General features: G+C 51.0%; 1 protein-coding gene across 1 annotated transcript; it reads right to left on the reverse strand.

Annotated features, from left to right (window-relative positions):
- Positions 1 to 11,747: 11,747 nt before the first annotated feature.
- On the reverse strand, positions 11,748 to 15,645 carry LOC142289760 (uncharacterized). The gene is made up of 2 exons (XM_075333691.1): positions 15,072 to 15,645; positions 11,748 to 12,842 (listed from the first exon to the last, which is right to left on the reverse strand). Exons 1-2 carry the CDS (start codon positions 15,643 to 15,645, stop codon positions 12,280 to 12,282), a joined length of 1,137 nt encoding a protein of 378 aa, XP_075189806.1. The 3' UTR covers positions 11,748 to 12,279.
- Positions 15,646 to 72,089: the final 56,444 nt, after the last annotated feature.

Consider the following 72,089-nt stretch of genomic DNA (forward strand, 5'->3'; position numbering starts at 1 on the left):
ACATTCCGACATTACCGCAAACCTCCCGACATCACCGCACACCTCCCGACATCACCGCACACTTCCCGACATCACCGCACACCTCCCGACATCACCGCACACCTCCCGACATCACCGCACACCTCCCGACATCACCGCACACCTCCCGACATCACCGCACAGATCCCCACAATACCGCACACCTCCCGACATTACCGCACACCTCCCGACATCACCGCACACCTCCCAACATCACCGCACACCTCCCGACATCACTGCACACTTCCCGACATCACCGCACACATCCTGACATCACCGCACACCTCCCGACATCACCGCACACACCCCGACATTACCGCACACTTCCCGACATTACCGCACACTTCCCGACATCACTGCACACCTCCCGACATCACCGCACACCTCCCGACATCACCGCACACGTCCCATCACCGCACACATCCCGACATCACCGCACACCTCCCGACATCACCGCACACCTCCCGACATCACCGCACACCTCCCGACATCACCGCACACCTCCCGACATCACCGCACACCTCCCGACATCACCGCACACCTCCCGACATTACCGCACACTTCCCGACATCACCGCACACTTCCCGACATCACCGCACACATCCCGACATCACCGCACACCTCCTGAAATTACCACCCACCTCCCGGCATCACCGCACACATTCTGACATTACCGCACACTTCCCGACATCACCGCACACCTCCCGACATCACCGCACACCTCCCGACATCAACGCACACCTCCCGACATTACCGCACACCTCTCGACATCACCGCACACCTACCGACATCACGGCACACCTCCCGACATCACCGCACACATCCGGACATCACCGCACACCTCCCGACATCACCGCACACATCCCTACATTACTGCACACATCCCGACAACACCGCACACCTCCCGACATCACCGCACACCTCCCGACATCACCGCACACCTCCCGACATCACCTCACACATTTCGACATCACCACATACCTCCCGAAATCACCGCACACCTACCGACATCACCGCACACCTCCCGACATCACTGCACACCTCCCGACATAACCGCACACACCTCGACATGACCGCACACCTCCCTACATCACCGCACACCTCCCGACATCACCGCACACTTCCGACATCACCGCACACATCCCGACATCACTGCACACCTCCCGACATTACCACCCACCTCCCGACATCACCGCACACACCACGACATCACCGCACACCTCCCGACATCACCGCACACCTCCCGACATCACCGCACACCTCCCGCCATCACCTCACACCTCCCGACATCACCGCACACCTCCCGACATCACCGCACACGTCCCATCACCGCACACATCCCGACATCACCGCACACCTCCCGACATCACTGCACACACCCCGACATCACCGCACACCTCCCGACATCACCGCACACCTCCCGACATCACCGCACACATCCCTACATTACTGCACACATCCCGACAACACCGCACACCTCCCGACATCACCGCACACCTCCCGACATCACCGCACACCTCCCGACATCACCGCACACCTTCCGACATCACCTCACACATTCCGACATCACCTCACACATTCCGACATCACCACATACCTCCCGACATTACCGCACACTTTCCGACATCACCGCACACCTCCCGACATCACCGCACACCTCCCGACACCACCGCACCCCCCCCGACATTACCGCAAACCTCCCGACATCACCGCACACCTCCCGACATTACCGCACACCTCTCGACATCACCGCACACCTCCCGACATCATTGCACACACCCCGACATTACCGCACACATCCCGACAACACCGCACACCTCCCGACATCACCGCACACCTCCCGACATCACCGCACACCTCCCGACATCACCGCACACCTTCCGACATCACCTCACACATTCCGACATCACCTCACACATTCCGACATCACCACATACCTCCCGACTTTACCGCACACTTTCCGACATCACCGCACACCTCCCGACATCACCGCACACCTCCCGACACCACCGCACCCCCCCCGACATTACCGCAAACCTCCCGACATCACCGCACACCTCCCGCCATCACCTCACTCCTCCCGACATCATTACACACTTCCCGACATCACCGCACACATCCCGACATCACCGCACACCTCCTGAAATTACCACCCACCTCCCGGCATCACCGCACACATTCCGACATTACCGCATGACAACACAAGGCCTACCCATTAAATTAAAGACACCACACTTGAATAAAGTAAATGGCATAAAATGGCCGTGACATTTATTAAGGGTTACATAATAAATAAATTAATTAATCAATAAATAAAACCAATATTTTATTAAAATCCTTCCATAACCATATTCCATAAACAACCAGTCCGCCAGTAAAACTGGCGACTTTACCCAATACTTTCAAAAAAGAAGTCCATAACCAACCAGTCCACCAGTAAAACTGGCGACTTTCCCACTAACAAATGTCACGACGAGAGCAGTTCTTGAAGTAGTCTTTCTCCAGGGGGGGGAGGGTGGGTGTTCTTCTTGATCTTCAATTCTTCTGACAGCCAGCTGATGGAAAGCAGCTACTTTTATAGTTAAAATTACCCACACTTTCTGCCAGCTGATCCAATCAGCTGGCAGAAAAACGGGCGCGCAAAAACCAGACTAAACCTGTCAGAGCCAGAACACCTCAGAGCCACTGACTGAAAATTTGTTAACCCTTTCTACACCTGAATAAAATGGTAACCAAATTCACAACCAAATAGTGAGGCCTGTGTTATCATGCGGTCGCTACGGCATACAAGATACCGTGCTCTGAACATGACAACACAAGGCCTACCCATTAAATTAAAGACACCACACTTGAATAAAGTAAATGGCATAAAATGGCCGTGACATTTATTAAGGGTTACATAATAAATAAATTAATTAATCAATAAATAAAACCAATATTTTATTAAAATTCTTCCATAACCATATTCCATAAACAACCAGTCCGCCAGTAAAACTGGCGACTTTACCCAAACGCCAAGGACTAACAGTCCTTGGCCCACCCCCACTAACAAATATCACAGCCATTTTTCGACACAATTTTGGAGCCCCAAATTGAATATGTCCAATCCCACGTCTGACAGATGGACTAAATCATCCCTGTAAAGGCCACTCAGAAATCCTTCCAGATCACGATGTCTGTAGGTTGACCCATTTATAACTGGTAAAAATCTTTCCATAGCACGGTTTATCCTTTTCCGAATCCGCTCCCGGAACCTCAGCCTGTCACAATGCCACTGTAAACGGGGAACGACTTCGGAAAAGACCAAACCCGCATCAGGAAACCAGGACCTAATGATTGAAAGGTCTCTTCGCATGGCAGCAATCAAATCAAGAGTTTTCACTTTTCCAATATCATTCCCGCCCAAGTGCAAAATGATTAAATTTGGAGAAGGCCACAACGTTTTTAAACAGCTCATCTCCTTCATCAGTCCGTCCCATCTCATACCTCTAACGCTGTACCACAAAATGTTAAAATGTTCAATATTAATGGCTAAATTCTCTCCATATGACCTTCCTGATGCTCTTCTCTTGGCCCAAAATATGTAAGAGTGTCCCACTATCCAAATGACAATGGGACCTACAAAAAAGAAAAAGAAATTTTATACTAACAACCTTGGACGGACATAAATTTTGTAACGCTTTGACTCCCATCTCCCAATCCCCATAATTTTACTAGCCGGTAACCCCCTTATGGCTGCTTCTGTAGCTGCCCCTATACGAAAAGAATGGGATGACAGTTTAAGATGCTCTAGATTCAGTTTAATCAAGGATTTTTTAAAAACTGAATTAAACTGAAACACTGTCACCGGACTCCCATCCTGATGGATAAGAAACGCCCCATCAAATGGAGGTCTAATTTGAAGCCAATTGTTAACATTGGAGACAGGACAAATAACTGAATTCTTTATCCGAAATAACCTAACGTTTGATCCCAAACCATCCTGATCAGACTTTGACCTACCAATACAAATCCTCAACGACTTATCAGTAACAAAAACATCTGAAAACATCAATCCTGGCAACGGACTCCTACTAACAGAAACTAACTCACTAATCCTAAAAGCTCCAAAATATGCTAAAACGAATGCCACCCTAAACACCATTGACTCAAAGTCATTAACGCAAATATATGGCAACACATTCCACAATGAGAGCAATAACTTAAGCGAAATAGGTCTACGATTATCCGGCTTCCACGTCCTTTTCCTATAACCTTTCAATGCCTGTTGAATTGGGAAAAAACTCTTCAATGACAACAGACCATGCAATCTCAAGAAAAAAGACACACCTGAAAAAATATTAGAAACTGACCCCACAGCTAAATTCTTTCTCATCAAAAAATCCAGAAATTCAAGCGCTAAACCCACATTACTCTGAAAACAATCCACTTTATGAAAAACACAAAAATTCTGCCATTCTAACCATGCGGCCGAATACCTGGCCCATGTTGAATCAGCAATAGACCTCTTAATAGCCGAAACAACTAAGCCATCACTACATTCCATAAAGCTTCTGGGCACGGGCTCCCGAGAGAAATTGCCATCGGTTCCATACAAAAAAGTTCTTCCCGATCCTGCGGAGACAGAGCATTGTCCAACTTATTAACCCTGTCTGACTCAAGCCACGCTTTTATCCAAATATTGTACCTAAGACACGTTAAAACCAACTGTCTCAGAATTCTGACTCCCCAAATATTCTGAGAAGACATTGTGTTAATAGCAAATACCAGATTCCTGCTATCTGATACCAACAGCATCCTTTGATTTGACCACAACTTACCCCAGACCTCAACTAACAGCAAAACCGGAAATAAGGACATTACCGTACTATTGCCCGTCACACCACTAACCTTCCAATAATTGCGCCAAAACTCAAATAAGAATTCTCCTTGACAAAAAACACCAAAACCGTACTCACCCTGACCAAAAAACAACTGCAAAACGTCGGAAGTTCAAAACTCCTGCTGAAAAAGTACCGCCACATGACCATTGAGGAAGGATTCTCCAGTCGTGCTGTGTGTGTGTTACCCACCAATACCATCTGTAAATAATACACGAACTGCATGTGACTTGGTTTAAAATTGGCCACAGCAGCCTTTATTACCTATTATTTACATACTAACACAAGGGGGCGCCGTCCAACGGGCGACCCCAACAAATAACAATAGGTAACACAGTAACCAATACAGTAAATATACAACCCTGAGTAGGCCCAGTCCAGGAACCACTTCTCACCCCAGTATCCCTGGCCGCAACACACCGACCCAGAGATGAGGTATTAATCACCTACGGATTAACCCTCCAACTTTGCAGAACCCCGTGCCTGCAACATCCCGGAACCTGGAGCCACCATACCAAGATGGTGTCTCTCTGTCCAGTTACCATTGCCTTCAACCGCCTCTGGACCAGACCTACCCCCCGCCACAGGACAGGGCACGTGACTCCTTTTGTGGCCTGGACCCGCCACACACCAAAAGCTTGTACCACACCTCCACGCAATCCCAGCGTCCACAAAACAGCACCAAGGACGTTAAGATGCACCCCCATCGCATCCCCAAAACCACCAGTTCAGCGCCACCAACTTTTGGCGCCGCCCCCCCAATAAGGCTCGATTGATACTGCCTATCGCACGAGCCACACGCCATTCCAACCTGGTCACACTATCAAAACTACCCCACGATTAAGCCCAGGTATGTCTCCCACAATGCAACAACCCACAATTTTTATTTTTTTTTTTAAAAACATTCAGAAATAACTTCTCGAGATACCAAATCGCTGCCTCCCACTTACTGGACCAGTACCATCGACCCGTCCAGACCCAACTGGCAAAATTCGGGCGAGCCTCAGACCGTCGAGGCCCCGAGAACCAACGAATGCCCAAATATCCAAATGAGGCACACCCTCACCACAAAAACCCAGAGGTTATAAACCCACAGATAACACCAATCTGTTACGCCAACCCATTCCACTCCCAAAAGACTCAAATGCCCCCATTGCCTTAACCCGATAACAACTGAGGCCAAACGTAACACCGAAACAAGAGGACTCCCACCTCCCAATACTTCTCACAACCCCTTTTCTGAGCCCACCGAGGGGCCTCCGTGGCAGCCCAATCCAGAAGGAATACGACCCGTAGTATTCCGGGCGCCCACCCCCGCCACCTGCAATCAAGTCTGCAGCACTGCCACAAAATGGTACCTTAACAAACGCGACACAATAATGAGCCTGGGCGCCCTCACAACATAATTCCGCACCTGGGACCGCGTATAACAACACCAACCTTCACCACCCGCCTAATCTGATTCGGTGAGCGACAAAGCCGGCGCTCAACCCATTGCACCACCTCGGACACATCCTCCAACATCCAACCTCCGCTCTTCACCGTAGATGGGCTGACTAACCCCACAATCTCAAAGCCCCCCAAAAGGCTAACACAAACCGTTTTGGACAAGGGAAACAAAACCCGCTCGTGCTCAGATGAACATAGCCGCCACAAACCACTCACCAAACGCTGCCACCAAACAACGGAGCCGGACCCTTGTATCCCACTCCCTCACACCCTTACGACCAAACCCTTCAAGGCCTGCCGCGCCCTAAAATCCTGCGAAAACATCTCTCCACATCTAATCCTTAACAAGACAGCCACAGCCGCCACCCTCTGCTCCACTGCTGACGCCGGCCTTGCAGCCTGAAAACCGTTACTCACCACTGCCAACGCCACCACCAAATACTCCACCGGGCCTTCCTCACACATTGACCCAAACAACGTTATCCGCGCCACCCATACTTCTGAATATCAGCCCCAAATAACCTCAGTCACTGGGCACCGAGCCGCTCCCCAACACAGCCACACCAGACTCCACAAGCCCTCCGGACACACCGTGCCCACCTCATCTGCTACCCGGCCTCAACTCCCGAGACTTGCAGAACTGGAAGGAAACAAAGCAGCTGCTATTCCCTTGGCGAACCCCAGTACTGGTTGCGCCACGCATAACATTTTTTTTTTTTTAAAACGCATACAATTGAGAAACCAACTGTCGCAAGTACGCCACCCTTGGCACCAGGATTAGCAAACCAACTATTAATCGAATTCTCCACCAACTGTCAGAATGACAGCACACCTTCCTCTTGGAAAAAACTGCCAACCTCCACAACCCGACTACTACCACCGATTGGAAGCGCTACCCCACAATGCCCAACCAGAAAACAACTGGACCCGCTGCCTCCGAGTACCGCAGCTACGTTCCATCAGGTACCACCTTACCCAGCCACAATCCGCGGCCACTAAATCGCCGTAAGAAAACCTCCTACACCATCAGATCATCATTGATCTCCCTCGTGACCACACACAAATGATCCGATGGCTGCACCCTTGGCGCAGCCATCGCCAGCCGTCCAGCAGACACGCACCCCAGCGGCGTAACTCTGCACCCGTGGTTCGACCGCCCCTGCAAAGACTGCACCGCCTGAAACCGCACCGTCTTAGCTGACCCAACTGCCTCTATCGCAGCCCATAGGACCACACCATTACCCACGAATCCTACCCCTCTGACCATAACATCAAACTTTATCCCTCACAAACCGTATCACTGGCGTTGGACTCTCAGTCTTCGCCTGCGCCAACAGGCCCAAAAGAGTATCCATCACCATCTGCAATGAAACAATCAACCTCAACGAATCATCAACCCGCCAACCCGATGTAAAGAGAATCAACCTATAATGAATAAGAGGTGTAAGCTGGGACACACCACGCACAAACCACTCCACCAAGAAATAACCGCCTCCAAAGGAACATAAAATGGGACAAAAACCCATTAGCACCCACCGATCAACATAATAATAACTCCCCTCCCCACCGCAGCACCAGAACTGCTAGCTAGCAGGGTGGACCAGTAACAACCTAAATGCCGCCTCCAATCCGCCTTTGCCATCGCTGCTCCACGGCTCACCGCCTTTACCAAATCCCACCCTCTGTCAAACGACACATAATAAACCGCCGACAATTCTGGAGCCAAGCAGGCATACACCGATGACTCCTCCAGATAAGATACGTTTTGAACAAGCTGAAATATATACATCCATATACGGCTCATTTCCGGCACTACCCCCCAACAGAGAAACCCAATCGTGACAAGGAGGGCCCCGAATGGCCCACCCATCCTGCCCAACGCCACTTCCTGACCCCTCTTTCCAGTGCCAACCACCAGGTGTCCCCTAGCCCAGCGCAAACTTCCAATAAGGAGGCAAAGATCCACCAATATAAATAGAAAGACGCAGAGTTACTATGTTCCTTACCACAACCCAACACTTATGCTTAAGACAACCATCCGCGCCAAATCTGCACCACCCATCATTCTATCCCCCCAAAAACCCTCATCGTCCGTGTCGCCGGGGTTCCAAGCCCCGAACAGCCAACTACCCCCCCAAAAAGGGGGGGGGGGCTGACTAGGAGCCGCCATCCACTGCAGCCATAAGGATGTACCCGTATGATCCTACCGCATACTGGCACGCAACACCTTCCCTTGCTGAAATTACTCGGCGTACTGAAGCCAGACTAAACCGCCATATGACCTAACAAGCCACCCCAAATGGATCCATATAACCGAACCATGCCGAACCAATTACCCAATTCCTTCCCCCGATACCCTTGCCAAAAAACGCAAATGCCCGCAGCCACGTTGCAAATGTACGAGGGTGAGCCTCCACCGGCGCTCCCCTCCCTCTACTTATCCTTCCTGGAATCACTTGGCTTAACCTAATCCAGGTGAAACTGTTCCCGGGGGGGGGGCAGCGAAACTATTGCTACACGTTCCCTATTCAAATCGTATCCCTCACCTACTCCAGCAAGTGAGCCCCCCCCAGCGGGCCTTTGAAGCACCCATACCTCTCACACTTGGCCACTGTCAGCCAGACGCACCACCTCATCCCCCTCTTCGTTCATCACCACTCACTCTGTCACTGCACTTGCCGCCTCTGCCCGAAAATGCTCCCCTGCCGCCTCATGCGCCCTCACTCTGCCTGCTGCACCTGCGCCTACTAACCACCGATCCCGTCCATGCCGCCGGCGGTGCATGCGCACTCTCCACAACCGTATACACCACTGCAGTAAACCCCATACCTGGTCAAAACACAAACCCACTCGGCGCTGCCGTGTCCGCAGCCGCCCCCCCCAACCCTGCCAAATCCACGGCCGTCTCACCCGACCGCGACCCGGCGTATTCTGGAATAAAAAATCACGCCATCCGGATGTCTGATTCATCCGTCGCTGCTTCCTCCTCCTCCTCGCTGGAGCCGACCGCCTCTGGCTCATGTAACGCAGACGCCGCCGAAGCGCTGCCACCACCACGGCCGTCCTCCTGGTACGCCGCGTGGGCACCATCCTCCAAGCTCCATCTTCTGTCCCGCGGCGACAACCCCGGAAACCGTCCCGTCCCACGGGCTGCCACCGCGGGCCTTATCTTCTGGCCTGACCCCCACCTTGCTACCTGCAAGGACAGGGGGGTACCTGTGGCCCGACCCGCTGCCAGCAGACTCCCATCCAGAGCCGCCAGCCTCCTGCCCTCCTGGGCCCAGAAGGCATCCGTCCGCCGGGCCCTCCCCCCCTGGGGGAGACCGCCGCTGCCGGGAGCTGCACGCCTGCTCTGGGTGACCAGGCGGGGACCGCAGGGCCCCCGCCGTCACCCCCCCATACCGACGCCTCCCGGGCATCCGTCGCACCATGCTCGCCTGCCCTGGTGCCGGACCCCCTGCTGGCTGCAGCCCCCCAGCCCCCCCCCCTCCACCCGCGGGGAAGGGGGGGTAACGCTGGCCTCAGTCCTCGCCGGGCGCTCTCCTGGCCAGGAGCCGCCGCATCCAGCCCTCCTGGGCCCCATGAAAGCCTCTGTCCGCTGGGCCCTCCCCCTCCTGGGGGAGACCGCCGCGGCCGGGAGCTGCAACCTGATCTGGGTGACCAAGCAGGAACTGCAGGGCCCCTGCCGTCACCCCCACTCACCGACGCCTCCTGGGCACCCGTCGCCCCAGGCCCGCCTGCCCTGGTGCCGGACCCACCACTGGCTGCAGCTCCGCGGCCCCCCCCGCTTTCCGCGAGGGGTAAAGCTGGCCTCTGTCACCGCCGGGCGCTCTCCCCGTCCGGGAGCCGCCGCATCCAGCAATCCAGGCCGCGGCTCGGACCGGAAGTAGGCCGCAGACAAGCCACGCCCCCCTCCCGGCTGCCGCGACCCGGATGGAGATTCCTCCCGCGGCCGGAGCAGCAGCTGAGTACTGCCCTGCCCACATCCTACCGCAGAGGGTCCCCGAAGGGGCTCTCGCATCTCCTCCTCGCTCCCCCCGCACACGGCAAGTACCTGAGATATGAGGGAGGGGGGGGCGCCGCCCGCAGCTGACAGGGGAGCGAGGGGAAAGTGCCAACGGGTTAACCCCCAGCAGCCAAGACGTGGGACCGCGCTGCCAGGGGCCCGTGCACTGCCATGATGAATCCGCTGGTCTCGGGTAGCAGCCATCCTGTCGCACGTCCGTATCGTTCCATATCCGGAAGTCAAGAGAGAGGGGGTAAGTCAAAGTCCTTTACTTACACCCCTCAACTGTCCCACCTCTTCCTCCAGGGAACTCCTCCTACCCACCAATCCCCTTATTCTGCCTTATAAACAAACCATTCCTGTTTCCATTAACCCCATCACTCCTTCCCTTCCCTCTAGTCATGTCGCCCCTCCACCCTATGGGTTCCATGGCTTTCTTAAACAAATCTTCCTTAAGCTGATGTGTCAAACTAATATAAGAACCCGAAGATGATAATCCCTTAGTATCAGCCTTCTGTCTGTCTAGGTAGCGCCCTAACCATCCCAGCATGTTTTGTAACCTCACTGGAGTCGCCGCCTTTAAAAATGGGCTCTTTAGGCTATGTGCGCACGTTGCGTACAAGCCCTGCAGAAATTTCTGCAGCGATCTGAAGAGCACATGTGCGCTTTAGATCGCTGCAGAAATGTCCGTAGTGAGCGCCGATTCCATGCGCTCTGCCTGCAGCTCCTGCCATAGACAGAGCAGGAGCTGCCGGCAAAGCGCAGGAAAGAAGTGACATGTCACTTCTTTTTGCGCAGCGCTTCGGCAGTAGCCGAAGCGCTGCGCTCTTAGACGCCACGTGCGCACGGCCCCTGCACAATCTCCATAGACTGTGCAGGGGCCGCAGGACGCATGCAGTTACGCTGCGCTACAAAGCGCAGCGTAACTGCATGTTTTTACGCAACGTGCGCACATAGCCTTACTGTTGTGTTGCTGCTGGTTACTCTGATTCTGTTTCTTAAAGCATTTGATGACGGCATGATTGCCCCCGCAGAAGGAGCACTCATGCCGAAATCTGCAGTTAGATGCATGACAACACAAGGCCTACCCATTAAATTAAAGACACCACACTTGAATAAAGTAAATGGCATAAAATGGCCGTGACATTTATTAAGGGTTACATAATAAATAAATTAATTAATAAATAATTAAAACCAATATTTTATTAAAATTCTTCCATAACCATATACCATAAATAACCAGTCCGCCAGTAAAACTGGCGACTTTACCCAATACTTTCAAAAAGAAGTACATAACCAACCAGTCCACCAGTAAAACTGGCGACTTTCCCACTAACAAATGTCACGACGAGAGCAGTTCATGAAGTAGTCTTTCTCCAGGGGGGGAGGGTGGGTGTTCTTCTTGATCTTCAATTCTTCTGACAGCCAGCTGACGGAAGCAGCTACTTTTATAGTTAAAATTGCCCGCACTTTCTGCCAGCTGATCCAATCAGCTGGCAGCAAAACAGGCGCGCAAAAACCAGACTAAACCTGTCAGAGCCAGAATACCTCAGAGCCACTGACTGAAAATTTGTTAACCCTTTCGGCACCTGAATAATGTTAACCAAATTCACAACCAAATAGTGAGGCCTGTGTTATCATGCGGTCGCTACGGCATACAAGATACCGTGCTCTGAACATGACAACACAAGGCCTACCCATTAAATTAAAGACACCACACTTGAATAAAGTAAATGGCATAAAATGGCCGTGACATTTATTAAGGGTTACATAATAAATAAATTAATTAATAAATAATTAAAACCAATATTTTATTAAAATTCTTCCATAACCATACACCATAAATAACCAGTCCGCCAGTAAAACTGGCGACTTTACCCAAACGCCAAGGACTAACAGTCCTTGGCCCACCCCCACTAACAAATATCACAGCCATTTCTCGATACAATTTTGGAGCCCTAAATTGAATATGTCCAATCCCACGTCTGACAGATGGACTAAATCATCCCTGTAAAGGCCACTCAGAAAACCTTCCAGATCAAGATGTCTGTAGGTTGACCCATTTATAACTGGTAAAAACCTTTCCATGGCACGGTTTACCCTTTTCCGAATCCGCTCCCGAAACCTCAGCCTGTCACAATGCCACTGCAAACGGGGAACGATTTCGGAAAAGACCAAACCCGCATCAGGAAACCATGACCTAATGATTGAAAGGTCTCTTCGCATGGCAGCAATCAGATCAAGAGTTTTCACTTTTCCAATATCATTCCCACCCAAGTGCAAAATGATTAAATTTGGAGAAGGCCACAATGTTTTTAAACAGCTCATCTCCTTCATCAGTCCGTCCCATCTCATACCTCTAACGCTGTACCACAAAATGTTAAAATGTTCAATATTAATGGCTAAATTCTCTCCATATGACCTTCCTGATGCTCTTCTCTTGGCCCAAAATATGTAAGAGTGTCCCACTATCCAAATGACAATGGGACCTACAAAAAAGAAAAAGAAATTTTATACTAACAACCTTGGACGGACATAAATTTTGTAACGCTTTGACTCCCATCTCCCAATCCCCATAATTTTACTAGCCGGTAACCCCCTTATGGCTGCTTCTGTAGCTGCCCCTATACGAAAAGAATGGGATGACAGTTTAAGATGCTCTAGATTCAGTTTAATCAAGGATTTTTTAAAAAACTGAATTAAACTGAAACACTGTCACCGGACTCCCATCCTGATGGATAAGAAACGCCCCATCAAATGGAGGTCTAATCTGAAGCCAATTGTTAACATTGGAGACAGGACAAATAACTGAATTCTTTATCCGAAATAACCTAACGTTTGATCCCAAACCATCCTGATCAGACTTAGACCTACCAATACAAATCCTCAACGACTTATCAGTAACAAAAACATCTGAAAACATCAATCCTGACAACCGACTCCTACTAACAGAAACTAACTCACTAATCCTAAAAGCTCCAAAATATGCTAAAACGAATGCCACCCTAAACACCATTGACTCAAAGTCATTAACGCAAATATATGGCAACACATTCCACAATGAGAGCAATAACTTAAGAGAAATAGGTCTACGATTATCCGGCTTCCACGTCCTTTTCCTATAACCTTTCAATGCCTGTTGAACTGGGAAAAAACTCTTCAATGACAACAGACCATGCAATCTCAAGAAAAAAGACACACCTGAAAAAATATTAGAAACTGACCCCACCGCTAAATTCTTTCTCATCAAAAAATCCAGAAATTCAAGCGCTAAACCCACATTACTCTGAAAACAATCCACTTTATGAAAAACACAAAAATTCTGCCATTCTAACCATGCGGCCGAATACCTGGCCCATGTTGAATCAGCAATAGACCTCTTAATAGCCGAAACAACTAAGCCATCACTACAATCCATAAAGCTTCTGGGCACGGGCTCCCGAGAGAAATTGCCATCGGTTCCATACAAAAAAGTTCTTCCCGATCCTGCAGAGACAAAGCATTGTCCAACTTAGTAACCCTGTCTGATTCCTGCTATCTGATACCAACAGCATCCTTCGATTTGACCACAACTTACCCCAGACCTCAACCAACCGCAAAACTGGAAATAAGGACATTCCCGTACTACTGACCGTCACAACAATAACCTTCCAATAATTGCGCCAAAACTCAAATACGAATTCACCTTGACAAAAAACCGTACTCACCCTGACCAAAAACAACTACAAAACGTAGGAAAGTTCAAAACTCCCGCCGAAAAAGTACCGCCACATAAACAAATCTTCCTTAAGCTGATGTGCCAAACTAATATAAGAACCCGAAGATGATAATCCCTTAGTATCAGCCTTCTGTCTGTCTAGGGAGCGCCTTAACCATCCCAGCATGTTTTGTAACCTCACTAGAGTCGCCGCCTTTAAAAATGGGCTCTTTACTGTTGTGTTGTTGCTGGTTATTCTGATTCTGTTTCTTAAAGCATTTGATGACGGCATGATTGCCCCCGCAAAAGGAGCACTCATGCCGAAATCTGCAGTTAGATGCAAACTTACAATTGGATTCATTGTAAGCGAAACAAAATCCTTTACTAACAGTAGAATTATTAATACTTTGTCTACCAAACTGGCTTCTCTGAGGAAGCATCAGATTCAGCCAAAGACCGATGTCTTTTTGACCCCACAGCATACTGCGATGGATGGCTAACTTCTGACGAAAACTCTCATCATAAGTCAGCCATGCCTGACCGCCGAAGCTGCGATAAGCTTCCAGTATGCTGTCAAGGTGCTGAAATAACCCCGAACAAACAGAAGGGTTCCTTTCCCCTAAAACAGAGGAAAAGATGCAAAATGCCTGCAGCCAGTTATGAAAAGATCTAAGGGGACCTTTCTTCCTATCATCCAACTCCGTCTTATCCTCTTTATTAACATTATCTCTGTTAGACGGAAGCAGAGAAAATAAATCAATAAATTCCCCCTTATAAATCCTTTCTTTAACTGGCTGCGGCAGATGAAAACCCAGGGGAGACAAGTCACATGTCAATGCCTCTTTAAATAAATAACCAGGCAATGACATGGACTCCTGACTACCAATAGGGGCTGCACTACCCCCCCTAGGCGTCCCTCCCCCTGCTAACAATTCTCCTAACACCTTCCTAACTACAGATTCCATACTAACAGACAGAGGGTCGACACACGAGACAGACAGGGGAACATTGAACATCTCACCCCTCCTTCTGCTCTGCGATCCTCGGCCCTCCTCTGGAATTCCAGCTTCTGCAGCTGAGCCACGCTGATGATCCTGTTCTCTGACTCCAGCTGGCAGATCATCTTCTTCAGACGGGGAGTCAGACCAGGGGGCCCCCGTCGCTCTTCCGGCCTCCGGCACGCTCACACTTGCTGGTGCAGCCCTGCTCCTGCTAGGATTTTCAAATCCCTGGGTCAGCGCCGCGCTTTTACGACGGCGCTGACTAGATGATCCACTCTTCCTCTTCCTGGACACATGACCGGGTGCAGGAGGATGACGTGCTGAAGTCCCGGCAGACAAGATGGGCGGCGATAACTCCGCTCCGGCATTCCCCTCTTCTCTGGACGATGACGTCGGGGGGAGGAAGCTGCTGCGTCTCTGGGACCTCCTCCTTGCAGGGATTTCCTCAGTCAGCTCTGCCATCTCCTCAGGAGCGGTGAGTTGAATCACCGCAGCGTCGCAGTCCATTTCTTCCTCAGCTTCTTCTGGCCGCCTGGGCACCGCCAGGCATTGTTTAAGCCAGGCTTCTCCGCCGTCCTCGCTCGCCCTCTTCATGAACTCCTGTAGCAGGCTCTCCATCAGCTGTTCTTCTTGATCTTCAATTCTTCTGACAGCCAGCTGACGGAAGCAGCTACTTTTATAGTTAAAATTGCCCGCACTTTCTGCCAGCTGATCCAATCAGCTGGCAGCAAAACAGGCGCGCAAAAACCAGACTAAACCTGTCAGAGCCAGAATACCTCAGAGCCACTGACTGAAAATTTGTTAACCCTTTCTGCACCTGAATAATGTTAACCAAATTCACAACCAAATAGTGAGGCCTGTGTTATCATGCGGTCGCTACGGCATACAAGATACCGTGCTCTGAACAAACTTACAATTTGATTCATTGTAAGCGAAACAAAATCCTTTACTAACAGTAGAATTATTAGTACTCTGTCTACTAAACTGGCTTCTCTGAGGAAGCATCAGATTCAGCCAAAGACCGATGTCTTTTTGACCCCACAGCACACTGCGATGGATGGCTAACTTCTGACGAAAACTCTCATCATAAGTCAGCCATGCCTGACCGCCGAAGCTGCGATAAGCTTCCAGTATGCTGTCAAGGTGCTGAAATAACCCCGAACAAACAGAAGGGTTCCTTTCCCCTAAAACAGAGGAAAAGATGCAAAATGCCTGCAGCCAGTTAGGAAAAGATCTAAGGGGACCTTTCTTCTTATCATCCAAATCCGTCTTATCCTCTTTATTAACATTTTCTCTATTAGACGGAAGCAGTGAAAATAAATCAATAAATTCCCCCCTATAAATCTTTTCTTTAACTGGCTGCGGCAGATGAAAACCCAGGGGAGACAAGTCACATGTCAATGCCTCTTTAAATAAATAGCCAGGCAATGACATGGACTCCTGACTACCAATAGGGGCTGCACTACCCCCCCTAGGCGTCCCTCCCCCTGCTAACAATTCTCCTAAGGCTAAGTTCACACATCCTGTGTTTTCAATCCGTCAGGTCCGTCAGCAACGGATCAGTCATTTTCAAGATGTCAACTGATGCAACTGATGTGTTTTTCACAGGATTCCTTTCACAGGAATCCTGTGAAAAAACCGATCAGTTGCGTCCGTTACATCCGCTGTGCGTCCGTTTTTTGACGGATCAGTCATGATCCGTCTGTGTTTGGGACAGCCCAGTGGGCGTGCCAAGCATGCTGGGCATGCTCAGTAGAGCATGACGGAATCCTGCGCAGGATTCCGTTGTAAGACGGATTACAACGGAATCCTGCACCATAGACATACATTGCAAGTGTGGCGGATGGCGACGGATTCCTGCGCGGCGCGTTAATTTTGACGGCCCGAAAAACGTTACATTCTGCGTTGCTCCCCGTTCAGCGGTCAGTCAAAAACGACGGACCGCGACGCAGCGGATGCAACGCAGGGTCATCAGTCGCAATCCGTCGCTAATATAAGTCTATGGGGAAATACAGGATTCCTGCAAAAAATTTTGCAGGGTACCGTAATTCCCCAAGGCGACGGATTGTGACTGATGCAAAACACAGGATGTGTGAACTTAGCCTAACACCTTCCTAACTACAGACTCCATACTAACAGACAGAGGGTCGACACACGAGACAGACAGGGGAACATTGAACAGCTCACCCCTCCTTCTGCTCTGCGATCCTCGGCCCTCCTCTGGAATTCCAGCTTCTACAGCTGAGCCACGCTGCAGATCCTGTTCTCTGGCTCCAGCTGGCAGATCATCTTCTTCAGACGGGGAGTCAGACCAGGGGGCCCCCGTCGCTCTTCCGGCCTCCGGCACGCTCACACTTGCCGGTGCAGCCCTGCTCCTGCTAGGATTTTCAAATTCCTGGGTCAGCGCCGCGCTTTTACGACGGCGCTGACTAGATGATCCACTCTTCCTGGACACATGACCGGGTGCAGGAGGATGACGTGCTGAAGTCCCGGCAGACAAGATGGGCGGTGATAACTCCGCGCCGGCATTCACCTCTTCTCTGGACCATGACGTCGGGGGGAGGAAGCTGCTGCGTCTCTGGGACCTCCTCCTTGCAGGGATTTCCTCAGTCAGCGCTGCCATCTCCTCAGGAGCGGTGAGTTGAATCACCGCAGCGTCGCAGTCCATCTCTTCCTCAGCTTCTGCTGGCCGCCTGCGCACCGCCAGGCACTGTTTAAGCCAGGCTTCTCCACCGTCCTCGCTCGCCCTCTTCATGAACTCTTGTAGCAGGCTCTCCATCAGCTGTTCTTCTTGATCTTCAATTCTTCTGACAGCCAGCTGATGGAAAGCAGCTACTTTTATAGTTAAAATTACCCGCACTTTCTGCCAGCTGATCCAATCAGCTGGCAGAAAAACGGGCGCACAAAAACCAGACTAAACCTGTCAGAGCCAGAACACCTCAGAGCCACTGACTGAAAATTTGTTAACCCTTTCTACACCTGAATAAAATGGTAACCAAATTCACAACCAAATAGTGAGGCCTGTGTTATCATGCGGTCGCTACGGCATACAAGATACCGTGCTCTGAACACACTTCCCGACATCACCACACACCTCCCGACATCACCGCACACCTCCCGACATCACCGCACAACTCCCGACATCACCGCACACCTACCAACATTACCGCACACCTCTCGACATCACCGCACACCTACCGACATCATTGCACACACCCCGACATTACCGCACACTTCCCGACATCACCGCACACCTCCCGACATCACCGCACACCTCCCGACATCACCGCACACCTCCCGACATTACCGCACACATCCCGAAATCACCGCACACCTCCCGACATCACCGCACACTTCCCGACATCACCGCACACATCCCGACATCACGGCACACCTCCCAACATCACCGCACACCTCCCGACATCACCGCACACATCCCGACATCACCGCACACCTCCCGACATCACCGCACACACCCCGACATTACCGCACACTTCCCGACATCACTGCACACCTCCCGACATCACCGCACACCTCCCGAGATCACCGCACACGTCCCATCACCGCACACCTCCCGACATCACCGCACACCTCCCGACATCACCGCACACCTCCCGACATCACCGCACACACCCCGACATCACCGCACACCTGCCGACATCACCGCACACCTCCCGACATCACCGCACACCTCCCGACATCACCTCACACATCCCTACATTACTGCAAACATCCCGACAACACCGCACACCTCCCGACATCACCGCACAACTCCCGACATCACCGCACAGCTCCCGACATCACCGCACACCTCCCGCCATCACCTCACACCTCCCGATATCACCACAAACTTCCCGACATCACCGCACACATCCCGACATCACCGCACACCTCCCGAAATTACCACCCACCTCCCGACATCACCGCACACCTCCCGACATCACCGCACACCTCCCGACATCACCGCACACCTCCCGACATTACCTCACACATCCCGACATCACCGTGCACCTCCCTACATCACCGCACACCTCCCGACATCACCGCACACCTCCCAACATCACTGTACACCTCCCGATATTACCGCACACATCCCGACATTACCGCACACACCACGACATCACTGCACACCACCCGACATCACCGCACACATCCCGACATTATCGCACACATCCAGACAGTACAGCACACATCCCAACATTACGACACACCTCCTGATATCACCGCACACCTCCCGATATCACCCCACACCTTCCGACATCACCGCACACACCCCGACATTACCGCACACTTCCCGACATCACCGCACACCTTCCGACATCACCGCACACCTCCCGACACCACCGCACACACCCCGACATTACCGCACACCTCCCGACATCACCGCACACCTCCCGACATCACCGCACACCTCCCGACATCACAGCACACCTCCCGACATCACCGCACACCTCCCGACATTACCGCACACCTCTCGACATCACCGCACACCTCCCGACATCATTGCACACACCCCGACATTACCGCACACTTCCCGACATCACCGCACACCTCCCGACATCACCGCACACCTCCCGACATCACCGCACACCTCCCGACATTACCGCGCACATCCCGACATCACCGCACACCTCCCGACATCACCGCACACTTCCCGACATCACCGCACACATCCCGACATCACCACACACCTCCCGACATCACCGCTCACCTCCCGACATCACCGCACACATCCCGACATCAACGCACACCTCCCGACATTACCGCACACCTCCCGACATCACCGCACACCTCCCGCCATCACGGCACACATCCCTACATCACCGCACACATGCCGTCAACACCGCACACCTCCCGATATCACCGCACACCTCCCGACATCACCCCACACCTCCCGACATCACCGCACACCTCCCGACATCACCGCACACTTCCCGACTTCACCGCACACCTCCCGACATAACCGCACACCTTCCGACATCACCGCACACCTCCCGACATCACCGCACAGATCCCGACATCACCGCACACCTCCCGTCATTACCGCACACCTCCCGACATCACCGCACACCTCCCAACATCACCGCACACCTCCCGACATTACCGCACACCTCCCGACATCACCGCACACCTCCCAACATCACCGCACACCTACCGACATCACCGCACACTTCCCAACATCACCACACACATCCCGACATCACCGCACACCTCCCGACATCACCGCACACACCCCGACATTACCGCACACCTCCCGACATCACTGCACACCTCCCGACATCACCGCACACCTCCCGACATCACCGCACACGTCCCATCACCGCACACCTCCCGACATCACCGCACACCTCCCGACATCACCGCACACCTCCCGACATCACCGCACACCTCCCAACATCACCGCACACATCCCTACATTACTGCACACATCCCGACAACACCGCACACCTCCCGACATCACCGCACACCTCCCGACATCACCGCACACCTCCCGACATCACCTCACACATTCCGACATCACCACATACCTCCCGATATCACTGCACACCTCCCGACATCACCGCACACCTCCCGACATCACCGCACACCTCCCGACATCACCGCACACACCTCGACATGACCGCACACCTCTTGACATCACCGCACACCTCCCGACATCACCGCACACTTCCCGACATCACCGCACACATCCCGACATCACCGCAACACCTCCCGACATCACCGCACACCTCCCGACATCACCGCACACTTTCCTACATCACTGCACACTTCCCGACATCACCGCACACATCCCGACATCACTGCCCACCTCCCGACATTACCACCCACCTCCCGACATCAACGCACACACCTCGACATCACCGCACACTTCCCGACATCACCGCACACCTCCTGACATCACCGCACACACCCCGACATCACCGCACACCTCCCGCCATCACCTCACACCTCCCGACATCACCACAAATTTCCCGACATCACCGCACACCTCCCGAAATTACCACCCACCTCCCGACATCACCGCACACCTCCCGACATCACCTCACACCTCCCGACATCACCGCACACCTCCCGACATCACCGCACACCTCCCGACATTACCTCACACATCCCGACATCACCGCACACGTCCCGACATCACCGCACACCTCCCAACATCACCGTACACCTCCCGATATTACCGCACACATCCCGACATTACCGCACACACCACGACATCACTGCACACCACCCGACATCACCGCACACATCCCGACATTATCGCACACATCCAGACAGTACAGCACACATCCCAACATTACGACACACCTCCTGATATCACCGCACACCTCCCGATATCACCCCACACCTTCCGACATCACTGCACACACCCCGACATTACCGCACACTTCCTGACATCACCGCACACCTCCCGACATCACCGCACACCTCCCGACATCACCGCACACCTCCCGACACCACCGCACACACCCCGACATTACCGCACACCTCCCGATATCACCGCACACCTCTAGTCATCACCTCACTCCTCTCGACATCACCACACACTTCCCGACATCACCGCACACATCCCGACATCACCGCACACCTCCTGAAATTACCACCCACCTCCCGGCATCACCGCACACATTCCGACATTACCGCACACTTCCCGACATCACCGCACACCTCCCGACATCACCGCACACCTCCCGACATCACCGCACACCTCCCGACATCAACGCACACCTCCCGACATTACCGCACACCTCTCGACATCACCGCACATCTCCCGACATCATTGCACACACCCCGACATTACCGCACACTTCCTGCCATCACCGCACACCTCCCGACATCACCGCACACCTCCCGACATCACCGCACACCTCCCGACATTACCACACACATCCCGACATCACCGCACACCTTCCGACATCACCGTACTCCTCCCGACATCACCACACACTTCCCGACATAACCGCACACATCCCGACATCACCGCACACCTCCTGAAATTACCACCCACCTCCCGGCATCACCGCACACATTCCGACATTACCGCACACTTCCCGACATCACCGCACACCTCCCGACATCACCGCACACCTCCCGACATCACCGCACACCTCCCGACATCACCGCACACCTACCGACATTACCGCACACCTCTCGACATCACCGCACATCTCCCGACATCATTGCACACACCCCGACATTACCGCACACTTCCTGACATCACCGCACACCTCCCGACATCACCGCACACCTCCCGACATCACAGCACACCTCCCGACATTACCACACACATCCCGACATCACCGCACACCTCCCGACATCACCGTACTCCTCCCGACATCAACGCACACCTCCCGACATTACCACACACATCCCGACATCACCGCACACCTCCCGACATCACCGTACTCCTCCCGACATCACCGCACACCTCCCAACATCACCGCACACCTCCTGACTTTACCGCACACATCCCGACATTACCGCACACACCACGACATCACTGCACACCGCCCGACATCACCGCACACATCCCTACATTATCGCACACATCCCGACAGTACAGCACACATCCCAAAATTACGACACACCTCCTGATATCACCGCACACCTCCCGATATCACCCCACACCTTCCGACATCACTGCACACACCCTGACATTACCGCACACTTTCCGACATCACCGCACACCTCCCGACATCACCGCACACCTCCCGACATTACTGCACACCTCCCGACATCACCGCACACACCCCGACATCACTGCGCACACCCCGACATTACCGCTCACACCCCGACATCAATGCACACACCCCGACATTCCTGCACACACCCCGACATTACCGCACACTTCCCGACATCACCGCACACCTTCCGACATCACCGCACACCTCCCGACACCACCGCACACACCCCGACATCACCGCACACCGCCCGACATCACCCCACACCTCCAGACATCACCGCACACCTCCCGACATCACCGCACACTTCCCGACTTCACCGCACACCTCCCGACATAACCGCACACCTTCCGATATCACCGCACACCTCCCGACATCACCGCACACCTCCCGACATCACCGCACACCTCCCGACATCACCGCACACACCTCGACATGACCGCACACCTCTCGACATCACCGCACACCTCCCGACATCACCGCACACTTCCCGACATCACCGCACACATCCCGACATCACCGCAACACCTCCCGACATCACCGCACACCTCCCGACATCACCGCTCACACCCGACATTACCGCACACCTCCCGACATCACCGCACACTTTCCTACATCACTGCACACTTCCCGACATCACCGCACACATCCCGACATCACTGCCCACCTCCCGACATTACCACCCACCTCCCGACATCAACGCACACACCTCGACATCACCGCACACTTCCCGACATCACCGCACACCTTCTGACATCACCGCACACACCCCGACATCACCGCACACCTCCCGCCATCACCTCACACCTCCCGACATCACCACAAACTTCCCGACATCACCGCACACCTCCCGAAATTACCACCCACCTCCCGACATCACCGCACACCTCCCGACATCACCTCACACCTCCCGACATCACCGCACACCTCCCGACATCACCGCACACCTCCCGACATTACCTCACACATCCCGACATCACCGCACACCTCCCTACATCACCGCACACCTCCCGACATCACCGCACACCTCCCAACATCACCGTACACCTCCCGATATTACCGCACACATCCCGACATTACCGCACACACCACGACATCACTGCACACCACCCGACATCACCGCACACATCCCGACATTATCGCACACATCCAGACAGTACAGCACACATCCCAACATTACGACACACCTCCTGATATCACCGCACACCTCCCGATATCACCCCACACCTTCCGACATCACTGCACACACCCCGACATTACCGCACACTTCCTGACATCACCGCACACCTCCCGACATCACCGCACACCTCCCGACACCACCGCACACACCCCGACATTACCGCACACCTCCCGATATCACCGCACACCTCCCGCCATCACCTCACTCCTCCCGACATCACCACACACTTCCCGACATCACTGCACACATCCCGACATCACCGCACACCTCCTGAAATTACCACCCACCTCCCGGCATCACCGCACACATTCCGACATTACCGCACACTTCCCGACATCACCGCACACCTCCCGACATCACCGCACACCTCCCGACATCACCGCACACCTCCCGACATTACCGCACACCTCTCGACATCACCGCACATCTCCCGACATCATTGCACACACCCCGACATTACCGCACACTTCCTGACATCACCGCACACCTCCCGACATCACCGCACACCTCCCGACATTACCACACACATCACGACATCACCGCACACCTCCCGACATCACCGTACTCCTCCCGACATCACCGCACACCTCTCAACATCACCGCACACCTCCTGACTTTACCGCACACATCCCGACATTACCGCACACACCACGACATCACTGCACACCGCCCGACATCACCGCACACATCCCTACATTATCGCACACATCCCGACAGTACAGCACACATCCCAAAATTACGACACACCTCCTGATATCACCGCACACCTCCCGATATCACCCCACACCTTCCGACATCACTGCACACACCCCGACATTACCGCACACTTCCCGACATCACCGCACACCTCCCGACATCACCGCACACCTCCCGACATTACTGCACACCTCCCGACATCACCGCACACACCCCGACATCACTGCGCACACCCCGACATTACCGCTCACACCCCGACATCAATGCACACACCCCGACATTCCTGCACACACCCCGACATTACCGCACACTTCCCGACATCACCGCACACCTTCCGACATCACCGCACACACCACGACATCACTGCACACCACCCGACATCACCGCACACATCCCGACATGACCACTGAGGAAGGATTTTCCGGTCGTAATGGTTACTATACCCCTTAAAACTTAACCTAAAAATAATACACCGACTGCATGCGACTTGGTTAAACAAATTGGCCACAGCAGCCTTTATTACCTATTATTAACATACTACCACAAAGGGGGCGCCGTCCAACGGGCGACCCCAAACACACAATAATAGGTAACACATAATAATAAACGGTACATGAAACCCTATGTAGGCCCGGTCCAGAAACCCTTTCCTACACCAATATCCCTGGCCGCAACACTCCGACCCAGAGATGAGGTATTAATCACCCCACGGATTAATACCCCCCAAACTTTGCAGAACCCCGTGCCTGCAATTTCCCGGAACCCAGAGACACCATACCAAGACAGTGCCTCTCGGTCCAGCTACAAATCCCTTCCAACCGCTTCTGGACCAGACCTACCCCCGCTGCTGCGACAAAACATACATTCCTTTTATAATAATTCCTTTTTTTTTTTTTTTTTGAACATAGTTAAACAAACTCACAAACGCAAAAAGGGAGGGTGGGCGGGAATCTGTCGCCGTCCGGATTCCAAAAGGGGAGGTAAGACCCTCCCTCATCGCTTTTATACTCCCCCCCCCTCCCCTACAGGGATCCTTTTCTCCACCAATCCCCTATACCTTCCCATAATGCCCCTCACCTCATTATACCTTTTTTAACCCCTCACTCCCTCCCTTCCCTCTGGTCATGTCGCCCCTCCCCCCTATGGGGTCCATGGCTTTCTTGACCACTGAGGAAGGATTTTCCGGTCGTGATGGTTACTATACCCCTTAAAACTTAACCTAAAAATAATACACCGACTGCATGCGACTTGGTTAAACAAATTGGCCACAGCAGCCTTTATTACCTATTATTAACATACTACCACAAAGGGGGCGCCGTCCAACGGGCGACCCCAAACACACAATAATAGGTAACACATAATAATAAACGGTACATGAAACCCTATGTAGGCCCGGTCCAGAAACCCTTTCCTACACCAATATCCCTGGCCGCAACACTCCGACCCAGAGATGAGGTATTAATCACCCCACGGATTAATACCCCCCAAACTTTGCAGAACCCCGTGCCTGCAATTTCCCGGAACCCAGAGACACCATACCAAGACAGTGCCTCTCGGTCCAGCTACAAATCCCTTCCAACCGCTTCTGGACCAGACCTACCCCCGCCACAGGACAGGACACGTGACACCTTACGTGGCCTGGACCCGCCACACGCCCAAGGCTTGCTCCACACCATCCCGCAAACCCAGGGCCCATAAATCAGAACCAATGTCATTAAGATGAACCCCATCACCTCTCCGAAACTGCCACTTCGCCGATTCCAGGTCCACATGCCTCACCACCACGCCGCCGTTTCTCCGCACGAAACGCGCAACCACCCTGTTCACTTGTGCCCGGGCGCGATTAATCTTCTCAACCGACCGGGCCCCCCTCCACCATAATCTGGCCACAATATCCGACCACACCACTATCAGGCCCGGATACCTTGCCCACAACCGCAGTAGGTCGATCTTAATGTCCCGAATCAGATCGCGGGATGCCCGCGAACCCAGGTCATTCCCCCCCACGTGCAAAACCAACACGTTCGGGGGTCTGTCCATCCTGCAATAGTACTCGAATTCCGGCACGACCCTGCTCCATTCCATGCCCCGCACTCCAATCCACTTGACCGACGCCAGCGACCTGTCCAGACCCAACTGCCGACCATTCGGGCGAGCGTCGGCCCGACGGGCCCCCCAAAAAACGAACGAGTGCCCCAGGATCCAGACCAGACACACTCCTACAATAAAGGAAACAATTTTAACAACAACACCAGCACTCCAGATTGCAACAAAGAACAACAAAACCTAACGGCAAAACAAACAACTCCCCATCAGAACCCTCAACGAGATAATAACTGCGGGCGCACATAACCACGAAAACGAGAGGACTCCCACCGACCAATCCGTCTCACCATGTCATCTCCAAGACCCCAACGAGAAGCCTCGGTAGCCGCCCCAATCCTGAACGAATGGGACCCATAATCCTCTGGGCGCTCACCCGCCCAGCGCAAACAACTCCTCAGCACTGCCACAAACTGAGACTGCCGAGACCCACCAACCGGTTCCCCCTCCCCACCGCGCAATGAATGAGACCACACATGGAATATCTTTCTTTTGTTCTTTATTGAAGGTATCCACGTAACACCATTCAATTTTGATATAAAAAGGGGGTTGCTTGTTATTTTGGCCACAGCTTTAACCACAGGCACAAATCCGCCTTAAACCTGAGGGAGGAGGCCCGATGCCTACGGCCGTCCGTGGCAGGTTGGCTCTCACCAAATCCCTCTTCCACCGGCTGTGACTTTGAAATTGAACCATAACCTTTTTCCATAGGCACAAAACCGCCTTAAACCTGAGGGAGGAGGCCCGATGCCTACGGCCGTCCGTGGCAGGTTGGCTCTCCAAATACCTCTTCCACCGGCTTTGACTTCCGAACTTGTAACAGAACCTTCTTAAGGGAGGGAGGGCGGGCGATGCTCACCCTGAGGGCAGATTGTGGTAAGAGGAAGGAGGGACTCCGGAGGCTGCTTTTATGCCCTGGAGGAGGTCCCAGCAGGGAAGGGGGGTCAGCGGGGGGCATTGCACAATGGGAAGGAGGGAGAGGTGACCATGGGGGACGTAACGAGGGGCTCAGCAGTCAGGGGCAGCGGCATCGGCCGCAGTGCCCTGCAGACTGCCGAGACCCACCAACCGGTTCCCCCTCCCCACCGCGCAATGAATGAGACCACACATGGAATATCTTTCTTTTGTTCTTTATTGAAGGTATCCACGTAACACCATTCAATTTTGATATAAAAAGGGGGTTGCTTGTTATTTTGGCCACAGCTTTAACCACAGGCACAAATCCGCCTTAAACCTGAGGGAGGAGGCCCGATGCCTACGGCCGTCCGTGGCAGGTTGGCTCTCACCAAATCCCTCTTCCACCGGCCACGGAGTGGCGAAGGCCCAAGCCTGAGCTGCGACCCCCACACAGGGCCCTTATGGCCCGCTCAACCCCGTCCTTACTGTCCGACAGGAAATTGTCTAGGCCTATATCATTAAGGCTACAACCATCCTCTAGCACCAAACGGCTGACCTCTGATTCCAGCATCTCGTGTCCCGGCACTATCCCTCTTCCTGACGCTATAAATTTGGCGATCTGCATATTAACGTGTTGCCTTGACCTTTCCACAGCTGCTATGTTCCTTGCCCCTGTACAACTCAATCTCGGTAATATACTGGACCATACCCCCACTACGTTGCTAAAGAAGCTGCTGAACTTATCTAGGAAAGAAGCTGCTGAACTTATCTAGGACCACTTGCATGACCGCAAGCAGATCCTGGATCCTCACATTTACCAGGTCATTTCCACCCGTGAATGACCGGCACTACTAGGCCAGTGGCTACTCTGGATATGCTCACTACCACGGGCAGGACCTGGGCCCAGGCCAGGCCCCGAACTCTTCTCCAGTGAAACTTGAGGTCACAAACTCCCAGCACGCTTCCACCCGGTCTCGACTCAGTCCGCCGTGCTGCCCAGAATATGTGTGAGTGACCTAGGATCCAGATGCTAGGTCTCGACAGATCTAAAAGAAAAACGGTTACCTCTCTTGTATGCAAAACATTTTCCATCATCGTGTCAGCAAACATCATTGTATTAATGTTTCTTTAGGTTTGAAGGTGTTTAGATAACCGAAATGATATACATATATTTATTTAACAATTTATTTTATTTTATTTTTTTTTTTTTTTTTTTTTGTGTAATATATAAACGTGCCAAACAGTGGACAACTGGTGGCAGGGAACTACAGGACTGCACGGATAGGTATGAAGCTGGCCCTTGCTGCCTCGGTTGTCGTGTCGATGCGGAAGGAGTGCATGCCATAATCTCCTGGTTGTAGGTCCAGGTAGGAAATAGACATTTTAAGCAATGCCGAAAGTTGTGTCACCGTGAGCGGGATCACTCTGCGTGCTCCAAGAAGAATTTATTGGGAACCCAAGACTCTAAGTGTCGCTGCAAGGTGAGGATGGGACATAGGATACCTGAAAACGGGAAAATAGGGAACCAAACTCCTCTACCGAGCTGATCTATTTTGGAGCGCCTTATGCGAACCCGTACTCCACCATTGCAAACTATAACATTGTCGCGTAACAGACCACCGGTGCGACCTAGGGACCTGCTAACTAATTCGCTGACCGTCAAGGCTCCGAAGAATGCTAGCGAGAATGCGGCCGAGAACAAGAGGACCTCGCTGTCATTGGTGCAAACGTCACCTAGCTGGTTTATTATGCCGGAAAGGATGGCGAATGAATTGGCCTTCCTGCTCTCCGTGCACCAGGGCTTCCAGCCTTTAACGGCCTGTTTGAACAGAAAGGCCTTGGTGCCATCGGTCCATCCACGAACCTGAAAGTGAGAGGCTATTCCTGCAACCCGCTACTACGCTACTGTGCCCGGCAAGCCACTGGTATGCAGATGCGATATGTCTCGAGCAACGGAATTGCTAAGAAAAACCGCGGACACCTGGCTAGGCAGCGGTTGAACTATATTGAAATCATTCGTCCCAAGCCTTACCATACAAATGCCACGTTGATGGGATGCCTTAACCAGCGGAATCAACTGTCCACGGGGCCGTCCAGAGGGACTGTGGACACTTTTGGCCATTGTTGTCAGATTCTGGGTGCAATGCTCGAAACTTCTGAAAATCAAATGCAATAAGGCATCAGCGATAGTGTTATCAATCCCCGGTATGTGGCTGGCCTTGACCCAGATATTATGTTCAAGGCACTTAAGAACTAAGTATCGTAGCAAGCTGATCACCGGTGGTGAGGAAGATGCGAGGTGGTTAACGGCGTGGACGACACTTATGTAGTCAGTCCTGAAGCGGGTCCGATTGTTCGCCAACTTTTCTGCCCAAAGACTTGTAGCTACTATTATAGGGAACAGCTCGAGTAAAGGTTTTTTTTTTTTTTTTTTTTTGTCCACCCAGACAGGTGCCATGTGTTGGGCCAGCGATTAGCGTACCAATTGGGACCAAGGTAAACGCTGAATCCGGTGGACCCGGCAGCATCCGAAAATAGATATATCAGCGCTGGAAACTTTCTGTTCCTGGAAACATGAACGCCCATTGTAAGTAGCTATGAAGGACCTCCATACACCGACCTCCTCACGTAGAGCGCTGGTGATGCAAATCCTTTGATGGGAGGCAGTTATGCTCCTAGTGGCCAGGCAGAGCCTCAGGGAAAAGCCCCTTCCCATGGACATGACTCTAAAGGCGAAGGCGAGCAAGCCTAATAGAGATTGCATTTGCGCCAGGGTTACCTTACGAACCGCGCAGAACCCGTCAATGAGCGATGTGGTTTTTTCAACCTTTTCGAGTGGTAGCCGAAACATCATGATAATTGAGTCTATTTCGATTCTCAAATGAAAAGGCAGGTCACATGGCCAACTGTTTTTTTGGCCAACAGCGGAAACCCAAACTTGTCCGCTATGACCTGGACAGATTTTAACGCGCTTGAGCATGCTTTAGAGTTGGTGTGGGAAAACGAACAAGAAATCATCCAAATAATGGGTGACCAATTTATTCTTTGCTACGTCCTTAACCACCCATTCCAGGAAAGAGCTGAAGAGCTCGAAGTGTGAGCAGGATATGGAGCAACCCATGGTAATTCACATGTGGTACAGAATTTTTTGTTGAAATAGCACCCTAGCAGGTGGGACAATCGGGGTGCACTAGTAGCGGGCGAAAGGCAGATGCTATGTCCGATTTTGCCATTAGTGCTCCTTACCCTGCTTTTCGCACCAGTGCGACCGCTTTGTCAAAAATGCGTAGGAAACTGCTCAGTCCTCTGTGGGGATGCCGTCATTGACTGACCGCCCAGCCGGGAAGGACAAGTAGTGTATGAGGCGAAATTCACCCTTTTCTTTCTTAGGCAATATCCCTAGGGGTGAAACGCAAGGGTTTAAGAATGGTAAATCTATAAATGGGCCTGCTAGTCGGCCTAACGCCACTTCCTTCAGTAGTTTGTTCCCCAGGACCTGTGGGAGGTCCCGGGCCGATTTGCGGTTGGGGGCGAAGGTTAGTTCTGAGGAGAACATAAAGGGGGATAAAGAAACCGTGGTTGAAACCGTCCCTAATAGCGTTGGCCGCAGCCTTATTGGGGTAACGTTCTAGCAATGGCTCCACCACGTGCACGTTCACTGGAGTCTTTGGGACTAGTGTGACGCCTGTCTAGTTGCTTATCGCATTTGGAGGAGGTGTGATTGCCTCCGCACGATGAGCATTCGTGCTTGTATTTGCGGAGTCCTTGAAACCTGCGATGGGCTTCATTGAAAGGCCAACAGTGACCTGGTCTGCGGACATTTGCAGCTCCAGGTGTAGCGTGGTGAGAGGAAAAGTTTGGTGGGCCTGGAAACGACTGGTGGGACTTTTGCGCCATCATAAGCCACGAATCGGTGGCCTTAACTTCCCAACGGTTGGAATGCCAAGCATCTTCTAAATTCTTCGTCGTACTTCCACCAATGAGAACCGACATGGGTTTTATAGGAGTTGAAAATGGTATTGCAGTATTTTGCGAATTGACTCTCTTTTCTTTTTTGACTGTGTTTTGCTCCACTGATAGGGAACAGATATCGACGTATTTGTTTGCGCGAATTTTTATTTATATTTTTTTTTTTTTTTTTTTTTTTTTTTTTTAACTGTATCTGGTGTTAGGTGAGTTCCCAGCTGTGATACACAGCAGTAGAACACGTCCCTGTGTAAGTCGGGCGCTGCTGCGTTACATCCTGATGTTGTACAAACGCGGGGTTAACCAGAGCTACTCCTGATGGTGTTAACAAGATCGCCCAATAAAAGTGGCGTACGTTTTGCGCCATTTTCCGAAACCCGTAGCGTTCTCATTTTGGGATCTATGGCGCAATGACTGCTTATTTTGCGTCTCGAGTTTACATTTTTTAATGGTACCATTTTGCGCAGATGCTACTTTTGATCGCCTGTTATTGGATGTTACGCAAAACATGCGGTGACCAAAAGCGTAATTTTGGGTGTTTTGTGTTTTTTTTTTTTTTTGTTTTTTTTTTGCTGCTATGAAATTTAACAATCAGATTAGGGACTCTAGATTGTGAGTTCCAATGGGGACAGCGTCGCCAATGCATACAAAGCGCCGTGGACAGCGCTACCCAAGTGAATAAAATTATTAGCATTATTATTCTTTAATTGATTTTATATTTTGATAGATCAAGCTTTTCTGAACGTGGCGATACCAAATATGTGTATATATGTATACATATTTTTTTTTTTTTTTTTTATTTATTTATTTTTATTTTATTATTTTTATTTTTTTTTTTATTTATTTATTTATTTTTTTTTTTTTTTTTTTTAAAACTTGTCCCTTTAGGGGGATGTATGGATCAACAATTCGTTCGCTCTGCGCTATCTGCAGATCTCAGCTACACAGCTGAGATCTGCAGATACACTGCTTTACCCTCAATGCCGGAAGTATGCCGGCACTGAGAGCAAGTGACTCAAGGTAGCTACAGGCGTCATCACATGACCCTGTGCTACCATGGCAACCAACGAAAGTCATGTGATCACGCACGTGACTTTCGGTGGGGGCGGTGGTAAGTGATAGTAATGCCCGCTCATATACATCTCGCTGCCAGACTTTGGCAGCGAGATGTAAGGGGTTACAAGTTGCAGGTGGAAGCGATTCCACCCGCAACTTGTAGTCACACATGTCAGCTGTTAAAAACAGCTGATATGTGCGCCGAACGCCGCATACTCTTTTTTTTCCGGATCCTGACGTCATTTCCGGTCCGGGACCCGAAACCGGAAGTGACGAGTTATCATGTGATGATCGCCGCGTCACAGGAAGTGACGCGGCGAACATGGATAGCAGGATGTGACGCGATCTCCGTATGCCACAGGGAGTCACACGGGGCCGCGTCATCCCGGCGGGAGAGGTGCGCGAGGTGGCCATGGCGACCGGCGTGATGTTGGGGGGGATCAGGGGCTAAGGCCGGGAGCTAGGGCCGGGAGCAGAAGGTGAAAGCGGACCGGACCTTCTGGACCGGGCCGCCCTGCGCCTGGAATCAGACGCTGCAGTGGACGGGAGGGTCTGGAAGACCTGCGCCCACCGCTGCTGGGAACCGGCAGGAGGGAGCTGGTGCCCACAAGGGAGGCAAGCCATTCGGCTCCCTCCCGTCCGCTCCTTTCTCTTACCGCTGCTTCCAGGGGGTCCATCGGCGATGCTCACCCTGAGGGCAGATTGTGGTAAGAGGAAGGAGGGACTCCGGAGGCTGCTTTTATGCCCTGGAGGAGGTCCCAGCAGGGAAGGGGGGTCAGCGGGGGGCATTGCACAATGGGAAGGAGGGAGAGGTGACCATGGGGGACGTAACGAGGGGCTCAGCAGTCAGGGGCAGCGGCATCGGCCGCAGTGCCCTGCATAACGAGACAACCAAGCCCCGTCCTCGTGACGTAGCAGCGGGCCCGGAAGACCGCCCCGCAGACCACAAAACCGACTCACCACCTGCACCGGGCACAAGCCATCCCCCTGCACCGCATACAACACTACCAACCTGCCCCGACCCATCTGGTCCGTCTTGGACCGCCGAAGCCGACACTCCACTCTCCGTCCCTCTACCGACACATCCTCGAATAGCAAACCACCCCCAATCACCCTTGACGGGCTCACCAATTCTCCTATCCGAAAAGCCCCGAAAAAAGCCAACACGAAAGCAGTTTTAAACAACACCGTCTCATACGCTGAGACACAAATCCCCTGCAAACCATCCACCAAACGCCGTAACAAGTCCAATGAAATGGGCCGCCTAGTGTCCCGCACCTTCACCCCTTTCCGAAAACCTTTCAATGCTTGCCGTACCCGAAAGTCCCTTGAAACGTCCTGCTCACCCCTAACCTTTAACCAGAAGGCCACGGCCGCCACCCTAATCGCCACCGCCGACGCTGACCTCCCAGCCCTAAAATCCTCACTCACCAATGCCAAGAGCGCCAGTAAATAATCCGCTCGCCCGTTACCAAACATCTCACCCAGCACTGCCTGCCACTCAACCCACACCTTAGCATAACGGCACCAAGTCACCTCGGTCACCGAATTCCTAATCAAACCCGCAATCACTGCCTCACCAGGCTCCACAATTCCTCTGGGCACACCGCTCCGACCTCGTCCGCCCCCGGCAGTAACTCCCGAAACCTGTGGAACTGAAAACGAGATAAAGCGTCAGCCACCCCGTTATCCACCCCCGGCACATGTTTTGCAACCACATGAATATTCCACAGCAAACACTTGAGCACCAAATGCCGCAAATACGCTACTACAGGTCCAGATTTCGCTGACAAGCTGTTGATTGCATGTACAACTGCCTGATTATCGCAATGGAAGCACACCTTTCGTCCCGAAAATTGCGACCCCCACAACTCCACCGCCACCACGATTGGAAACAACTCGAGCAGGGCCAGATTTTTGACAAGGCCACCCTGTCGCCAATCCTCGGGCCACCTTCCCACACACCAATGACCCTGAAAAATGGCGCCGAAACCCGCCGACCCGGCCGCATCCGTATATAGTTCCAGAGCATCATTGGGCACCTCCTTCTTCAACCACAAAGTGCGGCCGTTAAAATGTCGCAAGAAGACGTCCCAAACCAACAAGTCTGCCTTGATCTCCCGCGTGACCCGCACAAAATGCGCCGATGACCGTACGCCTGCCGTAGCTGCCGCCAACCTCCTGGCGAAAACACGCCCCATCGGCATAATCCTGCATGCAAAATTCAGCTTTCCAAGCAAAGACTGCACCACCTTAAGCCGCACTTTTTTTTGCTGCCAGCATTGCTGCAACCGCACTCCGCAAATCCACAATCTTGTCCTCTGGCAACCTACATTCCATGGCCAGTGAGTCGATCTCAATCCCCAGGAACCGCATAACCGGCGCCGGCCCCTCCGTTTTTCCCTGCGCCAAAGGGATCCCGAACCGATCTGCCACTCTCTGCAAGGCGAACAACAAACCAGCGCAAACCGTGGAACCCGCCGGACCAACACACAGAAAATCATCCAAATAATGAATAATGGACGACAAGCCGGACACGTCCCGCACCACCCACTCAACAAAGGAGCTAAACGCCTCAAAATATGAACAAGAAATCGAACAGCCCATGGGCAAACAACGATCAACATAAAACTTCCCGCTCCACCAGCAACCCAAAAGGTGCTGACTCTCCGGATGCACCGGCAACAAACGAAACGCCGATTCTACATCCGCCTTTGCCATCAATGCACCGCGTCCTGCCGCCCGTACCAAGTCCAACGCTTTGTCAAACGAGACGTAGTACACTGCCGACAATTCCGGCGCAATGCCGTCATTCACCGACGACCCCTCCGGAAATGAAAGATGATGAATGAGCCGAAATTTATTCGGCTCCTTCTTTGGCACCACCCCCAGCGGGGACACCACCAAATTACTGCACGGAGGGCTCTCAAATGGCCCCCCCATCCTGCCCAGCTCAACCTCTTTACCCAACTTCTCACCCACAACCATAGGGTGGTCCCTCGCCGACCGTAAGTTGCGACAAACCGGAGGCAACGCCTCAACCGCCGACGGAATCCGAAAACCGTACAAAAAACCAAACCGCAAAAGCGACGCCGCTGCCCCGTCCGGGTACCTACTTAAAAACGGCGCCATCGCCTCTATTTTCACCGGCGTCCTCCCTTTTTCCAGACCCGTCCCCAGCCTTGCCTCTCCCTTTTTTAAAGCATTTGGACAAGCTATGTCCCCCCCCGCAGCCGGAGCACTCATGCTTGAACCTACACGCTGCGCCAAATTTGCACTGGCCTTCGTTAAATTGCCAGCACAATCCCTTTTTCTGAATCCCCGAGGGCCCGGCGCCCGGTCCCCCGGCACCGCCACGAAAGGGCTGGCTCGGGGCCGCCATTAAGCGCATCCATAAGGAAATGTCCTTATGGTCCCACCGCATGCCGGGCCGCAACGCCTTCCGCTGCCTAAACTGCTCATCATACCGCAGCCATGCCAAACCCCCGTACGTGCGATACGCCTCCCCGACTGCATCCATATAGCCAAATAGAGCCGAGCAGTGCTCCGGCTCCTTTTCCCCCACCACGCTAGCCAAAATTGCGAACGCCTGCAACCAATTGGAAAAGGAATGAGGAATGAGCCTATAACGGCGTTTTTCTTCCTCCTCCTTTTCCTTCTTGGAATCGCTCGGCTTCACCTTGTCCAGGTTAAATTTCTCCAGGGGCAGCAGGGAAAAGATCTCCACATACTCCCCTTTCCAAATTTTTTCCCTCACCTCTTTTTTGAGGTGCGCCCCTAGCGGTCCCTCAAAGCACACATACACCTCGCTCTTAGCCCTATCATCCAGCCGCACCACCTCATCTTCCTTTTCCTTTTCCTTTTCTCCCGCTTTTTCGCCTGCAGTCTCCACTACTCCGCTACCTACACCCGCCCCCACCGGCACCTTCTCGCCGCTAGCCGCCGCCGCGCCATCCACCGCCGACCCTGTCCAGGCCGTCGCCGCCGCCGGCGCTCGCGCTAAACCCTGCAAAAGCCCCAGCAACTGGCTAAGTAAAACTGACCCCTCTGGCGCTGCCGTGCCCGCAGCCACCTCCCCAGCACCCGCACCCCGCGCCGCAAGCAATGCCGAATCCACGGCTAGCTCACCCGACCGTGACGCGGAGACGGAATTCGATACTGCGATGTCGTCCGCCAGCGGCTCCTCGAATTCATCCCCCGACCTGAGGGCTCCTTCTTCTTCTTCGCTGTAGCCGTCCTCCACCGTCCCAGCTCCAGAGGACGCAGCCGATGCGTCCCCTCCACCACAGCCACCCTCCTGGGCAGCCGCGTGGGCACTGGCGGTGGGCGTCCGCTGCTTTCTTTGCGGCGACAGCCCACAAGACCGTCCTGTCCCCTGGGCCGCCGCCGACCGAGTCCTCTTCCTGGAGGAGCCTCTCCCCGAGCTCAGGGGGCTCCCCACCGCCGGTTCCCGCCCTCCCGGGCCTCCGACCGAGACCTCCCGCTGGGTCCTCCCCCCCCCAGGGAGACCGCGTCCGCCGGGCGCAGAGCTGATAACCTGAGGGACCTGGCGCGCCCTGCGGGGGTCCCACCGTCCCTCCTCTCCTCTGTAGCCGTGCAGGTATCCGGGTGGCGCCTGCCCACACCGGTCCCCCTGCTGGCTGCCTGCGCCCGGCCCCCCCAACGTCCCCGGGGGGTATTGCTGGCCTCCATCAGCCGGGCACGCTCCTGATCAGGAGCAGCCACCGGGACGTGCCCCACCGCCGGGGGCCCGGCGTCCGGAGCGGGCCCCAGGCTGGACACGCCCCCTCTCCGTGCCTCCGATTCATGCAGGGCTCGGCCCGGTCCCCGGGCTGCCGCCGGCCTGTTCACTCGAGCCCGCGGCCTGGGACCGGAAGTAGGCCCCAGGCCGGGCCCGCCTCCATCCAGGCCACCGCTGGCCTCATTCAATCGCCGGGCTCGCTCCCGGCCGGGAGACGCCGCTGGGCTCTGCACTCCAGCCCGAGGCCTGAGACAGGAAGAAGGCCCCGGGCTGGCCACCCCCCTTCTCGGCCGTCGCGGCCGCGTCGGAGATTCCTCCCGGCAGCCGGAGCGGACGCAGGGAGCTGCCGCTGCCCGCCCCGCCGCGGAGGGTCCCGGGGGGGGCTCTCACTTGGCCTCCTTGCTCCCCCCGCACCCGGAGAGTACCGGACAGGGGGCCTGGAACGCCGCCCACGGCGAGGGGGGGAACAAGGGGCAGGTGCCGACGGGGACACACAGGCAGCCCTGACGTGGGATTGCACTGCCTGGGCCCCGTGCACCGCCATCGCCGCTCTAATCAGCCGATTCAGCTCCTGGAGGTCCGCCATGCTGGTCCTTGTGGTCCTGGATACTGGGTCTCTCAATCTGTCGCCGTCCGGATTCCAAAAGGGGAGGTAAGACCCTCCCTCATCGCTTTTATACTCCCCCCCCCCTCCCCTACAGGGATCCTTTTCTCCACCAATCCCCTATACCTTCCCATAATGCCCCTCACCTCATTATACCTTTTTTAACCCCTCACTCCCTCCCTTCCCTCTGGTCATGTCGCCCCTCCCCCCTATGGGGTCCATGGCTTTCTTTATCGCACACATCCAGACAGTACAGCACACATCCCAACATTACGACACACCTCCTGATATCACCGCACACCTCCCGATATCACCCCACACCTTCCGACATCACTGCACACACCCCGACATTACCGCACACTTCCTGACATCACCGCACACCTCCCGACATCACCGCACACCTCCCGACATCACCGCACACCTCCCGACACCACCGCACACACCCCGACATTACCGCACACCTCCCGATATCACCGCACACCTCCCGCCATCACCTCACTCCTCCCGACATCACCACACACTTCCCGACATCAGCGCACACATCCCGACATCACCGCACACCTCCTGAAATTACCACCCACCTCCCGGCATCACCGCACACATTCCGACATTACCGCACACTTCCCGACATCACCGCACACCTCCCGACATCACCACACACCTCCCGACATCACCGCACACCTCCCGACATTACCGCACACCTCTCGACATCACCGCACATCTCCCGACATCATTGCACACACCCCGACATTACCGCACACTTCCTGACATCACCGCACACCTCCCGACATCACCGCACACCTCCCGACATCACCGCACACCTCCCGACATTACCACACACATCACGACATCACCGCACACCTCCCGACATCACCGTACTCCTCCCGACATCACCGCACACCTCCCAACATCACCGCACACCTCCTGACTTTACCGCACACATCCCGACATTACCGCACACACCACGACATCACTGCACACCGCCCGACATCACCGCACACATCCCTACATTATCGCACACATCCCGACAGTACAGCACACATCCCAAAATTACGACACACCTCCTGATATCACCGCACACCTCCCGATATCACCCCACACCTTCCGACATCACTGCACACACCCCGACATTACCGCACACTTCCCGACATCACCGCACACCTCCCGACATCACCGCACACCTCCCGACATTACTGCACACCTCCCGACATCACCGCACACACCCCGACATCACTGCGCACACCCCGACATTACCGCTCACACCCCGACATCAATGCACACACCCCGACATTCCTGCACACACCCCGACATTACCGCACACTTCCCGACATCACCGCACACCTTCTGACATCACCGCACACCTCCCGACACCACCGCACACACCCCGACATCACCGCACGCCTCCCGACATCACCGCACACCTCCCGCCATCACCTCACTCCTCCCGACATCACCACACACTTCCCGACATCACCGCACACCTCCCGACATCACCGCACACCTCCCGACATCACAGCACACCTCCCGACATCACCGCACACCTCCTGACATTACCGCACACCTCTCGACATCACCGCACACCTCCCGACATCATTGCACACACCCCGACATTACCGCACACTTCCCGACATCACCGCACACCTCCCGACATCACCGCACACCTCCCGACATCACCGCACACCTCCCGACATTACCGCGCACATCCCGACATCACCGCACACCTCCCGACATCACCGCACACTTCCCGACATCACCGCACACATCCCGACATCACCACACACCTCCCGACATCACCGCTCACCTCCCGACATCACCGCACACATCCCGACATCACCGCACACCTCCCGACATTACCGCACACCTCCCGACATCACCGCACACCTCCCGACATCACGGCACACATCCCTACATCACCGCACACATGCCGACAACACCGCACACCTCCCGACATCACCGCACACCTCCCGACATCAATTCACACCTCCCGACATCACCGCACACTTTCCGACATCACCGCACACTTCCCGTCTTCACCGCACACCTCCCGACATAACCGCACACCTTCCGACATCACCGCATACCTCCCGACATCACCGCACAGATCCCGACATTACCGCACACCTCCCGACATTACCGCACACCTCCCGACATCACCGCACACCTCCCGACATCACCGCACACCTACCGACATCACCGCACACTTCCCGACATCACCACACACATCCCGACATCACCGCACACCTGCCGACATCACCGCACACACCCCGACATTACCGCACACTTCCCGACATCACTGCACACCTCCCGACATCACCGCACACCTCCCGACATCACCGCACACGTCCCGACATCACCGCACACCTCCCGACATCACCGCCCACACCCCGACATCACCGCACACCTCCCGACATCACGGCACACCTCCCAACATCACCGCACACATCCCTACATTACTGCACACATCCCGACAACACCGCACACCTCCCGACATCACCGCACACCTCCCGACATCACCGCACACCTCCCGACATCACCTCACACATTCCGACATCACCACATACCTCCCGATATCACCGCACACCTCCCGACATCACCGCACACCTCCCGACATCACCGCACACTTCCCGACATCATAGCACACACCTCGACATGACCGCACACCTCCCGACATCACCGCACACCTCCCGACATCACCGCACACTTCCCGACATCACCGCACACATCCCGACATCACCGCAACACTTCCTGACATCACCGCACACCTCCCGACATCACCGCACACACCCGACATTACCGCACACCTCCCGACATCACCGCACACTTCCCTACATCACTGCACACTTCTTGACATCACCGCACACATCCCGACATCACTGCACACCTCCCGACATTACCACCCACCTCCCGACATCAACGCACACACCTCGACATCACCGCACACTTCCCGACATCACCGCACACCTCTCGACATCACCGCACACACCCCGACAGCACCGCACACCTCCCGCCATCACCTCACACCTCCCGACATCACCACAAACTTCCCGACATCACCGCACACCTCCCGAAATTACCCCCCCCCTTCCGACATCACCGCACACCTCCCGACATCACCTCACACCTCCCGACATCACCGCACACCTCCCGACATCACCGCACACCTCCCGACATTACCTCACACATCCCGACATCACCGCACACCTCCCTACATCACCGCACACCTCCCGACATCACCGCACACCTCCCAACATCATAGTACACCTCCCGATATTACCGCACACCTCCCGACATTACCGCACACACCACGACATCACTGCACACCACCCGACATCACCGCACACATCCAGACAGTACAGCACACATCCCAACATTACGACACACCTCCCGATATCACCCCACACCTTCCGACATCACTGCACACACCCCGACATTACCGCACACTTCCTGACATCACCGCACACCTCCCGACATCACCGCACACCTCCCGACACCACCGCACACACCCCGACATTACCGCACACCTCCCGATATCACCGCACACCTCCCGCCATCACCTCACTCCTCCCGACATCACCACACACTTCCCGACATCACCGCTGATATAGAAGGGTTAATAGTTTCTATATTTCTTCATTAAAGATATTTTATTGTTATTAGTAAGTATATCTGGTGGTAGTTCATAGTCATTATGGAGCCTTCGGAATAAGAGACATGCTCAAGGATTATTTTGTCTCTAAATGTTCTTCTTATCTTCTTCTTATCTCATATGCATGACTCTACATTTTTGCTTTGCTAAAACTTAAAGGTCATATGAGCAACTTGTAAAGTCCAGCTTAGAAGCCTTATTTGCAATATCACATTGATCTGTAAATGGTATAAATAAAGTGTACTTTGGTTAAATAAACAGAAAATTGATCATGCCCACATGGATGCTGGTCTTTTTCTCCGAGCGCTCGATCTTGATTAGGTCTGAAGAGGCCTAATTGAGAAGACCTCACTGGTGATCCCATAAGCTGACTTGTGACAAAACAGAACAGCTACAACAGTTTTTGGTGCCCAACGTGGAGCCGTGGCCAACCAGCCTATTCGGAAGAAGTTTTGGGGACTCTTGAGACAGTGAAATTTCAGCTGCAGCAAGGTGAGAAGCTTTATTCTTACACTTCATTTCACTCTCTCTGATTTCCCGAATATTCTGGGTAAGGCTGTACACACGGTTCAAGAACTCTGGCATCACCAGTGAGTATTGTTTTTTTTCATGCATGTCTGAATGAGAGTTGAAATATAGAGTAATAAGATAATCTGTTGTCCGTCCATTAACTGATTGCATAGATTGCATAGCACGGAATTTGGGACAGTCTCTGTATAATTACATTTGCTGTGTTGCTGTGTTTTGTGTTTTGCTTTGGTCATCTTTGCATCTTTGATGGGCAATACACTGGTCTAGGGATATGTGTTCATAAGTGGTTTCATATTAATGCCTAGATAAAGTAGGCAGGCAAATAGGTTGTTGTATATTGATGAGAAGCCTCTGAATAACAAAGTGACAAGTAATTGAGATAAGAGACTTGGTGAAATAATATGTATGTATAAGTCTAATGGTTATAGGTCATACTGTGGACTGTGAAAAGATGTTCCGGTTGTGAAATGTCACAGGGCATAGCCATATAGAGTATTTGAGTGGATACCTGACATATGTATGTTTTCCCATCAGTGTCAAGAGCGGTTTAGATAATTTTATTTGCATGTGAGGTTAACTGATCCTTGGAAGGTGTATTGTTACATATGCTTCTGGAATCAATGAATGAGTAGGACAAGTGGTCCTGGGATCTGTCCTTATAGTGAGATATTGTGTGTTTCTTCCCCTCAAAATGGGGATGAAGGTTTTATAGTAAAATAGAATATTAGTGCTGTGAAGGTATATAAGTAGTCTCAATTTTCTGCAGGGATTGTGTATTATACCAGTGGGTATTAGGATTGTGTTTTGGGAAGCTGAATCCGGACGAGATAACACTCTTGCTAAACAAACTGTGCGCTGGCTGACATTCTTTTGGGAGGGGTCAAGTGAACAGCTGCGCGATTTTCTGCCCTCTGTGAGAAGTCAGCTGTGTTAATTGTTTTGGTTTAACTCTTACGTTCGTTGCTGGAATACTCTGTAAAGGACCAGCATGAAGTACCCAACTGCACATCAGGTTTGAAGAAGTGGGTTAGAGAGCCGTGTGGCCTTCCCACTTACATGCAGGTGGTCTAGCAGGTGAGAGGACTATCACACCTGGTCCTTCCTGCTTTAGTCATCTGGTCTATTGGGTGAGAGAGGTTTTTAACCCTTCCCAATACGCCCTACAAGTGTAGCAGGTGAGAGTGAATGCTGATTGAGCCTTCTTGCTACCACTTGAGAGCCCATTCTGACTTGCCAGGAGACGTGTGGCCTGTTAACAAGGTTCAGGGACACTGAGAGGGCATTTGCAGAAAGGTGGGCTGTGTGGGAATAAGTTGAAGCCATGGGCAACTTGTTCAGTGTGCAGTGTGGGGCTCCAGCAGGATCCAAAACAGCCAAACAGATAGTGCAAGAAAGAGAAGGCAAAGAAGCAGTGAAAAATGTCAGACTAATACTCAGAAAGGCAGACATGCCAGAGTGTGGGTATTTGGATGTTGAGAAATGGCACAGATTCAGGGAAGAGGTGCAGCATTGTGGATGTAAAGAAATAACAGTGGGATGTATTATTATATTATTGTTATGTAAAGTGTATTATAAATGTTTTAATGCACCAAGAGCAAAAACTGACTGCTACCGCCCCACCTTCACATGATCAGAAACCCAGACCAGATGAATGGACTTGTAAACATTGTAGTCAGAAAAACCCAGACTGGAGAGGTACTTGTGCTACGTGTAATGTTACTCGCCCTAAGCAGATTGCACTAACTCCTGTTCGAACCAGATCACATGTGCTGACAGAGGACGCTGACACTGAGACAGAGGTAGTGAAGGAATTGAGTTTTGGGGAGGAAGCTGGACATTACTCTGACGGTGAGGAAAGAAAACAGTTATCTGACCCTGAAGACCAACCTTTCCCTCTTTCCCTGACTGACGTAATACAGCAGGAAGGGGAGAGTATAGAGACGTACTATTGGAGGTTACAGCTGAAGTGGGCAGACGTGGGGTACAAAGTCAGAACCTCCCTTAATGACAAAATACTGATGAGTATATTTGTTAACGGTATGAATAAGTTTTTACGAGAAGCAGTACAGACAGCCAGACCTGAGTGGAGAAACATGGACCCAACAGACCTTCTGCAAGTAGCTAAGGGGGTTGAACTGACAAAATGCAAGCGACCAGTTATGTATGCTAGAGCACAAGGAAGACAGTGGAAGCAGAAAGGGAGGGCACCAGGTGACCTAGCGACCGTACAGTGCTGGAATTGTGGACAGAATGGACATTACGCCAGACAGTGCAAAAACCCCAAATAGGAGAGGGAGCAGACTGACTCTCCCCCTTCCTTCCCTCCTCCTTTGCCTCTGGCCTAGGAAACTGGTGACCATGAAGGGACTGGAGGGATTGGTGTTTGAAATTCCCTTGATAAAACAGTATCCCTTAAGCCCAGCCAAATCAATGGCCCTGACCAGAGAATATGTGCAAGCAGGGGCTCTAGTACAAAGGTCCTCCCCCCCTGTAACACTCCCTTGTATCCAATCAAGAAAAAAAAGGGCCCAAAGGTTCCCCTGATACATACAGAATGGTGCATGATTTGAGAGCTGTCAATGCTGTCACTGAGAGTGTAACACCAATTGTTCCAAACCCACATACCTTACTGTCACAAATCCCAGGGACCTCCAAATGTTTTACAGTAATTGATTTGGCAAATGCCTTTTTCTCTGTGCCTCTACACCCTGACTGTCAGTATCTTTTTGCCTTCACACATGAGGGGAAACAGTACATGTGGACAGTCCTCCCGCAAGGAGGAATGAATTCACCTACCATTTATTCTACAGCTATGGCAGGAATTCTGGAGCACTGGCAACCGCCTCATCCACAGGTTACGCTATTGCAGTCCGTGGATGACCTTTTGCTCTGCTGTCCAGACCAGACGTCCTGCAGAGAAGCCACAATTTCTTTGCTGTGTTTTCTGGCAGAGAATGGTTGCAAAGTTTCACGTGAAAAATTACAGTACTGTAAGCAAAAGGTAACATTTTTGGGTCACTGTATCTCTGAAGGTACGAGACACCTGACTGAGGAGAGAAAACAAGCAGTCCAAAATCTCTCCTTACCCAGGTCCCACCGGCAACTGCGCACCTTTTTGGGCTTAGTGTCATACTGCAGGCCTTGGATAAGGTCTGCCTCGCAAATGATGCAACCCCTCTATGATTGTCTGTCATCTGACCCCTTTGACCTCACTCAGGAAGCTATTGATTCCTTTCATTCCCTTAAACTACTCATTGTATCTGCCCCGGCCCTGGGTATTCCAAATTACGATCAACCATTTTTCTTGTTTTGCACAGAACAGGGAGGGCATGCGACAGCCGTCCTCACACAGCAACATGGTGACAAACAAAGACCAATAGCTTACTACTCAGCGCGATTGGACCCAGTTGTCAGAGGGTCTCCCACGTGTGTTCATGCTGTAGCGGCTGCTGCAGTACTGCTAGGGAAGGCTTGCGAGATCACATTGACATTTCCCTTAGCAATTTACTCCCCGCATGACATTCATGCTATACTTGTGCAAGTCCAACCGAAACACCTGTCTATAGCCAGACAGCTCAGACTTGAATGTGCCCTTCTGATTCCTGAGTATGTCACCCTCAAGAGGTATAATGTTCTGAATCCAGCCACCCTTTTGCCAGTAGATTCAGAAAAGGGGGAATTGGTGACAATGGTAGCAAGTGAGGATGAATACTTTGACATGACGCACGAGCATGACTGCATAGAGCTGATGAGTCAGGAGACAGCAGGTTTTCCACATGTCTATGATACACCTATTACTAATGCAGATTTTGAGTTTTTTGTAGATGGCTCCAGATACCACCTGGATGGGAGATTCTACACTGGATATGCTGTAGTATCCTCACATGAGGTAATCCGAGCTGAACCACTCCCGCCGCACATGTCCGCGCAGGAGGCGGAGCTTACAGCGCTCATTGAGGCGTGTAGAGCGGGATCAGGTAGGAAAATTAATGTTTATTCAGACTCAAATTATGGATTTGGGATCTGTCATGATTTTGGCCCTATCTGGAGAAGTAGAGCTTTTCTTACGTCAGCTGGTAAGCCTATTAAAAAAAAATGCAGAATTGGTAAACCGGTTAATGGAGGCACTAATGTTACCAGTCCAGGTTGGCATCATTAAGGTGAAAGCACACACAAAAGGTGACTCACTGTAGGTAGCGGGCAATAGAAGGGCGGATGCAGCTGCGAAAGCAGCGGCAAAGAGGCCTAGGGATCAGAGGATAGTGGCAGGGAGCCAGCAAGTCCCAGCCACAGTGAGTCTGGATGTCCTGAAATCCCTCCAGCATCAGGCTGCCCAAACAGAGAAGGAACACTGGGGAAAATGGGAGCTGGGCTGAACTCGAATGGAGTATGGGAAAGTAAGGATAGGTTGTGTTTACCAAGGTCCCTGTTCCCTATGATGGCACAAGCAACACATGGCCCCACTCACGCCTCAAAAAGTCACATGTGTAACCAGGTGAATGCCTTCTGGATCGCTCCTGGCTTCAGTTACGTAGCCTCCAAACACGTACAATCCTGCATTATCTGCGCACAACACAACCCAGGTAAAACAGTAAAAGTCCCTAAGAAAGCAACACCCAGACCGCTCTACCGTGTCAACGACTGCAAATAGACTACATACAACTACCCAAGGTAGGAGTGTATGAATACGTCCTGGTATGTGTAGATCTCTTCTCAGGATGGGTTGAGGCCTATCCAGTAAAATGTGCAAATGATAAAACAACTGCAGAAAAACTGATGGAGGAACTAGTCTGTCGGTATGGCATCCCAGAAGCCATAGAAAGTGACAGGGGTACACACTTCACTGGAGAAATAATGAGGGACATTATGCAGGCCCTGGGAATAGAGCAGGCGTCCATACCCCTTATCATCCACAGAGCAGTGGAAAAGTAGAGAGATTAAACGGGACACTTAAACTAAAAATTCAAAAGGCCATGGCAGAGACAGGAAAGAATTGGGTAGAGTGCTTATCCCTGGCACTCTTTTCAGTCAGACACACTCCATATAGAAAGACAGGCTTGTCTCCTTTTGAAGTCCTGTTTGGTAGTGCCCCAAAAACAGGTCTCTACTTTCCACAAGTGTTACAGATGCAACACGGCACTATGACAGCCTACGTCCAGGCCTTACAGGAAAGACTTAATGTGGTGCATAAACATGTCTTTTCATCCATTCCAGATCCCAATGCAAGTGCAGATGTGCATCAGCTGAATCCAGGTGATTGGGTGGTCGTGCGCAGACACGTGAGAAAGAGCCTAGATCCACGCTTTGATGGCCCATTCCAAGTCCAGCTGACCACATCCACCTCAGTGAAACTTGAGGGAAAGCCCACCTGGATCCACGCCAGTCACTGTAAAGAGGTCACTCCACCGGCAGAATGACAGTCTTGCTAATTATCCTGCTAGGTGTAGCAGGGTTGCTACACCAAACAAAGACACTGAGCGAACTTTTAAATACGGACTGGGATAATAAACTCATTCGCCACCATATTTCTCTTACTGAGGACATGGAAGGAGAAAAGCCAAAAGACTGTTGGATCTGCACACACAGTCCTATTTCTTCAAAGACTATGCCATATTTAGCCTTACCTCTGGAACCACAGGAGGTGTTGATATCAGACTGTATACACAATGAAACCTGGACTCTATCGATATTCTGGTGAAAAGATGTATTTGCCACCTTGACTATAGCTGGAAAGGTCACTAATCCCTGGTTCCAGCTAAATATCACACAGCCTAGGCGACAGTCGTGGTGGATGGAATACAATCCGGACATTGAGGGTGCAGTTACCAAAGTAAAGACTAAGATCCCTCATTCAGGCCCCATTACCTACGATGGATTATGGTTCAGTATTCAATATAATGATGTTGCTATCTGTGGAAAGGACAATGATTGTTTCCGTGTGTTTGTGTCTATGTGTGTATCTACATACATGGTCACCAGTTTTTGTCTGTTCTCCTATTATATGTATATATGTATATATATGGATGACTCCAGCGAAGACTCCTGGTGAGGAAATACATTTTCTTTTATGAATCCAGCTAATTGGTTTAAGGGCCTAGCAGGTTGGGTTTCTGGCATTATACAGTCCTGTATGCAAATATTGTTATTCTGTCTATTGCTTTATATAGCTGTAAAAGCATTGATATATGCGTTAGCTAAACTACTGAATAATGTATGTTCTAAGAGTTTCAGTATTGAACCCTCTGTAGTTTACTACGGACCCCAAATGGCCTCTACTGACGGGGAGTAGGTGTCCACACTGAGGGTGGATGGGTGAAGTGGTAGGAAGACCCCTCATGGGTACTAGGCCCATGAGCCAGCAGCTCCTGTTTGGACGCCTACTGACCCTGTAGTGAAGGTTATACCATTTACAAAAGGGGGAAATTGATATAGAAGGGTTAATAGTTTCTATATTTCTTCATTAAAGATATTTTATTGTTATTAGTAAGTATATCTGGTGGTAGTTCATAGTCATTATGGAGCCTTCGGAATAAGAGACATGCTCAAGGATTATTTTGTCTCTAAATGTTCTTCTTATCTTCTTCTTATCTCATATGCATGACTCTACATTTTTGCTTTGCTAAAACTTAAAGGTCATATGAGCAACTTGTAAAGTCCAGCTTAGAAGCCTTATTTGCAATATCACATTGATCTGTAAATGGTATAAATAAAGTGTACTTTGGTTAAATAAACAGAAAATTGATCATGCCCACATGGATGCTGGTCTTTTTCTCCGAGCGCTCGATCTTGATTAGGTCTGAAGAGGCCTAATTGAGAAGACCTCACTGGTGATCCCATAAGCTGACTTGTGACAAAACAGAACAGCTACAACAACCACACACATCCCGACATCACCGCACACCTCCTGAAATTACCACCCACCTCCCGGCATCACCGCACACATTCCGACATTACCGCACACTTCCTGACATCACCGCACACCTCCCGACATCACCGCACACCTCCCGACATCACCGCACACCTCCCGACATCACCGCACACCTCCCGACATTACCGCACACCTCTCGACATCACCGCACACCTCCCGACATCATTGCACACACCCCGACATTACCGCACACTTCCTGACATCACCGCACACCTCCCGACATCACCGCACACCTCCCGACACCACCGCACACCTCCCGACATTACCACACACATCCCGACATCACCGCACACCTCCCGACATCACCGTACTCCTTCCGACATCACCGCACACCTCCCAACATCACCGCACACATCCTGACTTTACCGCACACATCCCGACATTACCGCACACACCACGACATCACTGCACACCGCCCGACATCACCGCACACATCCCTACATTATCGCACACATCCCGACAGTACAGCACACATCCCAAAATTATGACACACCTCCTGATATCACCGCACACCTCCCGATATCACCCCACACCTTCCGACATCACTGCACACACCCCGACATTACCGCACACTTCCCGACATCACCGCACACCTCCCGACATCACCGCACACCTCCCGACATTACTGCGCACACCCCGACATTACCGCTCACACCCCGACATCAATGCACACACCCCGACATTCCTGCACACACCCCATTACCGCACACATCCCGACATTACCGCACACATCCCGACATTACCGCACACATCCCGACATTACCGCACACACCCCGACATCACTGCCCACCTCCCGACATCACCACTCACATCCCGACATTACCGCACACATTCCGACTAGAGTTGAGCGCGGTTCGCTATTCGTGGTTCTCCAGTTCGTGGTTCGAGTGATTTTGGGGGCTGTTCTAGATCGAACTAGAACTCGAGCTTTTTGCTAAAGCTCGATAGTTCTAGTTACGTTCAAGAACGGTTCTAGCAGCAAAAAGCCAAGCTAATTACTAGCTGGCCTTCCGCTGTAATAGTGTAAGTCACTCTGTGACTCACACTATTATGAAATTTCAGCGTATAGTGTGCGGGAACAGCGCATTCAGATCACTGCTGCTGGGATAATGGCGATCGCCATTTTTTTTTTTCCTTGTCTTCCTTCCCTAAGCGCGCACGTGTAGTGGGGCAGGCCAGCATGTCAGCCAATCCCAGACACACACACAGCTAAGTGGACTTTTAGCCAGAGAAGTAACGGCATGTGTGATAGGATGTCCATGTCACATGTCCCTGCGTTATAAAAACGGGTATCTGCCTGTCCATACGCCATTATCTCTTCTGCATCTGGGTGTCAGTCACTGGTGGCGTAGCTCCTGTCTCCGATACTGCTGTGTACGCTCTACACACAGCGCTATATAGAATAGGGATAGAAGTTTCTATTAGCCCTTGTAAGGGCTAATAACAGCAGGCTCAGAGCCATAGGTGACAGTCAGATCCGTGGAAACAGATTTTAACAGCTACAGATAACAGCGTCTGTGTAGCTAAGGTCAGGGAATTCCTCGCTGCATTTCCCCATTAGGAGGGATAGAAAGTGAGGCTTCCTTTCCGGTACACTGACCCACAACCCTTCCATTGTACCCTCCTGTCCTTTGCACACTCAAGCTCATTGTTACTAAGCCATTATACTAGCAAACACTGAGTAAACTTAGTGGCATCCTAAAAGTGGCTGTTGGACTTCCATTAGTGTCCCACTAGTGCAAATCTATTTGCAGCACCTCTGCATTGCACACTCAAACTCATTGTTACTAAGCCATTATACTAGCAAACACTGAGTAAACTTAGTGGCATCCTAAAAGTGGCTGTTGGACTTCCATTAGTGTCCCACTAGTGCAAATCTATTTGCAGCACCACTGCATTGCACACTCAAACTCATTGTTACTAAGCCATTATACTAGCAAACACTGAGTAAACTTAGTGGCATCCTAAAAGTGGCTGTTGGACTTCCATTAGTGTCCCACTGGTGCAAAGCTATTTGCAGCACCACTGCATTGCACACTCAAACTCATTGAACTCATTGTTACTAAGCCATTATACTAGCAAACACTGAGTAAACTTAGTGGCATCCTAAAAGTGGCTGTTGGACTTCCATTAGTGTCCCACTGGTGCAAAGCTATTTGCAGCACCACTGTATTGCACACTCAAGCTCATTGCTACTAAGCCATTATACTAGCAAACACTGAATGAACTTAGTGGCATCTTAAAAGAGGCTGTTGGACTTCCATTAGTGTCCCACTGGTGCAAAGCTATTTGCAGCACCACTGCATTGCACACTCAAATTCATTGTTACTAAGCCATTATACTAGCAAACACTGAGTAAACGTAGTGGCATCCTAAAAGTGGCTGTTGGACTTCCATTAGTGTCCCACTGGTGCAAAGCTATTTGCAGCACCACTGCATTGCACACTCAAACTCATTGTTAATAAGCCATTATACTAGCAAACACTGAGTAAACTTAGTGGCATCCTAAAAGTGGCTGTTGGACTTCCATTAGTGTCCCACTGGTGGAAAGCTATTTGCAGCACCACTGCATTGCACACTCAAGCTCATTGTTACTAAGCCATTATACTAGCAAACTATGCTGCCAGTTTAAGGGCCGTAGTTGCATTGTCAGGGATAGTTATTGTTGTTTATTCTGCTGTTAATAAAGATAGACCACCACTGCAATCTACACCACCTCTCAATTTTTACTACCATATTTTAAGTGCACAATCTTGTCGCAATCAAAATGAGTGGCAAAATGACAGATGCTGGTGGAAAGGGGAAGAGGGGTGTTGGAAAAGGAAAAAAAGGGTTTGTCCATGGGGAAGGTGGCAAAGCTCCATTAACATCTGCTGAAGATAGACCACCTTCCAGCAAAAGTAAGATGTCTACTACTTACCGTGGACAATCCGATGTGCTCCCTTTTTTACGGACACAAAGAACTGGAACAAAGGTAGATGATGGCCAAAAAAAGAAAATGCTTGAATGGATCTCAAGTGGTCCAACAAGTGCCCTCTCAGCCACCTCAACTACCGCATCCAAAAAACACCAGTCCTCTGAGTTGTCATCCCAATCACACTTGCTTTCTCCCAGCTCTGAAGTCTCCATCCGCCCTGCACAGTATGGTGGAACTAAGATGGCTGAGTCTGCAGAGCTGTTCAGTCACACTATAGCCTGGGAATCAGAGGTCTGCTCCCAAGCTGCAGTGAGTACAGACCAGGAAATGGTCTACAGTGATACCCAGAACCTTTGTGACTCAGATTCAGGCCGTGATGAACAGGTTTCTGAGCATAATGTTGACCCTTATTCACAAACTGAAATACCTGTTGTAATAGACAATGAGGAACATACTGATGACGATGAGACACAGATATCAGATTGGGATGACAACTTAAATATTCGGTCAGGGCAAGAAGAGGCTCGGTCTGAGGGTGAGGGGAGTGCAAACACAACAATTGATGAGGAAGTTCTAGATCCCAACTACTGTCAACCCCCAGTCAGGCACTCGAGGAGGTCAACAGAGGTGGTGGAGGAGGATACTGCTGACGACAAAGTTACCTTGCGCCTTCCTGGACAGAGGAGTAGTACTGGTAGTGCGTCTACAACTGCATCCTCAGCCACCACTCTGCCTCTGAGCACTAGTCGGGGGGGCTCAGCAGGTCACATGCTCTCTAAGCCTTGCCTAGCCTGGACCTTTTTTGACATAGAAAAAGATCGCCCAAATCATGTGATATGTAAAATTTGTCGTGATTCTGTTAGTAGAGGGCAAAACCTCAGGAGTTTGACAACTTCTTCCATGAATCATCACATGAATAAATATCATATGTCCCAATGGGAAGCTCACCGCGCTGCAATGTGGTCTAGCGGAGCAAACCATCCACCGCCTGCCCTTTCAAGTGCATCCGCGCGCTCTTCATCTTCTAGGAATGTGGGGACAGCTGTCCCACCTGGTTTTCCACGCACAACTTCCACCACTGTAACCGCAACAGGCAGTTTGCTTGGTAGGTCGTCATTTGGTTTGGAAGGGGAAACAAGTGCGTGTGTACAGCTCTCTCAGACATCGATAGCATCAACGTTGCATGAAGGCAACATCATGTCTACGCCTGCACTTTCCTCACAAACCTGTTTTTTTCACGGACACCCTACTCACCACCGTCTACACACAGCAGCCAGATCTCTGTCCCTCAGATGTGGACAAATAAAAGGCCATTTCCTGTGACCCATGACAAAGCTAAAAGGTTGACTTTATCCCTCTGTAAGCTCTTGGCTACCGAAATGCTGCCTTTCCGCCTGGTGGACACACAGGATTTTAGAGACCTTATGTCTGTCGTTGTGCCCCAGTACCAGATGCCCAGTCGCCACTACTTCTCTAAGAAAGGTGTGCCTTCGCTACTCCAGCATGTTGCACACAACATCACCGCTTCCTTGAGAAACTCTGTGTGTGAACGGGTGCATTTCACCACCGATACTTGGACTAGTAAGCATGGACAGGGACGTTACATGTCGCTGACTGGGCACTGGGTAACTATGGTGATAGATGATGAAGGGTCTGCTGCACAAGTCTTGCCGTCCCCACGACTTGTGTGTCAATCCTCTGTCTGTCCAAGATTCACCACTGCTTCTGCCTCCTCCACCTCGTCTGGGTCCTCCACCTCCGCCCCAAGCCTGCCTGGTCAGGCCACCAACGTTGTAACTGTGCAGAAGGAATCACGCACCCCTCATTACTATGCTGGCAGCAGAGCGCAACGGCATCAGGCGGTCTTTAGCTTGAAATGTCTTGGAAATAAGAGTCACACAGCGGCTGAGTTGTGGGCAGCTCTGGAGACTGAGTTTAATAAATGGTTGTCTCCACTCAACCTGCAGCCTGGTAAGGCCGTGTGCGACAATGCTGCAAACCTGGGTGCGGCCCTTCGCCTGGGCAAGGTGACACACGTGCCTTGTATGGCTCACATGTTGAACCTTGTTGTCCAGCAATTTTTAACACACTATCCCGGCCTAGATGGCCTTCCTGAACAGGGCACGAAAACTGTCTGCTCACTTCCGCCGTTCAACCACCACTGCTGAGCGACTAGCATCACTCCAGAAGTCTTTCGGCCTGCCGGTTTATCGCCTGAAATGCGATGTGCCGACACGCTGGAATTTGACTCTCCACATGTTACAGCGACTGTGGCAGCACCGTCGAGCCCTGGTGCAATACGTCATGACGTATAGCCTGGGCCAACGAGATGCAGAGGTGGGGCAGATCACCCTAATGGAGTGGTCTCAGATCAAGGACCTATGCACCCTTCTGCACAGTTTTGACATGGCGACAAATATGTTTAGCGCTGACAATGCCATTATCAGCATGACAATTCCAGTCATTTACATGCTGGAGCACACGCTAAACACTATTCGGAGTCAGGGGGTGGGACAACAGGAAGGGGAGGAACTACAGGAGGATTCATATGCGCAAGACACAACAACATCACCAAGGTCCAGATGTTCATCATCACCAACGCAGCAGGCATGGGACCATGGGGGACAGGGATCAACAAGGGCGCATAGTAGCAGGCGAAATGTTGAGGAAGGTGCAGGAGAACGTGAAGAAATGGAGGACGAACTGTCCATGGACATGGAAGACTCAACGGATGAGGGAGACCTTGGTCAAATTTCTGTTTAAAGAGGTTAGGGGGAGATGTCAGAGGAAGAAAGAACGGTTAGCACCTCTATGCCACAAACACAGCGTGGACTTGGTCCGCATGGCTGCGCAAGACACATGAGCGCCTTCTTGCTGCACTATCTCCAACATGACCCTCGTTTTGTCAAAATTAGAAGTGATGATGAGTACTGGCTTGCCACACTATTAGATCCCCGGTACAAGTCCAAATTTTGTGACAAAATTCCAGCCATAGAAAGAGACGCACGTATTCAGGAGTATCAGCAGAAGCTGTTACTCGATCTTAGCTCGGCTTTTCCACCAAACAACCGTGGTGCAGTCAGTGAATCTCCCAGTTGTAACTTGACAAACATGAGACGGTCTCGTCATCTTCAACAGTCTACCCGTACCAGTAGCACCGTATCTGGTGCTGGTAACAGCAATTTTATTGAATCTTTTCATAATTTTTTTAGACCATCCTTTGCAAAGCCACCAGAGACAACAAGTCTGAGACATAGTGAACAGCTGGAGAGGATGATACAGGAGTATCTCCAAATGAACATCGATGCCATGACTTTGCAAATAGAGCCTTGCTCATTTTGGGCTTCAAATCTTGAAAAATGGCCAGAGCTCTCCACTTACGCTTTGGAGATTTTGTCGTGTCCAGCTGCCAGCGTTGTCTCTGAACGTGTCTTCAGTGCTGCTGGGTGTGTGCTGACAGATATGCGCACGTGGACAGACTAACATTCATCAAAATGAACAAGTCATGGATCCACAAGGAATTTACTACCCCTGTGTCATCCTGAGGAGAGTAAATGCTTGTGGATTTTAAATGTGCTTGATGTAAATCTACCTGTGAAGTGTACAACTGGTGCACAAGTGCTGCCACTGAAGGAGTGGGTGTGTGTGGGGCCCAATTTTTTGAAAAAAGGGAGACTCCGCTTGGAGTAATCCTTGCTTGCTGTGTTTTTTAAAAGGAGCCAAGATGAACAAGTCATGGTTCAGCAAAGACTTTGCTACCTACCCCGGGGTCATCCTGGGGACGGTTAAGGATGGCGTATTTTTTAATGTGCTTGATGCAAATCTACCTGTGAAGTGTACAACTGGGGCACAAGTTCTGCCACTGAAGGTGTGGGTGTGTGTGGGGCCCAATTTTTGGAAAAAAGGGAGACTCCGCTTGGAGTAACCCTTGCTTAAATTGTTTTTAAAAATTATCCAAGATGAACAGAGCTGGGATAAGGAAAGACTTAGCTACCTACCCTGGTGTCATCCTGGGGACGGTTAAGGATGGCGTATTTTTGAATGTGCTTGATACAAATCTAGCTGTGAAGTGTACAACTGGGGCACAAGTGCTGCCACTGAAGGGGTGGGTGTGTGTGGGGCCCAATTTTTGGAAAAAAGGGAGACTCCGCTTGGAGTAACCCTTGCTTGCTGTGTTTTTTAAAAGGAGCCAAGATGAATAAGTCATGGTTCAGCAAAGACTTTGCTACCTACCCCGGGGTCATCCTGGGGACGGTTAAGGATGGCGTATTTTTGAATGTGCTTGATGCAAATCTACCTGTGAAGTGTACAACTGGGGCACAAGTGCTGCCACTGAAGGGGTGGATGTGTGTGGGGCCCAATTTTTGGAAAAAAGGGAGACTCCGCTTGGAATAACCCTTGCTTGCTGTGTTTTTTAAAAGGAGCCAAGATGAACAAGTCATGGTTCAGCAAAGACTTTGCTACCTACCCCGGGGTCATCCTGGGGACGGTTAAGGATGGCGTATTTTTGAATGTGCTTGATACAAATCTACCTGTGAAGTGTACAACTGGGGCACAAGTGCTGCCACTGAAGGGGTGTGTGTGTGTGGGGCCCAATTTTTGGAAAAAAGGGAGACTCCGCTTGGAGTAACCCTTGCTTGCTGTGTTTTTTAAAAGGAGCCAAGATGAACAAGTCATGGTTCAGCAAAGACTTTGCTACCTACCCCGGGGTCATCCTGGGGACGGTTAAGGATGGCGTAATTTTGAATGTGCTTGATGCAAATCTACCTGTGAAGTGCACAACAGGGGCACAAGTGCTGCCACTGAAGGGGTGGGTGTGTGTGTGGCCCAATTTTTGGAAAAAAGGGAGACTCCGCTTGGAGTAACCCTTGCTTACATTTTTTTTTAAAAATGATCCAAGATGAACAGAGCTGGGATCAGGAAAGACTTAACTACCTACCCCGGTGTCATCCTGGGGACGGTTAAGGATGGCGTATTTTTGAATGTGCTTGATGCAAATCTACCTGTGAAGTGTACAACTGGGGCACAAGTGCTGCCACTGAAGGGGTGGGTGTGTGTGGGGCCCAATTTTTGGAAAAAAGGGAGACTCCGCTTGGAGTAATCCTTGCTTGCTGTGTTTTTTAAAAGGAGCCAAGATGAACAAGTCATGGTTCAGCAAAGACTTTGCTACCTACCCTGGGGTCATCCTGGGGACGGTTAAGGATGGCGTATTTTTGAATGTGCTTGATACAAATCTACCTGTGAAGTGTACAACTGGGGCACAAGTGCTGCCACTGAAGGGGTGCGTGTGTGTGGGGCCCAATTTTTGGAAAAAAGGGAGACTCCGCTTGGAGTAACCTTTGCTTGCTGTGTTTTTTAAAAGGAGCCAAGATGAACAAGTCATGGTTCAGCAAAGACTTTGCTACCTACCCCGGTGACATCCTGGGGACGGTTAAGGATGGCATATTTTTGAATATGCTTGATACAAATCTAGCTGTGAAGTGTACAACTGGGGCACAAGTGCTGCCACTGAAGGGGTGGGTGTGTGTGGGGCCCAATTTTTGGAAAAAAAGGGAGACTCCGCTTGGAGTAACCCTTGCTTACATTGTTTTTAAAAATGATCCAAGATGAACAGAGCTGGGATCAGGAAAGACTTAGATACCTACCCCGGGGTCATCCTGGGGACGGTTAAGGATGGCGTATTTTTGAATGTGCTTGATGCAAATCTACCTGTGAAGTGTACAACTGGGGCACAAGTGCTGCCACTGAAGGGGTGGGTGTGTGTGGGGCCCAATTTTTGGAAAAAAGGGAGACTCCGCTTGGAGTAACCTTGCGGTGTTTTACCTGATTTTAGAAGGGCATGCCATGGCTATATCTGTGTCTCCTCCTCTTTTTCCTTGTCCAGCTCTATTATTTTCGCATGAGTATATGTCCTTGTCACTTTCCCATGTGTTTGTGTTGTGTTGTGAGTTGTTTGTCACCTTTTGGACACCTTTGAGGGTTTTCTCTAGGTGTTTTTATGTGTTTGTGATTGCCTCCCATTGTTTCCTATGCGGTTCGAGTGGTTCGCCGAACCGAACCGCGACCGGTTCGCTCATCTCTAATCTCGACATTACAGCACACCTACCGACATCACCGCATACCTCCCGACATTACCGCACACATCCCAACATCACCGCACACACCCCAACATCACTGCACACCTCCTGACATCACCGCACACCCCCCGACATCACCGCACACTTCCCGACATCACCGCACACATCCCGACATCACCGCACACACCCCGACGTTACCGCACACCTCCCGACGTCACCGCACACCTCCCGACATCACCGCACACACCCTGACATTACCGCACATTTCCTGACATCACTGCACACCTCCCGACATCACCGCACACCTCCCGACATCACTGCACACACCCTGACATTACCGCACACCTCCCGACATCACCGCACACACCCCGACATCACTGCACACACCCCGACATTATCGCACACACCCCGACATCACTGCACACACCCCGACATTACCGCACACAACCCGACATTACCGCACACAACCCGACATTACCGCACATATCCCGACATTACCGCACACATCCCGACATTACCGCACACACCTCGACATCACCGCACACCTCCCGACATCACCGTACACATCCCGATATCACCGCACACATCCCGACATCACCGCACACACCCCGACATTACCGCACACCTCCCGACATCACCGCATACATCCCGACATTACCGCACACCTCCCAACATCACCGCACACCTCCCGACATTACCGCACACCTCCCGACATCACTGCACACATTCCGACATTACCGCACACACCCTGACATCATCGTACACCTCCCGACATCACCGCACACCTCCCGACATCACCGCACACCTCCCGACATCACTGCACACACCCCGACATTACCGCACACCTCCTGACATCACCGCACACACCCCGACATCACTGCACACACCCCGACATTATCGCACACACCCCGACATCATCGCACACACCCCGACATCACTGCACACACCCCGACATCACCGTACACCTCCCGACATCACCGCACACCTCCCGATATCACCGCACACATCCCGACATCACCGCACACACCCCGACATTACTGCACACCTCCTGACATCACCGCACACACCCCGACATTACCGCACATCTCCCGACATCACCGCACACATCCTGACATCACCGCACGCACCCCGATGTTACCGCACACCTCCTGACGTCACCGCACACCTCCCAACATCACCAAACACACCCCGACATTACCGCACATTTTCCGACATCACCGCACACCTCCCAACATCACCGAACACCTCCCGACATCACTGCACACACCCCGACATTACCGCACACCTCCCGACATCACCGCACACACCCCGACATCACTGCACACACCCCGACATTATCGCACACACCCCGACATCATCGCACACACCCCGACATCACTGCACACACCCTGACATTACCGCACACACCCCGACATTACCGCACACATCCTGACATTACCGCACACATCCCGACATTACCGCACACACCCCGACATCACCGCACACCTCCTGACATCACCGCACACATCCCGACATTACCGCACAGATCCCGACATTACAGCATGCATCCCAACATTACCACACACTTCCCGACATTACCACCCACATCTTCACCGCTCACACCCCGACATCATCGCACACATCCCAACATACCCACACACATCCTGACACTACAGCCCTCATCATCACCGCACACACACCGGCACTACCGCACCCATCATCACTGCACACACACACACACCGGCATTACCTCAGTGACTGACATTCTCAGTTTCTGCGTGGAGCTCACAGGAGCAGCTGTGTTCTACTGCCGCTCCTGTCAGCTTCATGTAGCAGAGCTGGATGCGGGACCTCGTGATGTTTACGCTGGACCTGGAGGGATATTTGGGGATTTTAATAAAGTGGTGAAAGAGGGTGTTTTTTTGTTTTTTATTCCAAATAAAGGATTTTTTCGGGTGTATGTGTTTATTTATTTTCACTTACAGGTTAATCATGGAAGGTATCTCGGGGAGACACCTGCCATGGTTAACCTAGGCCTTAGTGGCAGCTATGGGCTGCTGCCATTAACTCCTTATTACCTCGATTGCCACCGCACCAGGGCAATTCGGGATGAGCCGGGTTGAGTCCCGGGACTGTCGCATCTAATGGTTGCGGCAATTCCGGGCGGCTTCTGGCTGATATTTTTAGGCTGGGGGGCTCCCCATAACGTTGGGCTCCCCATCCTGAGAATACCAGCCTTCAACCGTGTGCCGTTACCTTGGCTGGTATCAAAATTGGGGGACCGCATGCCGTTTTTTAAAAATTATTTATTTATTTATTGTACTGCACGATATAGACCCGCCTACCGGCGGCTGTGATTGGTTGCAGTGAGACAGCTGTAACTCAGCGTGGAGGTGGGTTTGACTGCAACCAATCATAGGCGCCGGAGGGCGGGGGAAGCAGTGAATACGAGATTGAATAATGGGCGGCCGGCTTTTTCAAAAGAGGAAAAGCCGCTAGAGCAGTGTGAGTGTGTCTGTATGTATGCAGCAGAGCAGTGTGTGTCTGTATGTATGCAGTAGAGCTGTGTGTGTCTGTATGTATGCAGCAGAGCTGTGTGTGTGTCTATGTATGCAGCAGAGCTGTGTCTTGTATGTATGTATGCAGCAGAGCAATATGTGTGTGTGTGTCTGTATGCATGTATGCAGCAGCAGTGTGTGTGTGTGTCTGTCCGTATGTATGCAGCAGAGCAGTGTGTGTGTCTCTGTATGTATGCAGCAGAGCAGTGTGTGTGTCTGTATGCAGCAGAGCTGTGTGTGTCTGTCTGTAGGCATGTATGATGTGCATCTATGTATGTCAGTGTATATGACTGTATAGATTTGTCTGTTTATATGTATTTTGTGAGTTTGTCTTTAAATATGTATATGTACGTATCTGTGTATGTGTGTGTGTCTGCGTGTTTATGGGGCCCACTGGGACTCTTCCGCCCGGGGCCCACAAAAATCTGCAGACGGCCCTGTATACACGTTTGATTAACGTTGGTCGAAGTCACCAATATTGACCAGCTCAGCCAACAGCCTAATGCAGAGGTCTCAAACGCGCAGCCCGCGGGCCGCATGTGGCCCCCGAGGCTGCTTGTTGTGGCCCGCAGACCCCCTGACGATCGCAGCTCTATTCCCGGTGGTTGGCGCCTGGCAGGACTTTACTACAATTGAATCACTTGCGGTGCTGCGCAGAGGAGCTATCTGCACTATACCAATGGCTGCTGCCCGCCAATCAGATGCAAGGAAGTGACGTTGCTATACGACGTCACCTCCTTGCATCTGATTGGCCGGCGGTAGCCATTGGTATAACGCAGACAGCTCCTCTGCATGGCACTGCAAATGATTCAATTGTAGTAAAATCCTCCCAACGCCAGCCCCCGGCATAGAGCTGCGATCGTCACCGGCCGCAACAAACAGGTACGTGCTCATGATCAGGACCCGCTGTGTCCTGGATGTGACGGGTCCTGACCTGAGGGGCCACAAGTCTCCTTAGGAGACCGCAGCTGCCCGTGCCCGCGATCAGGGTTCGGAAAGCTGAGGTCTATTCGCTGTGTTCTCCCAAGGGAGGGCATGTAACTCCGCAGCATAAATTCACATGCTGCGGCCTCTGAAAATCGCACCGCATGTCAGTTTTCACTGCTGGCTGCACAAGCACAGTGGGCATAGGATTTTTAGAAATCCCATCCACTCTGCTTGTACTGTACATCGTAGCGTTTTGGACGCAGCTGAAACATGCTGTGTCCATAATGCTGCAAATACTGATCGTGGGCACACAGGGAACGGAGGAAAGATGAGGAGAATTTTTTTTGTGTGCGTATTACTAAAGGATGGGCAGAATGCTACAAGAATGAGCACAGTACTGCAGGACACAATACTGCAGGACACATTACTGCAGGACACATTACTGCAGGACACTAGGATGAGCACAATACTACATGGATGAGCACAATACTGCAGGTCACAATACTGCAGGACATAATACTGCAGGGCACAAGGATGAGCACAATACTACAAGGATGAGCACAATACTACAAGGATAAGCACAGTACTGCAGAACACAATACTGCAGAACACAATACTGCAGGGCACAAGGATGAGCACAATACTACAAGGATGGGCACAATGCTACAAGGATGGGCACAATACTGCAGGGCACAATACGACAAGGAGGGGCACAATATTACAGGGCACAATACTACAAGGATGGGCACAATACTACTTGGCACAATATTACAAGGATGAGCACAATACTACTGGGCACAATATTACAAGGATGGGCAGAATACTACAAGGATGGGCAGAATACTACAAGGATGGGCACAATATTACAAGGTTGGGCACAACACCAAAAGGATGAGCACAATACTACAGGGAACAAGGATGGGCACAAAACTGCAGGGCACAATACTACAAGGATGGGCACAATACTGCTGGGCACAATATTACAAGGACAGGCAAAATACTACTGAGCACAATACTACTAGGATGGGCACAATACTACTGGGCACAATATTACAATGATGGGCCCAATACTACTGGGCATAATACTACAAGGATGGGCACAATACTACTGGGCACAATATTACAAGGATGGGCACAATACCACAAGGATAATCACAATACTACAAGGATGGGCACAAAATTACAATGATGGGCACAATACTACAAGGATCAGCACAATACTACTGGGCACAATATTACAAGGATGAGCACAATACTACTGGGCACAATACTACAGGGCACAAGGATGGGCACAATACAACAGGGCACAATACCACAAGGATGGGCACAATACTACAATGATGGACACAATACTACAAGGATGGGTACAATACTACAAGGATGGGCACAATTCTAAAAGATGGCACAATACTACACGGATGGGGGACATTACTACAGGGCACACAGATGGGGACATTACTACAATATGTTGGCTAACATTACTATGTGATGCTGCTAATTTTAAAACAATATTACACGAAGGTGATAAAATTCAAAATAAAGTGTCACGTAAAACTGTTGAAGGGTCTTCACCCCCCTCATTTCCACCATCAGCTACAGATCATCATGACGATTATCTGATCAGCCTGAAAGCTTAAGGTATTTACGACATGAATGATGGAAGATCTACAGAAAAAGTAGATGCAGAGAAAGACAATCCTTTGTGCTATTTGGCGGGAAAACTTCCAAAGCAGGTTTTAAGTGCTGCTTTAATGCTAGAAAAATGAAAAAATATTGCCAGAATCCCTGTGTCGTGCGGAACCCAGCGCACCGTCTCGCCCCAAGGGGAGATTGCCGGAATCACGACCAATTAGTATTAGCCAGTAAAATTTTACTAGAGGCGTTGTGTTTGGTATCAATGTAACTGTAAAATCGAGATATAAAATATGACGCTAATATCTTTCACCTGTGTGACCCAGGAGCAAAGATATGAAAAACCCTAGAATTATGGAACTTTGTGAACATCGGAGCACAGCCCACAAGCAACTGTAAAATGATGTCACAGAGAAAGGGGGGTTAGCTAAGGCATAATAGGAACTAGATCCTTTCTGGGGGGGTCATTCAGTACTTGGAGGGCATCATGAAGGGTGATGCTGGCCGTTCTTCTACCATCTTGGAGTTCCCTACACTCCCTAAGTAGACGCCACTTCTATGGCACAAGCTTAGTAAGTTTCACTTTTATACCTTTTATTTTATGTAACTGTCTATACTGCAATTGTATTGTTCCCTTTTGTAAATTCTTGTATATTTTTTAAACACTGCCTATTTTCGGATTAAATATATAAAAATTTAATAGTTTCTTCCTCATGTTTTATATACGAATCCAATAATCCCGAAGGGCCTTATGCTATCTGTAACGGGTCCCCAGCTACCTGTAGAAAGTCTAGGTGGTGGCAGCGTAATTGTTATTGCATAGAATTATTGGAGTGCTATCATTAAGGGTACGGAGGTGTATACATATATTCCATTAGCGGGAATCGGTGATATATACATATACCCTTGCTGTGAGACCTCCAATATATGGCATTATTAGCTCAGCAGCCTCATTTTATGCATTGTCCTGCAGTACCAAAAGTGGCCTGCAGACAAAGGAGGCGTTAGAGAGTAGTCATGTGTAACAAATCAGTGAACAGCTGCGGATTTCTGAGTGACTTCCCCGCCTGTTCATGATATAAAGCATGATATTTTTTTTAAATGCTTTTTTTATATATAATCTTAACTAAACAAAAGTGCAGGCTTGTTCTAATAAACAAGCAAAAAAATGTTCAAAAAAGTGATCCAAAGGTGTATAGCAAAAAACATGGATTCATTAAAAATGTCACTTTGTCCTGCAAAGAATGCGGCCCCTCTCAATTTTTTTTTCTATATGCGGCCCATACACCCAGCTGAGTTTGAGACCCCTGGTCTAATGTGTATGTGACCTCCTGACTAAGGGGTGCTTCACACATAGCGAGATCGCTACCGAAATCGCTGCTACGGCACGGTTTTGGTGACGCAACAGTGACCTCATTAGCGATCTCGCTGTGTGTGACACTGAGCAGCGATCTGGCCCCTGCTGCGAGATCGCTGCTCGTTACACACAGCCCTGGTTCGTTTTCTTCAAAGGCGCTCTCCCGCTGTGACACACAGATCGCTGTGTGTGACAGCGAGAGAGCGACGAAATGAAGCGAGCAGGGAGCAGGAGCCGGCATCTGGCAGCTGTGGTAAGCTGTAACCAGGGTAAACATCGGGTAACCAAGATGGTTACCCGATATTTACTTTAGTTACCAGCCTCCGCAGCTCTCACGCTGCCTGTGCTGCCGGCTCTGGCTCTCTGCACATGTAGCTGCAGTACACATCGGGTTAATTAACCCGATGTGTACTGTAGCTAGGAGAGCAGGGAGCCAGCGCTAAGCAGTGTGCGCGGCTCCCTGCTCTCGCGGTTATGATCGCTGCTTCAGCTGCTGTGTTTGACAGCTAAGCAGTGATCATAACAGCGACTTACAAGGTCGCTGTTACGTCACAGAAAATGGTGACGTAACAGCGACCTCGTTGTCGCTGTCGCTTAGTGTGAACCAGCCCTAAGCTCCGGCATGTCCAAGTTCACACTGATTATACTTTTGTTATTGGTGAGATAACCCACCTCAAGAGCAGTATTGTCAGAGCAACCACTCCTGTATAGGGAGAGCTTGGGCGAGATATAATACCATGCAAAAGTTTTAGGCAGGTATGGAAAAAATGCTGCAACATAAGGCTAAGTTCACACACTGCATCTTTTGCTGCATTTTTGGTGCGTTTTTGAGGTCACAAAGATGCATTAAAAAGCATGCATTTCCTTCTCCTAGCAAAGTCTATAAGATTTCTATTTTGCTGTCAACACTGGGCAACTTTGGTTAGCTGCATCTTGGCTGCGTTTTTGAAGATGCACCAAGATGCAGCATGTCAATTCTTTTTGCATTTTTCCAGCGTTTTTGAGCCCTTCCAGTCAATAAATTTGACTTAAAAAACACATTGGGCAAAACGTGGTAAAAACACTGAAAACGCGTCAAAAATGCAAAGCATTTTTTATGTGGTTTTACCGCAGTGCGTTTTTGGTGCATTTTGTGGGACAAAAACGATTAATCTTTGTGGTAAAAAAAAAAGATGCCGCGTGTGAACATACCCTAAGAATGCTTTGAAAAATAGAAGTTTTAATATTTTTTTTTTTAGTACTTAACAAAATGCAAAGTGAATAAACAAAACAGAAATCTAAATAAAACCAATATCTATGTAATGACCCTTTGCCTTCAAAACAGCATCTATTTATCTAGGTACACTTGAACAAAGTTAGTGATTCTGTTGGATTATACTGAAGTGTATGTGTAACCAGTTATACTAAACAGGTGATAATAACAATTTCATATGTAGGTTAAAAAATAGTCATTAGATTAAAAAATAGCTTTAAAGGAGGCTTACCACAAGCAAGGGAGGAATCTGAAGGATGCAAGTAGTGGACACCGGAATGTGAACATGCATTACTGCTTAGAAAAAAAAAATGAAAAAAATGGGATACCAGATAAAAATGGCCAATCTTATTTGAGTCCAGTTACCACATCCCGGTGTACCTCTCCACTGGGTCTTAACCTAGTGAATGCCCCTCTTTGAGTCAAACCTGACCTCTGATATATGGGTTGGAAAAGGACCTGCTACCAAAAAATTAAAAACACTTAACTTTGCTCAAATAAAATTACCAATTTGTATCTGCTAAGAATTTCCTTTTTCTTCATGTTATTTCTAAGCAGGACTGCCGAGACCCACCAACCGGTTCCCCCTCCCCACCGCGCAATGAATGAGACCACACATGGAATATCTTTCTTTTGTACTTTATTGAAGGTATCCACGTAACACCATTCAATGTTGATATAAAAGGGGGTTGCTTGTTATTTTGGCCACAGCTTTAACCACAGGCACAAATCCGCCTTAAACCTGAGGGAGGAGGCCCGATGCCTACGGCCGTCCGTGGCAGGTTGGCTCTCACCAAATCCCTCTTCCACCGGCTGTGACTTTGAAATTAAACCATAACCTTTTTCCGTAGGCACAAAACCGCCTTAAACCTGAGGGAGGAGGCCCGATGCCTACGGCCGTCCGTGGCAGGTAGGTTCTCCAAATCCCTCTTCCACCAGCTTTGACTTCCGAACTTGTAACAGAACCTTCTTAAGGGAGGGAGGGCGGGCGATGCTCACCCTGAGGGCAGATGTGGTAAGAGGAAGGAGGGACTCCGGCAGCTGTTTATATGCCCTGGAGGAGGTCCCAGCAGGGAAGGGGGGTCAGCGGGGGGCATTGCACAATGGGAAGGAGGGAGAGGTGACCATGGGGGACGTAGCGAGGGGCTCAGCAGTCAGGGGCAGAGGCATCGGCCGCAGTGCCCTGCAGACTGCCGAGACCCACCAACCGGTTCCCCCTCCCCACCGCGCAATGAATGAGACCACACATGGAATATCTTTCTTTTGTACTTTATTGAAGGTATCCACGTAACACCATTCAATGTTGATATAAAAGGGGGTTGCTTGTTATTTTGGCCACAGCTTTAACCACAGGCACAAATCCGCCTTAAACCTGAGGGAGGAGGCCCGATGCCTACGGCCGTCCGTGGCAGGTTGGCTCTCACCAAATCCCTCTTCCACCGGCCACGGAGTGGCGAAGGCCCAAGCCTGAGCTGCGACCCCCACACAGGGCCCTTATGGCCCGCTCAACCCCGTCCTTACTGTTCGACAGGAAATTGTCTAGGCCTATATCATTAAGGCTAAAACCATCCTCTAGCACCAAACGGCTGACCTCTGATTCCAGCATCTCGTGTCCAGGCACTATCCCTCTTCCTGACGCTATAAATTTGGCGATCTGCATATTAACTTGTTGCCTTGACCTTTCCACAGCTGCTATGTTCCTTGCCCCTGTACAACTCAATCTCGGTAATATACTGGACCGTACCCCCACTACGTTGCTAAAGAAGCTGCTGAACTTATCTAGGAAAGAAGCTGCTGAACTTATCTAGGACCACTTGCATGACCGCAAGCAGATCCTGGATCCTCACATTTACTAGGTCATTTCCACCCGTGAATGACCAGCACCAGTAGGCCAGTGGCTACTCTGGATATGCTCACTACCACGGGCAGGACCTGGGCCCAGGCCAGGCCCCGAACTCTTCTCCAGTGAAACTTGAGGTCACAAACTCCCAGCACGCTTCCACCCGGTCTCGACTCAGTCCGCCGTGCTGCCCAGAAAATGTGTGAGTGACCTAGGATCCAGATGCTAGGTCTCGACAGATCTAAAAGAAAAACGGTTATTTCTCTTGTATGCAAAACATTTTCCATCATCGTGTCAGTAAACATCATTGTATTAATGTTTCTTTAGGTTTGAAGGTGCTTAGATAGATAAATAAATATATGTATATCATTTCGGTTAACAATTTTTTTTTTTTTTTTTTGTGTAATATATAAACGTGCCAAACAGTGGACAACTGGTGGCAGGGAACTACAGGACTGCAAGGATAGGTATGAAGCTGGCCCTTGCTGCCTCGGTTGTCGTGTCGATGCGGAAGGAGTGCATGCCATAATCTCCTGGTTGTAGGTCCAGGTAGGAAATAGACATTTTGAGCAATGCCGAAAGTTGTGTCGCCATGAGCGGCATCACTCTGCGTGCTCCAAGAAGAATTTGTTGGGAACCCAAGACTCTAAGTGTCGCTGCAAGGTAAGGATGGGACATAGGATACCTGAAAACGGGAAAATAGGGAACCAAACTCCTCTACCGAGCTGATCTGTTTTGGAGCGCCTTATGCGAACCCGCACTCCACCATTGCAAACTATAACATTGTCGCGTAACAGACCACCGGTGCGACCTAGGGACCTGCTAACTAATTCGCTGACCATCAAAGCTCCGAAGAATGCTAGCGAGAAGGCGGCCGAGAACAAGAGGACCTCGCTGTCATTGGTGCAAACGTCACCTAGCTGGTTTATTATGCCGGAAAGGATGGCGAATGAATTGGCCTTCCTGTTCTCCGTGCACCAGCGCTTTCAGCCTTTAACGGCCTGTTTGAACAGAAAGGCCTTGGTGCCATCGGTCCATCCACGAACCTGAAAGTGAGAGGCTATTCCTGCAACCCGCAACTACGCTACTGTGCCCGGCAAGCCACTGGTATGTAGATGCGTTATGTCTCGAGCAACGGAATTGCTAAGAAAAACCGCGGACACCTGGCTAGGCAGCGGTTGAACTATATTGAAATCATTCGTCCCCAGCCTTACCATACAAATGCCACGTTGATGGGATGCCTTAACCAGCGGAATCAACTGTCCACAGGGACCGTCCAGAGGGACTGTGGACACTTTTGGCCATTGTTGTCAGATTCTGGGTGCAATGCTCGAAACTTCTGAAAATCAAAAGCAATAAGGCATCAGCGATAGTGTTATCAATCCCCGGTATGTGGATGGCCCTGACCCAGATATTATGTTCAAGGCACTTAAGAACTAAGTATCGTAGCAAGCTGATCACCGGTGGTGAGGAAGATGCGAGGTGGTTAACGGCGTGGACGACACTTATGTAGTCAGTCCTGAAGCGGGTCCGATTGTTCGCCAACTTTTCTGCCCAAAGACTTGTAGCTACTATTATAGGGAACAGCTCGAGTAAAGTTTTTTTTTTTTTTTTTTTTTGTCCGCCCAGACAGGTGCCATGTGTTGGGCCAGCGATTAGCGCACCAATTGGGACCAAGGTAAAGGCCGAATCCGGTGGACCCGGCAGCATCCGAAAATAGATATATCAGCGCTGGAAACTTCCTGTTCCTGGAAACATGAACGCCCATTGTAAGTAGCTATGAAGGACCTCCATACACCGAGCTCCTCACGTAGAGCGCTGGTGATGCAAATCCTTTGATGGGAGGCAGTTATGCTCCTAGTGGCCAGGCAGAGCCTCAGGGAAAAGCCCCTTCCCATGGGCATGACTCTAAAGGCGAAGGCGAGCAAGCCTAATAGAGATTGCATTTGCGCCAGGGTTACCTTACGAACCGCGCAGAACCCGTCAATGAGCGATGTGGTTTTTTCAACCTTTTCGAGTGGTAGCCGAAACATCATGATAATTGAGTCTATTTCGATTCTCAAATGAAAAGGCAGGTCACAGGGCCAACTGTTTTTTCGGCCAACAGCGGAAACCAAACTTGTCCGCTATGACCTGGACAGATTTTAACGCGGTTGAGCATGCTTTAGAGTTGGTGTGGGAAAACGAACAAGAAATCATCCAAATAATGGGTGACCAATTTATTCTTTGCCACGTCCTTAACCACCCATTCCAGGAAAGAGCTGAAGAGCTCGAAGTGTGAGCAGGATATGGAGCAACCCATGGTAATTCACATGTGGTAACAGAATTTTTTGTTGAAATAGCGCCCTAGCAGGTGGGACAATCGGGGTGCACTAGTAGCGGGCGAAAGGCAGATGCTATGTCCGATTTTGCCATTAGTGCTCCTTACCCTGCTTTTCGCACCAGTGCGACCGCTTTGTCAAAAATGCGTAGGAAACTGCTGAGTCCTCTGTGGGGATGCCGTCATTGACTGACCGCCCAGCCGGGAAGGACAAGTAGTGTATGAGGCGAAATTCACCCTTTTCTTTCTTAGGCACTATCCCTAGGGGTGAAACGCGAGGGTTTAAGAATGGTAAATCTATAAATGGGCCTGCTAGTCGGCCTAACGCCACTTCCTTCAGTAGTTTGTTCGCCAGGACCTGTGGGAGGTCCCGGGCCGATTTGAGGTTGGGGACGAAGGTTAGTTCTGAGGAGAACATAAAGGGGGATAAATAAACCGTGGTTGAAACCGTCCCTAATAGCGTTGGCCGCAGCCTTATTGGGGTAACGTTCTAGCAATGGCTCCACCACGTGCACGTTCACTGGAGTCTTTGGGACCTGGTGGTGCATTTTTAGTGTGACGCCTGTCTAGTTGCTTATCGCATTTGGAGGAGGTGTGATTGCCTCCGCACGATGAGCATTCGTGCTTGTATTTGCGGAGTCCTTGAAACCTGCGATGGCCTTCATTGAAAAGCCAACAGCGACCTGGTCTACGGACATTTGCAGCTCCAGGTGTAGCGTGGTGAGAGGAAAAGTTTGGTGGGCCTGGAAACGACTGGTGGGACTTTTGCGCCATCATAAGCCACGAATCGGTGGCCTTAACTTCCCAACGGTTGGAATGCCAAGCATCTTCTAAATTCTTCGTCGTACTTCCACCACGCAGAACCCCAATGGGTTTTATAGGAGTTGAAAATGGTATTGCAGTATTTTGCGAATTGACTCTTTTCTTTGTTGACTGTTTTTTGGTCCACTGATATTAGGGAACAGATATCGACGTATTCGTTTGCGCGAATTTTTTATTTATTTATTTATTTTAACTGTATCTGGTGTTAGGTGAGTTCCCAGCTGTGATACACAGCAGTAGAACACGTCCCTGTGTAAGTCGGGCGCTGCTGCGTTACATCCTGATGTTGTACAAACGCGGGGTTAACCAGAACTACTCCTGATGGTGTTAACAAGATCGCCCAATAAAAGTGGCGTACGTTTTGCGCCATTTTCCGAAACCCGTAGCGTTCTCATTTTGGGATCTATGGCGCAATGACTGCTTATTTTGCGTCTCGAGTTTACATTTTTTAATGGTACCATTTTGCGCAGATGCTACTTTTGATCGCCTGTTATTGGATGTTACGCAAAACACGCGGTGACCAAAAGCGTAATTTTGGGTGTTTGTGTTTTTTTTTTTTTTTTTTTTTGCTGCTACGAAATTTAACAATCAGATTAGGGACTCTAGATTGTGAGTTCCAATGGGGACAGCGTCGCCAATGCATAGAAAGCACCGTGGACAGCGCTACCCAAGTGAATAAAATTATTAGCATTATAGCATTATTATTCTTTAATTGACTTTATATTTTGATAGATCAAGCTTTTCTGAACTTGGCGATACCAAATATGTGTATATATGTATACATATTTATTTATTTATTTTTTTTTTATTTTATTTATTTATTTATTTTTTTTTATTTTATTATTTTATTTTATTTATTTATTTATTTATTTATTTTATTTTTTTTTTTTAAACTTGTCCCTTTAGGGGGATGTATGGATCAACAATTCGATCGCTCTGCACTATCTGCAGATCTCAGCTACACAGCTGAGATCTGCAGATACACTGCTTTACCCTCAATGCCGGAAGTATGCCGGCACTGAGAGCAAGTGACTCAAGGTAGCTACAGGCGTCATCACATGACCCTGTGCTACCATGGCAACCAACGAAAGTCATGTGATCACGCACGTGACTTTCGGTGGGGGCGGTGGTACGTGATAGTAATGCCCGCGCATATACATCTCGCTGCCAGACTTTGGCAGCGAGATGTAAGGGGTTACAAGTTGCAGGTGGAAGCGATTCCACCCGTAACTTGTAGTCACACATGTCAGCTGTTAAAAACAGCTGATATGTGCGCCGAACGCCGCATTCTCTTGCTTTTCAGGATTCTGACGTCACTTCCGGTCCG

This window comes from Anomaloglossus baeobatrachus, chromosome 2, assembly GCF_048569485.1.
Source record: "Anomaloglossus baeobatrachus isolate aAnoBae1 chromosome 2, aAnoBae1.hap1, whole genome shotgun sequence".
NCBI lineage: Eukaryota > Metazoa > Chordata > Amphibia > Anura > Aromobatidae > Anomaloglossus > Anomaloglossus baeobatrachus.

Bases quoted from the DNA above. Each gene is read 5' to 3' on its own strand.
- LOC142289760 (XM_075333691.1), bottom strand. From the start codon at position 15,645: ATGAAGAGGGCGAGCGAGGACGGCGGAGAAGCCTGGCTTAAACAATGC. The intron at 12,843-15,071 runs GTGAGATGTTCA...TCTTTTTTGTAG, and splicing joins ATCGCAGAGCAGAAGGAGGG to GTCCCATTGTCATTTGGATA.